The sequence below is a fragment of the Macrobrachium nipponense genome, chromosome 15, assembly GCF_015104395.2.
Source record: "Macrobrachium nipponense isolate FS-2020 chromosome 15, ASM1510439v2, whole genome shotgun sequence".
Lineage (NCBI taxonomy): Eukaryota > Metazoa > Arthropoda > Malacostraca > Decapoda > Palaemonidae > Macrobrachium > Macrobrachium nipponense.
Genome location: NC_087208.1, coordinates 61,968,804 through 62,040,892, shown reverse-complemented (window position 1 = coordinate 62,040,892; position 72,089 = coordinate 61,968,804). Strand labels below are relative to the sequence as shown.

At 43.2% G+C, this 72,089-nt stretch overlaps 2 protein-coding genes across 2 annotated transcripts in view; one reads left to right on the top strand and one right to left on the bottom strand.

Annotated features, from left to right (window-relative positions):
• Positions 1 to 27,455: 27,455 nt before the first annotated feature.
• LOC135195008 (large ribosomal subunit protein bL28m-like) lies at positions 27,456 to 65,480 on the bottom strand. The gene is made up of 7 exons (XM_064221281.1): positions 65,362 to 65,480; positions 46,600 to 46,847; positions 43,839 to 43,943; positions 43,337 to 43,490; positions 38,009 to 38,152; positions 28,124 to 28,293; positions 27,456 to 27,581 (listed from the first exon to the last, which is right to left on the bottom strand). Exons 2-7 carry the CDS (start codon positions 46,845 to 46,847, stop codon positions 27,530 to 27,532), a joined length of 873 nt encoding a protein of 290 aa, XP_064077351.1. The 5' UTR covers positions 65,362 to 65,480; the 3' UTR covers positions 27,456 to 27,529.
• A 6,143-nt stretch (positions 65,481 to 71,623) lies between these two features.
• Positions 71,624 to 72,089, top strand: part of LOC135195009 (dolichyl-diphosphooligosaccharide--protein glycosyltransferase subunit DAD1-like) — a 4,981-nt gene continuing 4,515 nt past the window's right edge. Inside the window, exon 1 of the mRNA XM_064221282.1 lies at positions 71,624 to 71,669. Within this exon, the coding sequence (XP_064077352.1) occupies positions 71,639 to 71,669 (31 nt within the window). The 5' untranslated portion in view covers positions 71,624 to 71,638. The remainder of the gene's footprint in view (positions 71,670 to 72,089) is intronic.

The window sequence follows — 72,089 nt, the reverse complement described above, 5'->3', positions numbered from 1 at the left end:
AGTCAGTTGCTGCCATAAATTATATGTGACAAAATCCAGTTTATACTATGGTTATGTTCATTTATATGGCTGAAAATAGCTGAGTTCTGTTGGCCATACCTAACTGACCTTTTGTGCTGTATTAATCTCTGGAGAAGTGATTTTCCCGTAAATCCGATGTAAGATTGGTCACAGTCCAGGCTTGTGATGCCAGATAACTCTCAATCAATCATCACAGTCCAGGCATGGGATTTTGTAAACGCCTGTGTCCTTGGGGGATGTCTTTTGTTAGACGTTAATCAGGGATTTGGCTAAAGTATTTGGGTAAGTAAATGCAAAAGGGTTAGATTTCCCGAGGGTCTGGGTCACCGTCTTAATCCTGTCCAGGTGTAGAATTTTAATTTTAATTTTATTGTAGGGTGTGTCTCTGGTCTTGTCTTGAGGGGGTCGGTAGAAAATCACGTTTGCTTTGTGAATTGCTTTCTCAGTTATATGGTCAGGATACCTTAAAGACGAAAACTGTTTATGAATGAGTTCAAATTCTTTTTCCAGGAAATCTGGAGAACAAATTCGTGAGGCTCTTAAGAATGGGTTGCTGGCTACGCCTATCTTGATAGGAATGTCATGATAGCTGAAGTAGTGAATGTATGAAAGTGAAAACGTTGGTTTTCTGTATATGGTAAATTTGTATTCTGTCGTGTGTCTGATTATTAAAACATCAAGAAAGGGGATTTTGTTGTCTGTTTCCCATTCAACTTTAAATTTGATGCTGGGCACTAATGAATGGGAAACAGACAACAAAATCCCCTTTCTTGATGTTTTAATAATCAGAGACGACAGAATGCAAATTTACTATCTTTCAGAAAACCAAGTTCTCACTTTCATACATTCACTACCTCAGCTATCATGACATTCCTATCAAGATAGGCGTAGCCAGTAACCTATTCTTAAGAGCCTTATGACTTTGCTCTCCAGATTTCCTGGAAAAAGAATTTGAACTAATTCATAAACAGTTTTCGTCTTTAAGGTATCCTGACCATATAATTGAGAAAGCAATTCACAAAGCAAACGTGATTTTCTACCAACCCCCTCAAGACAAGACCAGAGACACACCCAACAATAACATTAAAATTAAAATTCCACACCTGGACAGGATTAAGACCAGAGACACACCCAACAATAAAATTAAAATTAAAATTCCACACCTGGACAGGATTAAGACGGTGACCAGACCTCGGGAAATCTAAGCCTCTTGCGTTTACTTACCCAAATACCTTAGCCAAATTCCCGATTAACGTCCAACAAAAGACATCCCCCAAGGATACAGGTGTTTACAAAATCCCACGCCTTGACTGTGACCAGTCTTACATCAGATTTACAGGAAAATCACTTCCCAGATATTAATACAACACAAACGGTTAGTTAGGTATGGACAACAGAACTCAGCTTTTTTCAACCATATAAATGAACATAACCACAGTATAAACTGGAATTTGTCACATATAATTCATAGCAGCAACTGCCTGTACAAGAGTCAAATGATGGAATCGGCCCTTATCAAAGCAAGGCAGGTAATGAATATCTCAAAGGGAGCATGGGACTCAGATACCGTCAACCAGGTTTTCATTCAACCAACGCTTAAGAAAATTAAAGGAAGATTATCAGGGGGAGTTACCTAAATTGGCTTACCTGTGGAAGGACCTCTTGGTATATATAACCACCTTTTCTGTAACTTTTCTCTTTCACTACCTGAAGAGGGAAACAGCAGTCTCTGAAATATAGTATTTCTCTCTCTGTATTTTGGTGTTTTTATGGGCGGGGTCCTTTCATTATTATATATATATATATATATATATATATATATATATATGTATATATATATATATATATATATATATATATATATATATTACAATTCATACTTTAACTTCCAAATTTTATTAGCCCAGAGCACGACAACTTATTCAACGTTACCTGCTTCATACATACACTACACAGAGATGGGCTCATTAGCAGCATGCTGAAACTTTCACATACACACTGTGTCCTTCACCTCTAGTATACTGCAAGAAAGCTTGTGCTTCCCAGATCTTGAAGTGGGCCCCCTAAACCCTTTCTGTTTTTTTTTTTTTTTTTTTTACAACTGTCCCTCAATCTCTCCAAGATGTTTGTATGTTTTTACATTGCGTGAACCAGCATTATTCAGCAACAGGACCAACGGTTTTACATGATTTCCAAACCATGTCAAGAGTGAACTTCTATCACCAGAAATACACATCTCTCACCCCTCAGTGGGATGCCCGAGAATCGAGCTCGTGGCCACCGAGGTGGCAGGCCACTGAGGCGCTTTTTCTCCACATGAATGGTCCATCACAAAACAGGGATCAATCGTTTTTGCTTGAGCTAACCTTTCTCCATCTTCCTAGTTTTCTTTTTTATCATTATAACCTTACTCTTGATCAGTTTACCTGCGCCTTACTCCACTAGCAAACACTTTCAAAACTCCTGCACTAGTTTTTGCAATCTCTCTCATGCACCATCTTCGAAACCCACACTCCCTTTGTGACCAATTTTCTTATCAAAAAGCTTTGCACCTACAGCTGTTGTCCTTCCTCTCTTCTTGCATCACTTCCATCAATAAGAATTTCATCGAGCAGCTGTGAAGGGTTATAAAACCCTTCTCACCTTGTATCTATAGTACACCAAATAAGTTACTATCCTGTCTACATATTTAAACATAATTCAGTTTTATTACAAAATGCTTTAATCATTCCAAACAAATCACTTTCACATGACACATCACCACCTTCCACATTGCATTTCCATCAATGCTATCTCAAGATTTATCTGGTCCAAGTACTTCGCTCACAGTTTTCTCTCTCTACTCAAACTTTTCACATTTCCATATGACACTAAATATATATACACAATGTTCCTTACATTAACCAGCGTTGTTATTAACCTATTGATCCTTACTACCAGTCCTAATAAAATCCTAACAGATACTTTCTCTAGCAAATTAAGTACAGTAATGCTATAGGATATGTTTGTGAGTCACCTTTTTCCTAACACAAAGCAGTCCCTTCACCCACTCCTTTCGAGCCTTCCCATCATCAAAACATACCTCACGCACCATTCTCAGCCACTACATCACACTTGTCAATAACACACTGCAACATCTAATTACTAGTTCCCATCAACACTTGATGCCTCTCCATTCTTCAATCCCATAATTGCTTCCCTAACATCCTCAGTAGTCATCTACACAAAACATTCTCTATTTGGCACTAACTCACTATTGCTGCATTCAAATCTGCTTCTCCTCTACTCTATATTTAACAAGGAAAGCTTTCTCTATTGTCAGCATCTATATCTATATCTATATCACTTGGCATCCTTTCGTCTATGATTCTTCAATTACTCCTCTTCAATACAGTTTTCCTCTCTCCTGAGAGTAAATGCTCAGATTCCACTAATGTTTATTTTTTAAACATTTGCCATCTCCCTCCTTTCTCTAATTAAGTCCCTCAGTTCCTACTTTAATCGATTCCTCATTTCCTCTTTTACTAAAAATTATTCCCAGCTAATTCCCCAAACCAACTTGAACTTTACAACTACTACATACCTCCACTATTGTTCCAAGATAATGATCAGCTTTACCCCCAGCAACGTCTCTCTCCATTACACCTACTTACCTGAACTTTATTGATTTCTAACCTTCACCTCTCATTAAAGAACAAATCCTTTGGGAGACCCCTATGACGGTGCAGAAACTATTTCTTTTACTTTCGTTCATTCACAATCCTGCGTTATCCACTGATCACTGGTAAGACTGACATGAATACCGTTGAATATGATCTAAACAGCAATAAATATGACTGTACAAAACAAACTTGCTAGTTTCCAGTACCTGACATACCCTCATGTCGATTATTAATATACTGCACTATTGCTGTAGCATCCATCTTATTAATTCTCAAAACTTCATGGCCAAAACTCAATATTCACATTACCATGTTTTGGCAATAGCCTCTTCTACTATTCCAGCTTCATCTACTTCTGAGGATGAGCTTTATCTAATCCAAGCAGTCAGACATTTTCTTCTACATACATACATGTATGTACTCAGAAATTCAGTTCTCCTTTGTCTTGTTTCTCCCTTTATAGAATTTAGGCCAAATGCCAAGCACTGGGACCTACAGGGCCCAAGCATGGCGGGGTGAGGAAAGGGTACTACTTTTCCAAGGCCCCGGCAGTTTGGGGGGCCTGTGACAGTAGGTTGTTTATATTTCTTTTTATTTTTAGAGAATAAACAAATCAGAGGATGAAGATTGCTTAAGGGGTCCAAGATCCCCTACTATTATTAGTTATTATTATTTATTTTCTTCATTTTTAATAACTATTATTTTTGGTACTTCCACTTTTGCAGTAAATTCATACAAACTAAACAAGTTTGATATGTTCACGTGAGACCTGGGATGGAAGTAATGTTGTAAGGCTCCAGGGGTAGAGGAAGAGTGCAGGAGAGACTGAGTTTTTATGCAAGTACCGGGGCCTGAAAGGGTGATGCTTAGGCCCTGGGGACCTATGAGGTCATTCAGCGCTGAAACAGAAATTGACAGTAAAAGGTTTGAAAGGTGTAACAAGAGGAAAACCTTGCAGTAGCACTATGAATCAACTGTTGGGAGAGGTTGGAAAGTAAGATGGTTGAAAGTAAGATGGAAGAAAGAAAATGTGAAAAGAGGTACAGTAAAAGGAACGAAGAGGGTTGCAGCTAGGGGCTGAGGGCACTCTGCAAAGAACCTTAAGTAATGCCTACAGTGCACTACATGAGGAGCACCAATGTACCTGTCTCCCTATAGAGAAGGTTCTCTTGAACTTACACGAGATTTGCTTGGAGATCTCTCAGCTAATGATAATGGCACACAAAGTGCATGCTCTCTCCTCTTTTTTTGTATTTAACTTTGACCCCACTGTCAATTCATAGAGCTGCCATGAGGAGGTGACACTCAGATCCTTGATGTCTTTCTCATTATCATCCTCATGTTTCTGTTACAATGAAAGAATGGCATTTTTGGGGGTATCTTCCTCCAAACCTCTTGTTACTGCACGCAGTCTCTTGCACAATCGTTTCCCGTACTGAAAATACGCACCAAATGCAGGTCCACCATAACAAGATAATCTTACTGTAGGTCTTGTCCTACCCTGCACACCAACATCGCTCTGGTTTCGTGAGCTTACTAGTACATCATAATAAGATGGGGGCCCCTAGCAAGTGTCTCACTCACTGAAACGAAATGTAATCACTTAGCTGTAAGGCCATAAAACCCACAGTAACATACTAACAGTGCACAAATACCATAATGTGTCAATAAGACCTCCATACCATGTAACACTGGGCACAGAAAGTACAAACAAAGGATGACAGAACATTTCTATGTCTATCATGCACTCAATACAATGTCTGCACACAACTGCAATTGGAATCACAATGGTGTAGGTAAGCAGAGGAGTGGGCAGGTAAGGCCCAAGGCCTTACCTGCATTACTCTTCAATTTTTCTCCTTAGACCAAATGACTGTCTGTGTTTTGTATGTCTGCAGGATCATCTACTGTTTTTAGATTTATAGGCCTATTGCCCCAGTTGAGGAATACAAACTTTGTTTACCTAGATGCCTTACCTTCTTTGAGAGCGGACTGACCTCTGATCTTTGTCTGCGCTATTAATATCTGCATCCTACTTCTCTTCCCTGACACCTGATAGGCATGATACATTGACTTGTAAAGTGTCATAAGATGGGCTGAACTCACACAATGAGGACTTCATGATCCTGATAGTACAAGCTGGTGCAACTGAGATGTATGTGGACCTGGGCAATATATAATTTCTCTGGACTCTTCAAAATAGCAGATGTTTATTTCTACTTATCCACTAGGTCCTCATCCTATTTATATACCCTCTGAAGTTAGCACTTCCTCCACTGTCATCGACATTTTGGTTTTTTTCTGGTTTACTTGTTAAAACTAGTATGCATACTAAAATCACAACCATTAACTCCTTTGCAGATCTTCAGTATACATAATTCTTTTATTTTTAACAATTTTATCACAAAAGACACCATTCCATCCCAGAAAAGTATGCATAAACACACTCCATTCCACAGGATTTAATCTGCTACTGCATAGGACTTTTGGGAGTCAATGATGGAATATTAACTTTCTTTTGTACATTTATCACCAGACCTCTGTTTCTTTTTTATTTGGCATAAATGATTTCCACTTTCAAGGTGGTCCACATTGTAATTTGCATAAAAAAATTAATTATAGTGGGCAAATTGACTTGAAGGATTTTGATATCAATGTTTAGTATTAAACAACTTTTTCCTTTGTTGTAACAACACTAAAACTTGTTTTAAAACGCAATACTATTTTGATACACCTTCTGACATTTGAGGTACGTACTCAGAGTCACACAAGTTAAAACAGAATTTTCTTCATAATAAAAGAGCCTTCAAAGTTCCAATTGAGTAGATGCATTCAACAGGAAGTTTAAAGAAATTTTAAAGTTTTCTTACAAAAGTACCAACTAACCCTGATTTATAATGCATTAAAGTTGAGAAAATTGCAAACTCAGTTTTACTGACTACTATTTTTAATACAATTCAAGGAATCAAAATAGTGGTTGTTGATAAGCCTTAAGAAAAATTATAATATAATAAAGGCTCAAAATGGTGGTTAATGATATGCCTAAAGAAAAGTTTTAAGATACTAAAGTAAAATTTCAAGCGTGCACAATAATTTTATAGCCCATCAAAGCCACCTGAGTCCTGATTTTTTGACAAGTATAGGTGTATGTGTAACTCCAATAGTACAAAGATACAAAAATGATATTGCCATGATACAATAAAGTTTTATACATACTTACCTGACAGATATATACTTAGCTATAGACTCTGTCGTCCCCGACAGAAATTCAAATTTCACGGCACACGCTACAGGTAGGTCAGGTGATCTACCGCCCTGCCCTGGGTGGCAGGACTAGGAACCATTCCCGTTTTCTAATCAGATTTCCTCTCTTCCACCTGTCTCCTGCGGGGAGGCTGGGTGGGCCATTAATCGTATATATCTGTCAGGTAAGTATGTATAAAACTTTATTGTATCATGACAATATCATTTTTATACATTCAACTTCCCTGCCAGATATATACTTAGCTGATTGGCACCCATTGGTGGTGGGTAAGAGACAGCTAACTACTGAAATAGACAGGTAAACAACATATGTTGTGGTAGGTAATTAATAAAACCTTGGTTCCTACCCTGATTAGGCGGAAGACTTCGTGGCTACTGCCCAGGAGTCTGCTTCGCCTCAAGAGCCTCAGCGAGATATTGATCTATGGCTAAGAGTTCTTGTGGGTCTGCCAATGGGGTCTTATCCACTTACTCGGCAGAGCCTAAAGGCCTTTGTCATTGTCCTATTCCACTAACATGGACAATCATTGTTCAAGGAGCACAACACCGATCCCGATCACCCGATCCTAACATTCATGTTAGTTCTAACGATTGCAAGGAGTTATCCCCAAACTCCTTACAAACAACCAATAACTCGAAACATAAAAGAAAATCACGTCCACTTTATAAGAGAACAAAAAAATAAAAAAAAAATTTTTTACCTCCCTACTAGTCATATACACACCTAGTCCCCTACTAGCATAGGCAGCGGCCGCCCGTGCGACACCAAGCACTCCTGCTAGCAGGAGACCAAGAACATATCTGACCAGAGGGTTTATGTACCTCTAAAATAAAAATTTTTTAAGATCAGCTCTTTTGCTCCAAGTCCCAGTACTGTATCTGCTGACACAAACGGACCGAGAGAGAAGCATTTCTCATAGGTCACCCTTACATCCTTCAGGTAATGAGATGCAAACACTGAATTGCATCTCCAATATGTAGCTTCTAGGATATTCTTCAGCGACATATTCTTCTGAAACGCTAGCGACGTGGCTACCGCCCTTACTTCATGAGTTTTAACTCTTAGAAGTCTGAAGGATTCATCCGGGCAATTCTTGTGCGCCTCAATAATCACACTTCTCACAAAGAAGGCTAAGGCGTTTTTAGACATGAGTCTTTTGGGGTTCTTCACAGCACACCAAAGACCTTGTTGACAACCTCCCATCTGCTTCTTTTTATCAAGATAAAATTTAAGAGCCCTAACCGGGCAAAGAGACCTTTCTATCTCTCTACCTACCAGGTTAGATAGGCCTTTTACTTCAAAGCTCCTGGGCCAAGGCTTTGAAGGGTTCTCATTTTTCGCCAGAAATAATGTCTGGAATGAACAGATAGCCGAATCTCCTTTAAAACCAACTTTAGAGTCCAGAGCGTGCAATTCGCCCGTCCTTTTGGCTGTCGCGAGGGACAATAGGAATAAACATTTCCTAGTAATGTCCCGAAAGGAGGCAAGATGTAGAGGTTCGAATTTGTCCGAGGCGAGGAATTTCAGGACCACGTCCAGATTCCAGCTAGGTGTTCTCGGAGTTCTCGATTTTGAAGTCTCGAAAGACCGAATCAAATCGTGGAGATCCTTATTCTCTGCAATCTCCAGCCCTCGATTCCAGAATACTGCTGACAGCATACTCCTGTATCCCTTGATGGTTGACACAGAAAGTTGCGATTCCTCTCTAAGAAAAAGGAGGAAATCGGCAATGTTGGTTACAGAGGTACTGGAGGAGGACAGCTTCTTCGTCCTACACCATCTCCTAAAGACTTCCCACTTCGATTGGTATACTCGCCTAGTAGAGGATCTGCGGGCTGTAGCGATAGCGCTTGCAGCCTTGCGAGAAAACCCTCTCGCTCTGACGAGTCTTTCGATAGTCGAAAGGCAGTCAGAGCGAGACCGGGGAGGTTTGTGATGAAACCTCTCGAAGTGGGTGGGGTTGTCTGAGTAGATCTGTTCTGCTTGGCAGAGATCTGGGGAAGTCCACCATCCACTCCAGTACCTCCGTGAACCATTCTTGGGCTGGCCAAAATGGGGCTATGAGGGTCAACCTTGTCCCCTTCGAAGCCACAAATTTCCTGAGCACTTCCCCCAGAATCTTGAATGGGGGAAAGGCATAGGCATCTAGGCCCGACCAATCTAGGAGATAAGCATCGATTGCAAAGGCTCTTAGATCTTCCACTAACAAGCAAAATATCTCTATCCTTTTGGAAAGGAACGTAGCAAACACGTCTATGTGAGGCCTCCCCCACAGGGACCACAGACTTTGACACACTTCTGCGTGTAGAGTCCACTCTGTGGGAAGGACCTGATTTCTTCTGCTTAGTCTGTCTGCTCTCACGTTTCGTTTCCCCTGCACAAATCTGGTGAGGAGAGTTATACCTCTTTCCTCTGTCAGAATTAACAGATCTCTTGCTAGCTGGTAGAGGGAGAACGAATGAGTCCCCTCCTTGTTTGCGGATGGTAAGCTAGAGCCGTGGTGTTGTCCGAGTTTATTTTCTGAACCACCCCCGCCTCTGACTACCTCCTCGAAGAACCTTAAGGCCAGGTGTATGGCTACTAGTTCCTTGCAATTGATATGCCAAGACACCTGTTCCTTTGTCCAGGTGCCTGACACCTTCCTTGTTCCTAGCGTTGCTCCCCATCCCGACTCCGAAGCGTCGGAAAATAACACTTGGTTGGGGTTCCGCAGGGCAAGAGACAAGCCTTCGTTCTTTTTGAGAGGAATGAACCACCACTTCAAGTGATTCTTCACCTCCTGGGGAATCGGAAAGAGTCTGAGAGTTGCCCCGTCTTCCAACTCCATACCTTTTCAGAAAAACTGTAGAGGCGAATGTGAAGCCTCCCTAGAGTGAAGAACTTCTTCTAGCGAGGACAAAGTCCCTAACAGGCTCAAATATTCCCTCGCTGAACTGTGTTCTCTCTCTAAGAAGTTTGAGATCTTTGACAAGCCTCGAGCGACTCTCTCTTGCGAAGGAAACACCCGAAAACCCCCGAGAATCCATCTGAATCCCCAGATAAACCAGGTTCTGGCTGGGGATCAGTTGTGACTTCTCGAGGTTTACGAGTAATCCCAGAGACTGTATCAGGTTTTGTGTTATCATCAGGTCCTCCAAACACTGGCTCTCTGACTTGGCCCTGATTAACCAGTCGTCTAAGTAGAGGGAGATGTTGATTCCCTCTAGATGAAGCCATTTCGCCACATTCGCCATCAGGTTGGTGAAGACCTGAGGAGCTGTAGACAGGCCGAAACACAGAGCCCTGAATTGAAAAATCTTGCCCCCTTATCATGAACCGAAAGATAAATTTTTTTTCGACGAGTGGTGAATGGGGACATGGAAATACGCGTCTTGTAAGTCCAAGAGAGACCATCCAATCTCCTGGTCGTAGGGCTGACATCACCGAGGAGGACGTTTCCATTTGGAACTTCTTCTTTTCTACAAATCGGTTCAATGCGCTTACGTCCAGCACCGGTCTCCACCCCCCCGAAGCCTTTGTCACTTAGGAAAAGGCGATTGTAAAATCCCCGGGAGTGTGGATCCTGCACCAGTTCGATGGCCTCCTTTTCCCACATTTGCTCCACCATTCGAAGGAGCGTATCTCTCATTATAGGATCTCTGTATCTTGCGGACAGTTCCCGAGGAGTAGAGGTTAGGGGAGGACTGTCTTTGAAGGGGATGATGTATCCCTTCCTTAGAACCGACACCGACCAGGAGTCGGCTCCTCTCAGCGCCCAGGCTCCTGCGTAGTTCAGGAGTCTGGCGCCTACTTGGTGTTCGGAGATCTGAGATCATTTTCCCTTCTTGAAGGCTGGGTAAGGAAGACCTTCCTCTTTCATCTGAGCTCTTCTTTCTGGAGGGGGGACGAGCCTCTGCACCTCCACGAAAGGGCTGCTGAGGAGGACGAGGGTCCTTCTTAAGAGTTGACACTATAGACGATTCTTCTTCTATGTCTGCACAAGGAGGTCTTGTGTCGCCTTCTCAGTTAGTGAGCGTGAAATATCTTTCACCAGCTGAGAAGGGAACAGATGATCGGACAAAGGGGCGAACAGTAAAGCGGTTCTCTGACTCGGAGAAACAGTTTTAGACAAGAGAGAAGCATACACTGATCTCTTTTTTAGCAAGCCTGCTCCAAAAAGGGAGGAAACCTCCCCCGAGCCGTCTTGGACTGCCTTATCCATACATGCCAGGACGCTATGTAGAACTTCTGGGTTGTTAAGAAATTCCGTGTCCTGAGACTTCTTAGCAAGTACTCCGAGAGACCAGTCTAGGAAATTGAACACCTCTAAAACGATGAAGAGTCCCTTAAGAAGGTGGTTCAATTCCGAAACGCTCCTGTCGATCTGGCCGATCCTATGAGTGTCGTCTGGAAAGCATCAACCAGATTTGAGAAGTCTGCGTCTGCTGATGCAGGGAGAGAAAGCCCCATGGCTTCTCCTGTCCCGTACCAAATGCCTCTCCTTCCAAGGAGTTTGGAAGGAGGCATGCAAAACACTGTTTTGCCCAACTTTCTTCTTGCCCATCCATGAATCTAGAGACTGGAGGGCTTTCTTCATAGAAATCGCTGGTTTCATTTTAAGAAAAGCAGAGGACTTTACGGTCGTAGTACTCGAGAAGACCGAACGAGGAGGAGGAGCAGCAGCTGGGCTAAGAGAGTCTCCATACTCTTGAAGCAATAAGGAGGCTAACGTTTTGTAGTTAGACAGTCCCTCATTTGTAGGGGACTCGTCTTCTGACACCTCTTCTAATACACGATCGGAAGAGGGAGAACGATCCCGTTTGGAGGATGAGTCTTTCCAAGACCTCCTTCGATCCGAAGGGGAGGTGCTTCTGTCTGGGGAAGAGTCACCAAAAACTCTCTCGGATACTAGTCTCGTCGAACCTTGCCTCTTGGTTGGCTTCCGACTCTTGACTCCTGCCTCCTGACTCCTGACTCCTGACTCCTGACTCCTGACTCCTGACTCCTGACTCCTGACTCCTGACTCCTGACTCCTGACTCCTGCCTCCTGGGAGACTCCTCACTCCTGGCTCCTGACTCCTGCCTCTTGGGTGGCTCCTCCCTCCTGGCTCCTGGCTCTTGGGTGACTCCTCACTCCTGGTTGGCGCCACACATCTGTTTGGCTCCTCGCACCTGGTTGGAGTCGCACTCCTGGTTGGCTCCTCACTCCTGACCGGAGTCACGCGTCTAGTCGACTCCCGCCTGATTAATTCTTCACTCCTGGCTGGCGCCACGCACCTGAATGACTCCTCACTCCTATCTGGCGCCTTGCGTTTGGATGGCTCCTCGCTCCTGCTTGGAGCCTCACTCCTGGAAGGAGCTTCGCGCCTGTATGCAGGGACCTCCATACGTCGAGAGGACCTCTTGATGGGAAGAGAAGTATCTTTCCTTCGAGGAGGTTCCTTTGAGAGCACTCCCACTAACGAAGATATTTGTTCTGGCATGGAGAGGAGGATTCTCTTAGTAGCCTCCTCCTTCTCCTCTTCGGGAGGAGGCGAAGGAGGAGTAGAGGTGTCTAGAGGTTTTCCACACCAACTACGGGTGACAATAGGGCTCTGCTTTGCTATAACATCCGAAGGAGACTCCTCTGGGAAGTGTTCCGGGCTCGAGTCCAGAGCCGGTGCTTTCCAACTCCTCTTCAATGGTCGCGAGCGATCAGAATCCCTCCAACCGCGTCTAGGAGACGAAGATTCAGAAGATGAAAAATACTCACGCAGGACGCTTTTACAATAGCGATCCTTGGCAGTCTGGGGTGTACAGAGCCTGCCGAAGGGACACCTGATCGGTGGGAATCTCCACAACCTCCTTACGGTTTTTGACATTCCTTCTCCTCTGGGCTTGGGAGCTTGGAAGAGGTCTAGACCTGAGAGCGTTGTGGAGCGACCAAGAGCCCCCGCCCCCCTCCACTACACTAGGACCACTCATATCACTGTCCACTGTATAATCACTAGCCTTACCTTGCAAAGCAGCCATTCTGTTTTCCATGACTTTGAAAGGCGGCTTTTAGATCCGCAAGTTTCCTTGCCAAATCTTGCAGGATCTGCAATGGGTGAAGAGGCTGAAAAAGGAAGGAGAAGTGGCAATTCTTACAAGAGGGGGAAGAAGTTCCCAAACTAGGAACTAGCTCATTAGATCTAGAACCACTCATACTTCTAGAGAAAGCTTTCCTCATTCTCTCTCTTTCTAACTTTTCAAAATAAGTAGTTTTAGATTTCTTCCACTCTTTCTCACTTAAATTCTCGCATTCCTTACAGGTGTTAGGTAAAAGAACATTCATAACTCTCTGCAACCTTTACAAACGGTGTGAGGATCACCGAAGCTTTCGGTCAACCTCACCTACAGCCTACATTCACACAATATCTCATCACCATTCCGCGTCAGACATTCTAAGAAAATTCCAAAGCAAGTCCACAAAAACAGTCCACAAAAGCGTAGGCCCAATCCAACAATCCAGATACGTCACCAAAGTCGGTCAAGAAGATCACTTGTCGATGAAAAAAAGAAAACCAGTCAAGAGGAACCAACAACATGTTGATGGTCCGGGCGACAGAGAAATCTGATTAGAAAACGGGAATGGTTCTAGTCCTGCCACCCAGGGGCAGGGCGGTAGATCACCTGACCTACCTGTACGTGTCCACGAAATTTGTATTTCTGTCGGGATGACGGAGTCTATAGCTAAGTTATATTCTGGCAGGGAAGTTGAATGTATAAAATGTGGTTTCTCCTTTCAAAAAGAAATGTGGAAAAAATGTTCTGTATCATTTCATAAATGCAGCACATACATAGTTTAATGATTCATTGTGATGGTAATTGCTTCATAGCAAAGAAAGTTAAAAGACAAGGAGAACGCATTTTCGAGAAGTTCGGCAGCAAGGAGGTTTTTCGCCACTGTTGGGAGGCGCCTATGTTCGTGGTTGTTCCAGAAATCGGCAGAGTTGTTGTGGATCTCGTCGTTTTACGTGAGAAACGCCGCGATTTCTGATCCATAGCTCGTCTAGATTCATCTAAGAAGTTCTAGAAATCCCTGTAGTCGGTGACGTTCGCCGTAGGCTCCGCCCCCAGATGCTGTATAAATACGACGAAACGAACTTTGGAGAGGAATGATCGTAGAAGAAGAGAGAGAGATCGTAAAAGAGAGATCACCACAGATCATTTATCAGTGAGAGATCAGCAGCAGTGATCGTCCCGAGAGAAACTAGAGACAAGGAACCCGACGAAGCATCAATCAAGAAGAAAAGTTGCCCTAGAGTTTGGTTGGATATTGGTCTAGTCGTCTTCCGGTGTGGACGGCCGAGTTGTCTCTACGTTGAGCAGACTTCGGAGAAAGAAAAGGGGGAGAGTTCCTGCCTTACGAATAGACTATTTTCTGCAATACGGGAGGGCAAGATGACGACCGCAATCGCCGATCTACTTGTTTTAAACGAAGCACCTCTTCGAAGTGCCAAACTGATTAGGCAAGTATTCAATTCCTCACTGTTTCCCCCAGTTCATGCCAGTGTAAGAAAATTCTATCTTTTTTATGTAAATAGGAGATACCATTCTGCATTTACCCTTGTTAGTAAGCTTGTAAAATAAACCTTTATTTGTGTGTTGTGTTTCTTTCTATATTCGTATCCCCAGTTTCAACTGTTTGTGTTTGAAAATTTTTTTTTTTATTATTTAATTTTATCGAACCTGAACAGCAGACCTCCCTCAGAGGCCGTAACTTGTCCTCTGAGATCTCTGGGTCCGTAACATTTTGTGCGACCTTGGCCTAGGCTATCAACACCATAACAGTTTGCAACAGGGAGAAATATAGAAAGAATCAAATGATTGAGATGGTGGAAGAGTTTTTATTGAGTTAGGTAAGCTACTGGGTCTAGAGGGGAATGATCTCTGTGAGTACTGGAGGAAAGAAAAGAAAGAGAGAAGTATGAGAGATGAAAGAGCGGCTGAGAGAGAGCAAGAGCGGGCTGAGAGAGAGCAAAGAGCGGCTGAGAGAGAAGTAATGAAAAGTGCAGCAAGAGAAAGAGAGAGAAGCAATGAAATGCAGCAAGAGAGAGAAATTGTTTGGAATGCAGCAGGAAGAGAGAGAGAAAGAGCGTATGCATGAGTTGGAAATTGCTCGGTTAGGGAAAGTACTCGTAACAGTCGGTCAAAGCGAGACGGAAACGAAGCTGATACGTTAGGTATGAATGCAGTGCTAAATTAGTACCAAAGTTTCGATGATGATGATGTCACTACATATTTTCATGTGTTTTGAGAAGTTAATGAAACGAGTAGGTTCTCCTAAAGAAACATGGACTTTATATTTGCAGTCAGTTTTGAGTGGTAGGGCGCTTACTGTGTATAGTTTGCATGTCTGAAAGGAGGAATGTGATAATTTACGATATCGTGAAAGAAACCATTCTTAAGCGCGTATAGGCTTAGTACCGGAGGCATACCGTGAAGAAATTTAGAATTTGAGAAAGGATGAAATATTACGTATGTAGAATACGGCAAGAAGTTAGATAGGCTTGTTTTTTGATTGGTTAACTTCTGGCTAAAGTTGAATGATTTTGATAGTTTGAAGAACTTAGTGTTTGTTAGAAAACTTCAAAGTATAACGTATCCCCTGGAGATTTAAACTTTATATAGAGGATATAGCGAGTATCTTTTGCAGGAGCAACTAGGCTAGCTGACGAATATAGTCTACTCATAATTTTGAGTGTTAGTAGGAACGAATGATCTTCGTCTGGTAGATACAAAGCAGGTCAAGGTTTCAGTCCAAGTAATAGCAAATGCGAGTAAAAGTGACTATTCCTGTACATGCGGAAAACCTGGTCAATAACGTCTAAGGTTTGTAAGAATAGAATGGCATATAGTGGCTCAGAATTAACTTGTTCCGATGTAATGGGAAAAGGGCATTTAGCGAGGAATTGTGCATAGTAAAGGAAGGACGGTAAGAACCAGTATCGCTAGTTAACCTTTCGTCAAGTAGGCATGATGAGATGAGAGAAACTAGGAAAGTTTTTTGGTTGAATTTCTGTCGAAGGCGTAGTTTTTCCTCTCTTGGAGGAGTGATTGAGAGAAGTAGTCTTGCTTCGAGACACAGGGGCCGCTGTATCCCTGATAGTTTGAGTGTGTGCCGAACAGGGCAGAAATCAATGTGGAAGAGAAAGTTATGTTAGGGTGGATTTCCTAACACTTGTGTTCTTTGTCCTTTGTTGAAGTTGAATTTAGAAAGTCAGGTAGTGTCAGGAGAAGAAACTTGCAGTTGTGGACAGTTTTTGCCCGTTGAAGGCGTTGACATTATTGTCGGTAATGACTTAGCTTTATCCAAGAATGTGAATCCAGTTGTGAGGAATCTTCCAGTTCCTGAAATGTAGTAACTACTCGGGTTTAGATTACAGACATGCCCTACGGTCATAATTTGTTTGTGGATTCGAACGAGTGTAAGTTCGTGGATTCGAACGTGAGTGAGTTCGTGGATTCGAACGAGTGAGAGTTCCTGGATTCGAACGAAAGTGAGTTCGTGGATTCGAACGAATGTGATAGAGGTAGCGAGGTTGACCTTGACATGAATGTGGCTGAGAAACCTAACTCTATCGTTGATAGTGAGAGCCAACTGGGGAAGGCGTAGCTGTCGAGAGTAACGTAGTATATGTGCCAGTATCTAGTACTAGTTACGGTGATGAATTAGGCTTCTAACATTTTGGATGAGGGATGCATAATCAAGTTGCAGAGAGAGGATGAGACCACTAACCCTTTAATTTTTTTAATATGATCTGGATGGTGATCTCGATGATGTGTAAGGAAACTTTTGTTTTAAAGGAGGCGAAGTTTTTATGTCGTTATGTTCGACCGAAGTCAGGTAGTAAAGGGGAAGTCACAGAATTAGTAGTTCCCTAGGAGCTTCGTGAACTAGTTTTGAAGTTAGCATATGATTGCGCAAGGACATTTGGGAGTAATGAAACTTTCAAGTGTATTCGTAGGGCGTACCTTTGGCCTAAGATGAAAAAAATTAATGTATTTTTAAGAGATATGCTTTAAACTGTCATGAATATCAAATTGCCCGAGAAAACCGAATCAAGTAATGCCTAGAGTTCAGTTGTGTAATATTCCTTCAGTAGGCTTATTTTTTGAGAATGTATTTCTAAATATGTTCGGAACTTTGCCTAGAAGTAAGGGTAGATATGATTGCATAACTAATTTTGATTATTATAAAAACAATCTAAGACATGTTTGGCAGCTTGCGGAGGAAAACGGAAGTAAAGGGGAAACTGAAGGAAACCCTCATCTTCGAGCAAAAGAGAGAAGTTTTTGTGTGAAGAGATAAAGTTTTAGTATTAGCCAAAGAATAAGGTTCCTCTTTATCTCATAATTTCGAACGGACCTTTTTCAATTTTAGAGAAGAGGGTAATATACCTTAAGAATTAATGTGGGTAAGAGTAGAGCAAAGTCAGTAAACGTAATTTTGATTCAGAATTATAAACAACGCCCCTTGCCGTGTCCCCCGCCCGTGTAACAGTACTACTCAGTGAGTTTAGTTTTGAGAAAAACACAAGAGGTGTTTTGGTATTTATAAGTTTTAATCAGAGTTCAGGAAACGGAAAAAGTAAGAGAGAAGGATAATGTTATAGTTATTAGCCTCTTTAGAGATTTCTCAGAATGAGTAGCCTAATAGCCGTTTTCTCGTTATCGCAACGAGTGAGTGTGAGTGGAGAAGCGTGAGTGTTTGACTGCATTGAAGCTTTATGCAGAATTGTTTCCCCCGCGTTTAATTCTTGCTTCTCTTTAGAAAAAAATAAAATCATTTGATTTCATTTTTTTTCTCTTTTGGGGGGGTGTGTGATGGTAATTGCTTCATAGCAAAGAAAGTTAAAGACAAGGAGAACGCATTTTCGAGAAGTTCGGCAGCAAGGAGGTTTTCGCGCCACTGTTGGAGGCGCCTATGTTCGTGGTTGTCCAGAATCGGCAGGAGTGTTTGTGGATCTCGTCGTTACGTGAGAAACGCCCGCGATTTCTGATCCAATACCTCGTCTAGATTCATCTAAGAAGTTCTAGAAATCCCTGGAATCGTGACGTTCGCCGTAGGGCTCCGCCCCCAGAGTGGCTGTATAAATACGACGAACGAACTTTGGGAGAGGAGTGATCGTAGAAGAGAGAGAGAGATCGTAAAAGAGAGATCACCACAGATCAGATTATCAGTGAGAGATCAGCAGCAGTGATTGTCAGAGAGAAACTAGAGACGAAGGAACCGATGAAGCATCAATCAAGAAGAAAAGTTGCTCTAGAGTTTGGTTGGATATTGGTCTAGTCGTCTTCTGGTGTGACGGCCGAGTCTCTACGTTGAGCAGACTTCGGAGAAGAAAAGGTGAGAGTTCCTGCTTACGAATAGACAATTTTCTGCAATACGGGGCAGGCAAGAGACGACCGCAATCGCCGATCTACTTTTTACGAACCACCCCTCTTCGAAAGTGGCCCAAACTGATTTAGCAAGTATTCAATTACCTCACTGTTTCCCCCAGTTCATGCAGTGTAAGATTCTATCTTTTTATGTAAATAGGAGATACCATTCTGCATTTACCTTTGTTAGTAAGCTTGTAAATAAACCTTTTGTTGTGTTGGTGTTTCTTTCTATATTTTGTATCCCCAGTTTTCAACTGTTTGTGTTGATAAGTTTTTTTTATTATTTAATATCGAACTTGGAAGCGGACCTCCCTCAGAGGCCGTAACATTGTCTCTGAGATCTCTGGGTCTGTAACATTCATTAAAGCTACTTATCTATGACATTCTCATATGCAAAAGTATCCCTAATTTTTTCAAGGTAGCTTATACATACCATATTGCTTGTCTCTATTTGTAAAAGAAATGCTTAGAGGTTTTAACATAAAAAAATTTAATGTAACTTCTTGGATCTTTACTTGTAGTTCATGTTGCTACCTGCATTAAACCATTCACCCACTGCATAACAGTAAAGTGAAAGCTGCCAAAAAGGGATTTGACAAAGGAAAAAAACAAAAATCTAATTTCTGGGCAAAGGGGTTCGTGTCGCCCAGTGAAAATAATCCTTAAGTTTATTATTTCTAGGTAAATGATACTAACATTACAGAGAGAAAAATAAAAATAGGGGGATGTCAGAGTAACTGAACTCGCCCACGCCCTAAATAAAAACAAGGGGTGTTGTATGTGCTGGGGCAAGTGACCGCTACCACGACCTCTTTGTCATTTAGAATTCTCGCTTCATCAAAATACCCCTTCCCTGTTGAGAGCTGGCACACGCCGCGCCAGCAACTACTACTACACTCCTCCCCCAAGCCGACCGCAGCGCCTCTCGTAGGCCATCCTTGAAGGGTTAGATGCCAATCTTAGGGCGCAAGGGTGGGATGAACAGGGTGGAGATTTCACTGCGACCAAACGAACTCGTGCCACCCCCCATAAATAGATTTTTCCTTCGTCAAAATCCCTATTTTTTCTGGCTCAGTTCGTGTCGCTTCGTGAAATATTTACCAGAGAATTAGCACAAGATTGGAAAAATAAAATAAGGTCTCATAAACGAAAGAAAATAAAATAAATGAATATAATCTAGTTGAAAAATTTACAAGTTATCATAACTAAGGTTAACTTAACCTAATATAATAAATGCCAGCTTAAAACATATAATTAGACTTAAAATTAGACTTAAACTAACTTATGATAACTTAGAACTAGATTTTATGAAATAATATGTACAAGTGAGACTCTCTTGCATAAAAATAAGAGAGGATAACTCACTACAGTTCTTAAATGACATGTTTAAATATCTCAACGTACATATGAGTGTGTCTCCCTAGCAAAAAAATAAGGGAGAACGACACTAAATAGTCACAGTTAGTAATCAATATTTACAAGTTGTAGTGCCCCTAGCAAAAAAATAGGGGCACATCACTATATGTAGCCTTTTTTAGGCAGCTAAGGCTGAAGAACCCAATTGAACATGATGGTAAGGTTAGGTGAATTGTTAGTGAGGCAGGTAGAAAGGAGATCTGGATCTTCGACTACAACTACTGAGCAGTGTCAGGAGAAACTATGTTTCCTGCTGCCACTGCCGGAAATTTAAGAGATTCCAAGGATTTTAAGTAGTGACGTTTAAAAACTGTCGGCGATTTCCAGCCCGTGTACTTCTTCAAGTCATCGAAATTCATATGTTGGAAGTAATTAATAGAGGTGGCTACCGCCCTGATGTCATGGGCTTTAGGGAATGAATCAGGGTTAGCTTGTTTGATAAAATACAGGATTTGTTGCCTAATCCCTTTTATTGACATAGTGCCACCTTTTTCCCTCATAAAGAGGGGGCCTGAGGATCTAGAAGATGTCCTCGTAAGGTTGTCACCGGACAAAGAGAAGGGTCTTGTGGAAGAGGGAGGACCTTCCAAGGGGCCCATCTCATTAAGGGGTCCTCATTCTTTGCCAAAAAGCTACGATCTGGAGATAGTAGGACTTCTCCTGAGGGGAGGAATTCTACATGTCCAGAGGCTCTGGAAAGGGCCGACAGTTCTGATATTCTGGCTCCTGAAGCCAGGCTTAGTAAAAATAATGTTTTCCTTAATAACATTAGATAGTTACATGAATCGTTGTCAGTATCTGAAGCCAGTTTGAGAACGTCATTCAAGAACCATGAAACTGAACTAGGTCTTTCTGAAGGTCTGAGCCTAGCACAGGTTTTAGGAATAGACGTAAAGTAGGAGTCTGTTAAGTCTATCTTAAACCCAAACTGGAAGATTTTCTTTAAAGCTGACTTATTAGTGGTAATAGTACTAGCTGCTAGACCTTTTTCAAACAGGGATCTGAAAAAGGATATAGCTAAATTAACTGTCATGGTTCGGGTGTTTGCTTCCTTCAGGAAATTTGCCAGTTTCTTAACAGCAGCATCGTACTGGCGTAAAGTTGACTCCCTCTTATCCGATTCTAAGAAAAGGATATTCTGGGGATCAATATTTGCATCTCTTTTAGCCGCAAACTTCATGAAGTCCATAAAGTTAGGGTTTTGAGAATTCCTGAGGAAGCGAACACAGTCCTCATTTGTACTGACTGAGATAGTTTGGGATTGGGAATCCGTCGAGGTCGGAGACCCAATTCCAGGAGAAGAGGATACCGGTTGCTCTTGGGCCAATCCGGGGCTACTTGAGCTACTTGTCCCTTGAATGTCCTGAGTTTGCTCAGGACTTTCAATAGAAGATTCACTGGGGGAAAGATGTATATCTTCCTCCACTGATTCCAATCTATGGACATGGCGTCTATGGCATAGGCCAGAGGGTCCAGGTTGGGGGCCACATAGCAAGGGAGCTTGTGGTTCGCTTGAGATGCGAAAAGATCCACCTGGAGACCTGGGACCCTTTGGCATATCACTGGAATGAGCGCTTGTCCAGGGACCACTCCGATTCTAGAGGAACTGATCGAGACAGGGCGTCTGCTATCACGTTCCTTACTCCCGCCAGATGAGTGGAGGATAGATGCCATTTGTACTTGGTTGCTAGAGAAAAAATGGCTACCATGACATGGTTCACATGCTTTGACTTGGATCCTCCCCTGTTGATGCAGTGTACCACTACTGCGCTGTCCAAAACCAGCTTTATATGGGAATTCTTGGCTGGTAGAAGCCTCTTCAGAGTGAGGAATACTGCCATGGCTTCCAATACGTTTATGTGAAGCCTGCGGAACTGAGGCGACCAAGTCCCTTGAACTTTTTTGAATTGGGAGTATCCTCCCCATCCGCTTAAGAGAGGCATCCGTATGGATAACCAACGCCGGAGGAGGGAACTGGAGAGGAGCTGATTTGGACAGATTCTTGGACTCCGCCCAGGGGCGGAGACGTTTGCGAAGAATCGGCGGAATTACTGACAACTTGTCTCAAGATTTGACATTTGCTCTTGAGCGCCAAACTCGATTTATATCCTTCAATTTTGCTTTCAACAGAACGTCTGTGACTGACGCAAACTGGAGGGAACCTAGGATCCTTTCCTGGTTTCTCCTTGACGTCTGTTTGCATTTGAGGAATTGTCTTATTGACTTGGCTATTTCTTTCCTTTTGACCAATGGAATTGACAGAGTGTGGGAGTTCAAGTCCCACTGAATGCCGAGCCACTGAAAACGAGACTCCGGCATTAGCCTGGATTTGGTCTTGTTTATTTGGAACCCCAGATGTTCCAGAAACTGAATTACTTTGTCTGTGGCTTTGAGGCATTCCTCGACGGTTGTTGCCCCAAATGAGCCATCGTCGAGGTACGCTACTACCATTATCCCTTGTGATCTCAGTTGTTGGACCACTGATTCCGCTATTTTCGTGAACACCCTGGGGGATACGTTCAGCCCGAAGGGCATCACTTTGAAAGAGAATACCTGGTCTCCTAGCCTGAAGCCTAGATATGGGCGGAAGTGTCTCGCGACTGGGATATGATAGTATGCGTCTGTAAGATCGATAGAGGTGGTGACGGCCCCACGGGAAGTAAGGGTCCGCACCTGCGAGATAGTCAGCATTTTGAACTTGTCGCAATGAATGAATAAGTTTTAGACGGGACAAGTCTAAGATTATTCTTCGTTTGTTGAGCCTTTCTTTGGCACGCTGAACAAGCGTCCTTGAAAACTTTTTAAATGTTTGACTCTTGATACTACCCCTTTTCTGAAGGAGCTCCTGTGCATACTCTGTCAATTCCTTTGTTGGTATTGAAGGAATGTTTTGGATGGAGGAGGACCCTTGATCCAACTCCATCCCAGCCCTTGGACACAATACTTTGTGTTTTTTACCCAATTGCTGAATCCCCACTCGGTGTCGGCGGAAGAGGAACAGCCTCCCTCCTACCTGATGGTTCTCACTGGGTCTGTGCAGGACGTGCTCCACGCTCTCCACGGAAGTGTCTCCCCCTGTTGGGTGCCCTTCCGCCACCCCTCTGTCGAAATGCACCCCTAGTTCTGCTTCCCCTTCCAAACCTATTGATGGCTTGGAATGCCTGGCCTTCGAACACAGGATTGAAGGCTGGGGAAACAGCGTAGGAGGTCGAGGGCTGGTTCTGGGACGTCAACAGGAGGATGGGCTGGCTCTGGTTCTTGGAAGTCGACGGTTGCACGGATTGTGATACCGGGACTGCTTGGACGAACTGTTGTTGCTGTTGTGCCTGGAAGGTTGGAAACTTCCTAGGTTTCTTTAATTTCTTAGAACCAGAGGGGGTGCTTTCTGGCTTCCTTTTGCTAGAAAGTCCCCAGCGGACCCTAAGGCTCTGGTTGAGCCTGGTCGCTTCGTGATGGACCTCGTTTACAGCCGACTCAGGGAAGAGGTCAGCTCCCCAGATCGAAGACGAGAGCAACTTGTTAGGCTCATGCCTTATGGTGGCTTCCTGCAGGCCATGTTTCCTGCAGTTTCGTCTTGCTACTACGAAGTCGTACAGATCAGACTGTACGGTCTGCGTCTGAGCCTTAGCTAGAAGCTTAAACAGAGGCTCCGTACCATATGTCATGGCGGCAACCTCTGTCATTACTAAGGCATTAAGGGTCCTCCCTAACCTGATCCTTGCATCGAACTCTGCTTGGATCAGGTTGTCCGGTAGTCTTGGGAGTCTCTCCCCGAACTGTTCGATAGCACAGTCCGGTTTGAGCTTCCCGACCGTAAAAGAAGCTGGAAGGTCAGCCCAGAGGTCCTCAGAAGCTGGGAAGAGTGGGGACGTCGGGTCTGACTCTCTCAGTTGAGGGAGAGGCTCTTCTTTCATGGCGGCCTGGATGGTTACTTCCGCAATTTTTGTGGTGAAGGGGAGTGGTGCCCCCTCCTCCGCCACAAAGATTGTGAATGGGCTCTTGAATGCCTGAAGTTTGGTGTTGGTACAGTCCCATTCTTCAAGGCACCTCACCCATTCTCTCTGGGCTTGCTCCCGACTGTAAATTACAGTCTCTTTCGGGATCTTGTCCTCTCTGTTCAGAGCCGCCTCCGTCAATCTAGCATACCCCCATAAAAGGTGGTTGAAGATCGGCGGGATGGAACTCGAAGTCCTCGATGCGACGAGTTCCACAGTCCGGGATCGAGATCATTCCATCCTTGAAGGGTGCGAAGGCTGCTACCCTCCAAGGATTACTCATGGTGAATGGGGGAAGAGAGTCGTAGTCCGGCATCGGGGTTACTCCGGCGCCTGCCAGAGGAAGAACTGCTGGGGGAGGTTCCCTCAGGCCCGCCAGCAAGTTTTCCTGGTTCGTCAGCCAATCCAAGATGTTCTGGATCGACTGACCGGATTGTGCAAACGAGGTAGAGATTTTGGCAAGCATTTGATCAAGCCCTGTCATTCATCATGGCCCCCACCATGTTCCCCACCTGTTGCATCACCCCTGCTGTAAAGGAGTCAGGATCGAAGGGGCCAGAGGTACTGGTCGCAGCAGGGGTCTTCGGACGAGCTCTGGTGGACGTTGACGGTACTGGCTCGGCGGGAGTACGGACCTTCTCTTTAGAGGACTTGCCCCTAGACCCTTTAGAGTGCGAAGAAGAGGATGACTTCGCTTTCTCTGCTCCGGGATGGTGAGACGGAGACTTATGAGATGATGAGGCCGCAGTCTTCTTAGAAGACGACCTCTCAAGGGTTTTTTGCTCGCGTTGTCCTTTCACTTTAGGAACAACCGATGCGGAGAACGTCCTAGCCAGAATTTCCGATTCAGAAAAACCTTGGAAAGAAGTGGAAGAAGGGACAGGAGATGAAGATCCAGATGCGCCCAAGGGAAGTCCTTGAGCGCCCAGCAAACCTACCTCAACCAACAACTCACCTTCCCCTACCGTCATAGGTTCCATGTTAAGGTCCAGGGTGGCAACGTCCTCCGTGATCTCCAGGGCTCCCTCCTCCGCCAAGGCCTGCGCCACTTGCAGTTGGATGGCAGCGATAGCCGGAGCTGCCGCAACAGGGTCGACGTAGCCGGTCGACTTGCCACCTGGGAAGATGCGGACAGCCATATTCTTGTCTAAAATGTACGGCTGCCCCTTCGACACGTTCTTCCCAAAACCACCTACCCAGGCTTTCAGGGTAGCCGACGCGGCGTCCTTCACGGCGGAAGCCTGAAATAAAGGGTCATTGTAGTCCTTACAACGAAGCCCTGAAGATATATCATTAACACTTACGACTCTAAGTCACATATATACAATTTTACACAAAATTATCTGACAGTATATACCAAGAATAGAGACGATAGCTAAGCCGGTATATACTTACTCCGGTAGAAAACTGTTCCACTAGCTCGTAGCAAATGGAGCAGGCTTCATGGTGCCACACGATCAAGTCATTATGGCGGACAGCACAGGGAGCGTGGGCCCGGCAGACCTCATGACCGCAAGGGTCCTGCAGGACGGCGTTACATCCTGCCTCCTGACAGTTGGTAGCCTGTAAGTGAACAGATACATAAGTATCAGCAGATACTAACAGGACTACCCGTTAAGAGATATGAAGCTCCGCTGCATGCCGGAGTGAAATAATTTTTGGGCATAATCCTCTTCTGTAATCCGTGTGAGAGAGTCCGTAGGACTCGGTAAACTGGCTTGAAAACTCCGATACACCGGAGCGAAGATTTCCGCCAAGCCAGATACCTGCTCATACACATATAGTACACCGAGGTGAGGGTACAACACAGCGGAGAACGTGAGAAGATTATCCATAAAGTTAAACAAAATAAAACTAAAACAAAACGAATAACAATGTATGCGGAGCCTAGCTCCGCTGTAGAACCCTTCCGGCAACCCATGGAGCACACGGATGGTGAGCGGGTGCTCCGCCGGAAAAACGAAAGAGACTATAACAATCAAATAAAGGGGAAGCATGTAAGGCCTACTCCGTACACCCCCCCCAAAGAGCTGGCGGAGCCAGCCATACATGTAATGATGGGGAGGGAATAGGAGATCTAACCATAGAGCGCCGGAGAAGGCCCGACGTGAGCTGGCGGGGTGGCCAACCCGACCAGAACCCACCGGGACCTCCCCGAAGCTCATAGAAAACGTGACCGGTCTAAAACAGGACCCCCCAAGTCCGTGACTCCCGTATCCCCCCCTGATAGGAAGGAAGAGGGGAAGGGTGCCCGGATGGTTGCCATAGCGACCGTGAGCAAGCGAGGACTAACCCTCCCTCCACGTGGGAGGAAGGAGAGGGGGGGGTGAACTGGGACCAGGGCGATCAGCTGGCCCGACGCGAGCGCAGGTGGACCACGAGGCGATTAATGCAACAAAACATAGCCTAGGCAAAAGTGATCGCCCCTAACATGCAACCCAAAATAAATACATCGTAATAAAAAGAAAAGAAGGAAATCACGAGTGGGAGAAAAAGAAGGGACGTCCAGGAGAAGTAGGCTAGTCTCCCCGAAGGGGGACGTGCTAACAACTCGGGAGCTGGCCTCTGCTGATATGTAAAACGGAGGGCGACGGCCAGGATGGCTGGACTAAAGAGCAATATAGCAATAAAATAAATCAAAAATAAAAGAGCCCACACGCCTAAACACCTAGACAAAGGAACATGCATGCATGAACACTAAGCTAAGGCACAGGCAAAGGATTTCCGAATAGTACAATGTAAAGCAATAGAATGGAAGCAGAACCTTCCGTACCACATATAAAATATCTCATGATAAAGGTATATATACACAAGGAATAGTTACCACGGTATGGGAGACCGAAGTAGCTAACCAAAACACGAGGCGAGCCGGCAAGGCAAGCCAGGCGCCAGACCAGGATGACTATTATTGGACCTAAAAAATGGTTAAAACAGCTCCTGGCTGGCTAAAATTAGTGTATAACCTTTCGGGGTACTTAACTTAGCTGCGGCGATAGCTTGGAGTTCCATCTTGAAAGCAAAGTTAATCCAAAAGTGCACAAAAACACAGAGCAATGGCAGACACGTGCGTACGGAAGTTCGCTAATGAAAAGGATGGCCACAAGAGGCGCTGTAGTCAGCGTGAGAGGATGTGTAGTAGTAGTTGCTGGCGCCGGCTGTGTGCCAGCTCTCTCAGGGAGGGGGATTTTGATGAAGGAGAATTCTAAATGACAAGAGGTTTGTGGTAGTGGTCTCACTCGCCCCAGCACCATACCGACACCCTCTTTTTATTTAGGGTGAGCGAGTCAGTTACTCTGACATCCCCCTATTTTTATTTTTCTCTGGTAATGTTAGTATCATTTACCTAGAAATAATGAACTTAAGGGATTATTTCACGAAGCGACAAGAACTGAGCCCAGAAATGTAACATTCTGGAGGTTCGCAGAATGTACTGTTTTCTTCCATTAATGGATATACATACATGCATGCTGTCTATATACTATTACAAAATGCTAACTCCCAATATTTATAAAATATTTTTGTTTCTATTTTTTTACTCTTTCTCTTCCTCCCATTCATCCACATTATGCACTCTCATGTGTATTGTGCTAGAACGGGTTAAAAAATTTCACTGTGGTAGCTGCCTACAATATTCTGTTTTAACGTTACAAAATATTCTGCAACATGATAATAAAATATTTGGTGTAAAGGTCATTCAAATATAAAGAGTATATTTACAAACTTTACTAACAATGTATTTACACACAACTGACAAATTATAACCTACCATACTTACATAATAATTACTCCTTTTTGGCAAATGGGTTAACACTTGCCAGCCAGCTAGAGCTTGAACTGAAAAAGAGGAAAATGTTGTACCATCATGCCCAAACCAACTTCAACTTTATAAGTTGAAGTTAAAACCACTGAGTTTTACAAAAACAACTTCTTTATAAGTTGAAGTTTTATAGAAGGGAAAAATTACAAACTTAAAAATGGCAATTAAAGCAAAAGTTTGATCTTTAGAGTTCCTATGAGCTGCAATCACAAGTCTGTAAGTTTACAAATTTATATTACAATTCTACTAGGCTTTACAAAAAATTTACAGCAGATTCTCTTTTTTTATAAAATTACTTTTTCCCTGCATATCAATCATACTGATTTAACCTAAATTAATTTGCATATCAAAGACAAATTCTTGGACATCAATTCAAAAACCACTTTCAAAATGTAATGAGGAACCTTTCCATCTGCAGATTGTACTCATCTTACCTGGCCCCTAACTAAACGGCAGGCACAAGACTACAATACCACCAAGAGACATTTAAGTGATAATATATTCAAGTTTTTCAAAAGAAACTTTCTGTGCACAAAATCACAGTCACATAACAGCTTACCTCTTTTCTTTTTCCTCTTCTAAAATCTCCTCTTTGTTATTCTTTAAATACTCCAAAAACTCTTTTCGGAAAGCATGCTTCAAAGGTACAGGTTTGACATCTTCCTCAAGGATCTTCAACTTAATAATTGCTTCTTTTATATTCAGTCCAAACCATTCAGCTTCTTCCTCCTGCAACAATTAGTTATGCAAAAGTAAGTTCCATACTAATATTTTAATGCATTCAAACTTGAATCAATACCATAGTAAAATCCAATTTCAAATATTTACTGGATCCATAACTATAATCAAATCCATTTATATAATATTTAAATGAAAATAACTTCCTTATATATTCATAAACTGCATAGTATACATCATATTTCACAGCTTGAAAATATAGAAATCTTAGCTATGAATTAAAACATTAAACAGAGAAGTCTGATATCAATTACAGCAACCTTATAGGGAGCTGGAAGAACACAGAGTGACCTGTATCTGTTGATATCAAAACCTGCAACAGCAACCATATTGCATAATATCCACTAATGTGCACGTACCTGGTACTTTGCTCTGACTAGGTTTTCTCAAATTTTTTAACATCACTACAATGAAATGCAACTAATATGAGAACTGGCTCAGGATGACCACATTGCCACAAACTAAACTGCTTCGTCTTTAAGGCATTATGAAGTAGCTCACCTTTGTCTTTAGGAATAGTTATCAGCTTTCAGTTATAATCTAATACAGAAGGTATAGCAGATGTGCTACATCCAAACATTTAGGATCTTGGCTTGAATTACCAAAAAGGAGTCAGAATGATTTTTCAGTTTTATTATTTTTCAGCAGTTTTTGTTTTCCCTGGTCTATTTACTATAGCATTACAGTTCATATTTTTCTAGTACAGCTTGGTTTATAACCAATATTTCCAATACAAGCAGTCCCCAGGTTACGACAGGGGATCAGTCCCAGTGGCATCCTGTAAGTCAGAAAACACTGTAACTCAAAAAATCAGTGCCTACAACACTTATGGAGCCATAATCATAGTTATGGAGCTGTAATCTAAGTTATGGTGCTGTAACTTTGGTACATCAGCCCTAACCCAATCCCCATACCTCCACCAATCAGAACATGCACAGATAAGAACAAGATTTTATGAAATTGGTGTTGCAAACCATGAGATAAAATACTGTATGTTGCACTTTATTAAATAGTTCCTCTAAAAGCATGATAAATATACACACAAGAATAAATTTACTGTAAACATATGTAGTTTGAACACAGCTTATAAAAAGTGTATTTCTTCCACATTCATGAAATTCCTTGGTTTCTACTTCATTACTGATTTTAATATGGATATATATGTTATACCCATCATAGTATTTCATATGTTGAAAGCTTATAATATGTTATTGTTATAATACAATTAAGTTTGTTCATACTTACCTGGCAGATATATATATAGCTGTATTCTCCGAAGTCCGACAGAATTTCAAAATTCGCGGCACACGCAGTGGGCGGCCAGGTGGTAGTACCCATTCCCGCCGCTGGGAGGCGGATATCAGGAACTATTTCCCATTTTCTATTCATATTTTATCAGTGCCACTGTCTCCTGAGGGGAGGTGGGTGGGCCATTTATTATATATATCTGCCAGGTAAGTATGAACAACTTAATTGTATTATAACAATAACATTTTGTTCATGAAACTTACCTGACAGATATATATATAGCTGAATCCCACCTTCGGATGGTGGGAAGAGACAGAATAGGATTTTTGGGAAACTAAAAGTAGATGATATACATCTTGGTTCCTGACCTGTTAGCATAGCCGACTTCGTGATTACTGTCACCAAAGTCTGCTTCTGCGTTACTAGAGTTGCCAGCGAGGTAGAGACCTGTAATGCTGGTGCGCTCTAGATGATCTGTCAACGGGGGCGTGACCACAATGTGACTAGACCATATGACCATACTTCTGAGGGCAACGAAGCTAAAACCACCTCACCTGACCTAACCTATCAAAGTTAGTTCCATAACTTCTAGGCTAAAGAAAAAAAAAAAGAAACGCGCCTCAAGCGACCAACCCTTCAAAGTTAAAAGCACACCTATCCCTTTTCTATAGGATAGGATTCGTGTTGCTTGCTGCCCCCAATAATACTATATCTACGGATATGTATGGTCCTAGCGACTTACAGATCTCAAATGTCGTCTTCACATCCCGTCGGGAGTGTGAAGCGAACACAGAGTTGCTTTGCTAAAGCGTGGCACTCAGGATGTTACTGAGTGTCATGCCCTGTTGAAATGCTTCCGAGGCCCGCGCCCTCACCTCTTGAGCATTCATATTAAGAAAAAAAATCTCAAATCTTTATGCAAACATAATGAATGAGACCTCATTAAAAGAATCCTTGGCTATAATGCCAGGGTGGGTTCTTGGACATGATACCAGTCTGGTCTTTTTACGGAACACCGCAGATTGTCGGGAGTGTGAAGCGAACACAGAGTTGCTCGCTAAAGCGTGGCACTCAGGATGTTTACTGAGTGTCATGCTCTGTTGAAATGCTTCCGAGGCCGCGCCCTCACCTCTTGAGCATTCATATTAAGAAAAAAATCTCAAATCTTTATGCAAACATAATGAATGAGACCTCTTAAAAGAACTCCTTGGCTATAATGCCAGGGAGTTCTTGGACATGAACCAGTCTGGTCTTTTACGGAACACCGCAGATTGTCCGTTGACTCTGACTTTCTATAGTTTTATCAAGATAAAAACTTGAGAGACCCGACAGGGCACAGGACTCTCTAATGCCCTTGCCCAATAATTTTGTGCCATAACCCTTGGTCTCCAAGCCTTCGGGTCAAGGGTTAGACAGGTTTTCGTTCTTATCAAGAACGGAAGGCTTAGAGGACAGACCGCATTATGTCCTTTAAAGCTAAAACCTCTGATGATGGCTAAAAACAACCTCACTAACCCTCTTTGCCGTGGCTAGAGCGGTTAGAATGTTAGCCTTTCTGGTCACGTGTATTAAGTTCGCAGAAAGGATAGGTTCGAAACGCTTTTGGCATCAGAAACTCAGATACGTCTAAGTTCCATGCCGGAAACCTGCGATCCAGAGAATTTCAAGATCTCCCCAGACCTCAAAGAATCGTGAAGCTTTGTTGTTTGACAGAACCGAATTTCTGAGCCTAGAGGCCGTCAACAACATATTTGCATATTCTACAATAGTTAGGACTTCTATCTTATCTCATACTTCATACGGAAAGATAGAACCATAACGAAATTCACAGAGGTCGAGGTGGAGGAACAGTCATTTCCCCTTCACTATCTCCAGAAACGGCCCCCTACCCGATTGAACACTGAAAATAGGCAGCACTGTTTTGCCTTGGCCAAGAGACTGCCATTAATCTTGAAGATCTTATCGCTTCTCGATAGTCTGAACGCCTTCAGACTCAGAGAGGAGATGATATTTAGATACTTCACTAAGTGACGATGTTAGATTACACCGACTTCTCTCGGGAAGGGTCTTTGGACAATTCTCTGAATTACCTGACCTCTGTGAATCCAACCTCTTAGAGGCCAACATGTGGCGACTAAAGCTAATCCTCTAGGATCATGATAAGGGAACAACTTAAGAGGAAGCTCCTTTGTCTTCAATATTACGAAAACTTAACGAAAGGACGCCCTCAGTCTCTCCTCACTTTCGACATACTTCTAAGTGAGGATTACTCAGACGTCAGTAGTTGTTGCCTCGATTGAGACCCGACCCGCACGACTGCACTAGTTTAACGAACCTCTTGAGGATCGTTACGTTCCGTGCCCAAGCCCATAACCAATTCTCTCTTCTTGAGCTATGAGAGAGCTGAGAAATTAATCCGAGATGATTTGGGCCACTCGATCCAAACTCACCCTTCGAGGAACTGGAGAGCCGACCAATTGGCTTCCAATTCTTTCAGACAATGTGCCAGAACATCTGTTCCTCTGTTCGGATGTCTGGCACCCTCTCGCTATCACCCCGAGGTGATCCTCAAGCCGTTGAGAGAAAATTAGAATTATTACAAGATCTTTGATGTTTTCCAATTATTTCAATTTCGTCGAGGAAAAATTGTAGAGGTCTGAATTGCTGTTTATTCAGGGAAAACAGCTTCTCCAGCGAGGAATGGTCCCCAGCAAACTCATCCATTCCCTCACTCAGCCTGCTTCCTTCCCTAATAAGGCTGCGCTTTGCATAAGCAGGAGAGCATTATTATAGTGCTATGCCGCGGTAGATTCGTACAGAATTCTGTTACCGTGCGGTAACCCACACCGAACAAGTATAAGAGATATCTTGTTGAAATTTTCTAAGTAAACGGAAGGCAGTGTTTCATTCAAGATTTACTAGAAATTTTCTCAACCCGAGGCTAAATCCATGATTGTAGGGCAGAGAGACGGTTTATTCAGCCATTCCGCAAGGAGAGAGACGTAACCAAACCGCGCATGACACCGAGCTAGCCGGTACTGCGTAGATCACAGTAACAGCAGCCTTGTTCATCGTCTCGCACTATCTGCCTGAGTTGCCAGCTACTCCTTTTACGAAGGGATAGGTATGAAATTATCGAGCAAAAGGAAACTCTCAAGCAGGCATATTTAAACGAAACAAATTCGCTAAATACAGAAGCTGAGTTGGTGTTGCAGTTCAATTAGAATACTTCCTCGTCTAAGTCGCAATCCGTAGAATAACTAGGATATGCGCCTACCCCTCGGACAATTCAACTGCTTAGTAGAATCATGTCGCGAGGTTAATATACGTAGTATATATTTATAGGATTCTGAACAACGATCTCCATCCTAAATTTTTTCCTTCAAGAAAACAAAATAAGGATTGGAGATCGACCACCTTCGATCTCTATCAAAAAGAGTGAAGGAGAAGTCTTCCTCGAAAGGAAAGCTTCAATGGTGAACAGAATACTATCTGCCTGAGTTGCCAAGCTACTCCCTTTACGAAGGAATAGGTATGATATTATCGAGCAAACAAAAGGAAACTCTCAAGCAGGCCTATTTAAACGAAACAGAATTCGCTAAATACAGAAGCTGAGTTGGTGTTGTCGTAACAATACCTGAAGAGTTGTTCTTACTCCGAAAACTCTTGGAAGGTTGCAGGGCGTGTCAAATAAATACATTAGAACACAGTTTCTTTCGGCTTTCTATCCGCAGAGGTAAATACGATATGCTTATATGACTTGACCCATGCGTTAGCAAAATGACGCAAAGACTAAACTACGTAAGTATTGTAGTAATCAATTGAACATCGGGGGGGGGGGAATTCTCTACTACATCTTTCCTCGACGAGGAAGAGAGAAAGAAAGGAAAACGGACTGTCCACGTTCTAATGAACGAGACTTTTTAAAAGAACTCCTTGACTCTTTGCCCAGACTCTTTTCCAAGAAAAGGGAGTAATATCGAATAGAGATCATCAAGAGAGAACCGAGGATCGAAAAAGACCGTTCAATGTTCTTATGATATTGGACATAAGACTTCCTGGATCTAGTCTACAAGTCTTTTTCTTAACCCCGGATGAGCCTCTGAAAATGAATGAGCTCTCTTCCGAAATTTGTTAATGAGTTTTATCCGCTTAAACGATAAAAACGTTAAAATCTATGTCAATGAGAACTACCCCATTTATGAGGGGTCCCCCACTTAAATGACAAAACGTTTAGTATCTTGACAATGGGGAAAACGTCCTTACTTGACAAAACTATTAGCACTTTGCTAATAGGGGAAAACCCTTTAACATGACCGAAAGTCACCCAGGAATCCGAGTATATAATCTTCCCGATTCTCAGAGAAATCGATGAAGAGGAAAGAGGGATCGAAGAAAAAATTCGGGTATGTCTCTCCGCTAACTCCGAATCCTTTTTAAAAATTTCTGTAAAGGAATGTCCTGTGGAGTCCTGAAAAAACCTCCTCTTGACGAGCGTTTATAAAGCGTCAAGCGTCCTAAGAAACGTCCTGAACAGCAAATAAGACGCCTTCTACAAGTCTTTTCTCTCGCAAAGCGTCCTGCTGAGCTTCCACCGAAGCGTCCTGGCGAATGTCCACAAAAGCGTCCTGGAAAGCGTCCTCATAAGCGTCCTGCCGAGCGTCCTCAAAAGCGTCCTGCTTAGCGTCCTGGAAAGCGTCCTGCTGAGCGTCCTCAAAAAAACGTCCTCATGCGAGTTTCATGGAGAGCCGCACACTGCTCCTGAAGTGTGTGAACACTAAAGGAAGACGTATGGCTTTCGTCTTCAAGACGGGGCCTTAAAGACCTTCATACCTTCTTACAAAGACAGTGGCCGCCTGTGCGACAACTTGCGTCTTAGTAATGCAAAAGAACATCTCCAGAAACGCACTCAGCAAAGGAACGACGAGCTTCCGAAAGACACCCTCGCAAGGTGCTTGCCAAGCGTCCTGGAGAATGTCTCTACTTATAGGACGTCGAGCACCTCCAAAAGCTTCCTCACGTCTAAATTGCCCTTCTTATGCCGAACCAGAGACATAAGTGTTTGACTGTGCCAAAGCAGCTTGCCCCCCCCCGGACGTCAAACTTATCAGCTTGCTTTTCCGAAGTAAAGCGAACGGTTACATAACGTATACGGAGCGCCATGAGGAGAGGAGACGAATACTGAGTTGCTCCTCCAAAAGGTGGAATCTAGAATGTAAATAAAATTCGAGAGCCCTGACAGGGCACAGGACTCTTTCATCCTCTCGTGACGAGAGAGAGGACGTTGAAGGCGTCCTCTTCTCTAAAGCTTCTTTAGGGGGCGCGAGTCCTTCCGAGAGCTCCAACCCATGTGTGGGGAGGACGCCTCGGAGGACGAGAAAGAAACAGTCCTTCAAGATTCGTGCACGTGCTCGATCTTCGGCAGCCTGGGAAGCGACAACAGGACCTGCCGAAAGGAAGCCAGATCAGCATGAAAAACCCGTAACCCTCCTTCGGCTTTTGACATGCCCTCTCCCTGGTTTTCCTGGGAGTCCGACAGAGGTCTAGGCCTAGAGGCGTTATGGGGCCGATCTGACGTTCCCTCCTGACGAGAGAGAGGACGTGAAGCGTCCTCTTCTCTAAAGCTTCTTAGAGGGCGCGAGTCCTTCCGAGAGCTCCAACCCTTGCGCGGGGAGGACGCCTCGGAGGACGAGAAGCAATCCTTCAAGATTCGCACTGTGCACGATCTTTAGCAGCCTGGGAAAAGCGTCAAACGGGCCTGCCGAACAAGGGACGCCAGATCGGTTTGGGGAGCCCCCGTAACCCTCTTGCGGCTTTCGACATGCCCTCTCCCTGAGTCCTGGGAGTCCGACAGAGGTCCAGGCCTAGAGGCATTATGGGGCCGATCTGACGCCCCCTCCACAACACAGGGGCACTACACTTCACAAACACTGATTGGAGAGCGAGCACTTTAGTCTAAGATTACTTGATGTAATCCTCTAGCAGACACTTCTTCTAGGCCCGTAAGCCATAACACAGGGTTAGGCAAAATAAAATCTACAGGAGGTTAGAAGGTTCATTATTTCTAACTTCTGTTTACTGTGGAGGAAAACTCCTGATTCTAACACGCTCTAAAATGTGTACATGAATCCTCCTTCTTCCGTAATCAGTCACACATTACACTAATTACATTGAACTTATGCAAAGAAAACATGTAAACGTCATATATACTAAGCGAGTGTCTACCGAAGTTCCGGTAGCCTCACCTTACCTCATGCAGACAACAAAGTCTGAAACTAGGCTAACTAGCTTCAGACATCAAATGCAATGAAAAAATTTACGATAGCGTATGCCTAGCCACAAATCCAAGTCAATAATCGAAAGAATAATTAGGATACTTAAGCGGCTAATGAAGTTTCAAAATCCTAGGCGGAGGTCTGTAAACAGTTGTTTACCGACCGGCGACAGAAAAAAATATGAATAGAAAATGGGAATAGTTCCTGATATCCGCCTCCCAGCGGCGGGAATGGGTACTACCACCTGGCCGCCCACTGCGTGTGCCGCGAATTTTGAAATTCTGTCGGACTTCGGAGAATACAGCTATATATATATCTGTCAGGTAAGTTTCATGAACAAATATAATTTTGAGACATGATTGAATAGTAGACCAATAATTTGTTGCAGCTCATGTGCTGGCAATAAAATACGTATCTCTTATAAATCGATTGTTCACCATAACAGTGCATATACGTTTATTTAGCATTAATTATTAATGATTCTCACTGGCATATGTGCTTTGCTGTACATTACTATAGTCTTTTAATTTGTGGAATAATCACATTTTTCCTTGTAGATATACTATATTTTCAGTAATGACCTATCATAGTACTTAACACATGAAAAACTTATATAAAAAATTACTTTTAATGTGTGAGTTTACATAATGATATCTAGTTTAATTGTGGAGTGCCAAGAAAATCTGGAGGTCAAAAAAAAAAAAAAACTTTAGAGGGAATATATATACTCTGTATGAGAACATCATGACTTTTTTGGAAAAAATGGAGTCATATATTACAAGCTGATTACTGTAAAAGAATATACTATATTATACATTTCTAGACTTTTGTAGGGCTTTGCCAAAAGGATGAGTCCTGAATTGAGATCAGAAATTTGGAGCACGGTAAAGTTAAACAACTTGGACAGCTAGGTGGGAACTGACCAGAGGGAACAAATGAAATGTAAAGGGTAGGAAACAATGCAGGTGGGCCTGAAAGGATTCAGCAAAGAAGCTCAGTACGTATTACCTACAGAGTGCCTGTGGGATCCTATGGGGTCATGGAGGGGTAAATAATCTGCAGGTGTCACAGGCGACAATAAAGTCACAGTCTTTTATATCAACTGTGGGTGACATGCTGAAAACTTGTTAGAACAATCTATTACATTATCTGAAATGAACCATGTACTCCAGCAGCTGGACACAATCTAAAGAAAGAATTCCAGACATGACCGGCCATGCTGATCAAAAACACCAGATGCAAGTCCGTGTATGGTGTTGGTATCGAGGTCTCTGAAGATACCACAAGTTACCTTTCCTATGACAATTACTAATAGGAAACACTGCTCCACAGAAAAGTCATATCCTGAACATATGTAATATGTAAAGCAACAGTAGATAAAGGTATGCTCACTGAACTCTGAAATAAGAAAGCTTGCCTAAACCTTATCTTCCGATACAGCAGTTTCTGACAAAAATATTACACTTAAGAGGCCCTTTACTGTAATACTTTAGTTCAATATTCACAGAGAGAGCTACACACACAAGACCTGTATAATAGAAAATAAAACTATTCAAAATAAAGCCAACAAAATAAAAGAAACACTATACTTAACAACATATACACTCCACTTAACATTCACCCTCCCCATTTAATTCCTACCAATCCCAGATATGCTATACAGCTATCCCCTACAAGTACTTCTTTTCATTAGGAGGATACAAATTAAGCTAGTCCTTTTCCTATGAATTCATTATACATTAGAATATCAAGCAAGACTGAAAACTCCATGTGATGGAAAGTCTCATACTTCACCAAACAATACTTTGCACAATCCAGTAACTATTTTGCACTTAAGTTCTTCAAACCTTACCTAGATGTTTAGGCCAAAAAATAAGATTATTATGGGAATCATGAAGTAGAGTATTGAGTCATAACACTGCTTTTAAATAAAAGTGAAAATTAACAAAGCCCTGTTCCTGGAATGCAAAGCTGCATGAATACATTTCTCTACATAAAGACAACTAAGTTTTATGATGTTATTTTAAGTAATGGATACTTTAATGAAAAGCTCATTCAAAATAATTAAAAACTGTTTTGTTAGTCACATAAAAGGTGCAAATGCCACTTAAAAATTAGCAAGGCGTTCCCTATTCTTATATAGTGCATACGTGCATTATATACACAAAACAAAGTATACTTACAGGAATCATGTACTCTCTGTACTTTTCAAGTACTTCTTCCCTTTTTGAAGGATTATCTGGATATAGAGTTCCTCTGGCTAAAGCAAGATACATTTCCCTTCTTATCTTCAATGCTAGTTCTGACATAAGATCAGCAGGGGGTGTCTGAAACAAAAAATTTACTTAGTACTAAAATTATATTATTATAATAATATAGATGTTGATTATTTCTTTGTTCAATAAATTTATTAAATTTCTGTATCTATTAATTATAGTATTTGATGGTATCTTCTAGAATTACACAATTTATGGTTCAATCACTTATAATACATAATTTAAATGTTTTTCTGGAATTTCACTATTTTGGGTTGACAGTCACAGCATATTAATTCGCTCCAGCCAAAACCCATCAAACCCTTTTCAGATATTAAAACCAGGTGGCACAATGAGAGAGAGAGAGAGAGAGAGAGAGAGAGAGAGAGAGAGAGAGAGAGAGAGAGAGAGAGAGAGAAATATCTAAAAGATAAATGGTTTCGTCCATTTGAAAGGAAAATTATGACACTATACTTTGAGTATTTAATGTTCTCTCTCTCTCTCTCTCTCTCTCTCTCATGTAATCACTCTATTCCTCCCCTTGATGATATGACATAAGGCTTCTCATCGGTGAAGTCAGTGCCTTGCCCTTTGTACCATGAGCAGAAAAGGAGTGTGTTTATGTCACTGACATTGAATCTATTCTTTCAAGTAAAAGTTTATCTTCATCTCCTGATAAACAATTGACTGGGTTGAAAGAAGTATGGACTTGTCGAAATTGAACAGAATGCCCCGCACCAAGGCCAGACGCATAAGATAACCCTGCACCCTCAAGAATGCCTGAAATTAGTTTTGTTTGCAAGCATTAACCAGCCATCAAAGTTGAGGAGAATTTGGACTCCTAGTAGATGACCCTTGCAAGCTAATGGAGCTGAAACAAGGCAGAATACATTTGGTGCCATGTTCAGACCAAAACACAGAGCTTTGCATTGGAAGACCTTTCCTTTGAAGACAAAGCACAGATGCTTCCTTAACTGAGGACGGATCAGGACATTGTCCCCTTCCAGAAGGCCGTTAATGCCAAATTGAATTACTCAATCGAAAATGGAGCAAAATGAACAAACTTGAGACTGGAAATGTCCAATGGTGGTCTCTAACCTTGAGGCCTTGGGAACAAGAAAAGTCAGTAGTAAAACATTGGTGACAAGTTTAAAACTTGCTCAATTGCCTCCTTGTGTAACAATTGTTTGACCTCCTCCTTGAAAACTCAGAAATTCTCTGTGCGAAGAAAATGGGCCGGGAAGGATATGGAGGATGTCAGCAGGGGTGGAAGAGTAACAAAAGGTTCTATCATTCTTTAAGAACCATTACTACCTAAAGATCAATGAAGCTTTGCTAGATACTCCAAAAACTCTTGTAGATGGCCTCTTACTTGGCAGTGAAAGTTCAAAACATCAATTACAGCTGGCTTTGCAATTCTTTCAAAAATCATGAGCCTTGACTACCTTGAGAGCTAACTGAAGTGACAGAAGTCAGGGGTGGTCTGGGTTGATATTCTGCATGGAACTCTCATGTGGAAAAGCCTTCAGGCACAGGACACTTGAGGGAAGACTTCATAGATTTACATATATAGATTTTTTGGCATTATGCCAAGCACTGGGGTCAAACTATGGCCATTCAGCGTTTGAAACGGAAATGACAGTAAAAGGCTTGAAGGTATGACAGGAGGAAAACCTCGCAGCTGTACTATGAAACAATTGTCAGGAGAGGGTGGACAGTAAGATGGAAGAAAGAGAATATGAATAGAGGTACAGTAAAAGGAATGAAAGTAGTTGCAGTTAGCAGGCGAAGGGATGCTGCAATGAACCTTAAGTACTAATGCCTACATTGCACCGAATGAGGTGCACTGATGGCACTACCCCCCTACGGGGCCTCCTGGTTCGAGACATCATTGGTGATGGCCTTAAACACTTCAAGGTTAAGGAGACAATGATGAGATGTGAAAAAACCAGTTACTGTTCATTGAACTGGAGCTACTTTACAAGATAGTAAATATTAACACAACTGTTCCCATTACTTTCCCATTACTTTAAAATGAAGCTGTAAAACACATAAGGCATTCCTCCCTAAGCATGGGAAATAGGTCTATAAAGGTAAGGTTAATACTAAAATGCTTAATCATGAACAATCGCCACTTCAGGACTAACAATTATCATTACAGCCATCCCGGTATTCATGGGGGGATGCATGCCACACCCACCTGCAAATACCAAGTATCCCCAAAGACCGAAACCACTGAAACCCCTTCTAAAAATACTCAAAACTGCTTATTTTAATAGTTCAGACATCAAAGATCACCTCTAAAAATGCTTATAAACTGCCCAGTTTAATAGTTCAAAACCCTTAATATACCTTAAACTAACATCCTAAAACATTTAGTCGTGAAAATTTGAAAATAAAGTAATTACTCTATGCAAAAACCCACAAATAGGCATATTTTCCGCGAATAATATGGATATATGTCCCACAGAAAAATCCGTGAATAACTGAATGCTGAACTCTAAAGAAGCAGGGGTGGACTGTATTATTTTTATTACTGTTGTTATTACAGGCAGTCCCTGGTTATCAGTGATCCAGTTTTATGGAACTTGTCTAGCGCCATAAAATCGGCAATTTATGGTGCCATAACAGGTCGTGTTCCGGTTACCGGTGCCATAACATACCTAACAAGAGGCGCCATAATGATGTTTTTGGCGATGATAACCGGTTATCGGTGCCATAAGCACCTTTATGGCGCCATAAATCGCCGAGTTCGGCCTGTATTATTATTATTATATCATAATTTTGTTTATTTTACAAATTTCTTTTACCTGGCATAGTCAAGGAGCAGTCATGCTAAGAATGGTATATTGTACCAACTTCATAAGTGCTTTGCCTTACTATATGGCCAAAGTTCTTACTAACTGAGAGCTCTTCGCTTCCATGGCACAAGCAACTTTAAGAGAAAACTTGCGTCTTGAACAAAGTAAGGTAGAAAATCTGACATAGTATCTGTCATAACATGCAGCTCTAAATAGCTTCACAAAATTGGAAACCAATGCAGCTGTGTTTGGAGAACCAGCTTTAAGGGAACACTTTCAAAATGGCCTCATAACATGCCTTAACAAAGTCAGATAGATCTAACTTTTTATTCGTTTTAACAGAAGCTAAGGTAGAAGCATACAAGAGAGCAACAATCAGAATAGATTCATCTACTAGAAATAGAAGAGGGTAAAGCATAGCAACATAAACTGGTAATCACACAAAAAACTAATGGATAATCCTCGAAATCAGGGTTGAAAACTATCAAGACTGAAACAAGAACTATGACATCAAAAACCAAGATGACAAGGCCATATATGCCTGAAAAGTTGACATACCCTGGACCGCCAGCCAAGATGTCACAAAAAGCAAAGGAAAGTGCCACAAGGCTGCATAGGAGTGGGTGACTCACAGCTCAGCTCAGAGATGGTTGAATGGGAGAAAGTAGAAGGTTCTCGTGTGACATTACCACAGTAAACAAGTCTCCCCATCTTGCACTTTCACAACAAATCCAGGAGATAAAAGCCGACTCAAGAGAAGACCCTGCTGAGATGACAGCCAGAGCTATTTGCACAACACTAGAAGCAGTGAAAGAGAAAGAGTTGCTAGTACAAAAACATACAGTTGTCAAAAGGTGAGGAATACGTGACTCTATGGGGGAACTGGAATATTATGTCTACGTATACAGACACCTCAAAAGAGGTCATACATCACTGTCACTCTTGCCAGATAAGGATAGACAGTTGACACGAGAGCTTAACTCTACCACATAAATCTTTTGGAGAACACTTCGAATTCAAGACTAGTATACAATGGACAGACATGTGGCAAAGGGCAGAGACCTATACCCAACGACATGCCTTGGTTCCCAGGCAGAGGAGAAAACCTACTAATTCAGGGAAGTCCAGAGGGTGGGCTACAGACACAAAAGCTCCAACGCCCTCTCTCTCTAAAAAGAAACCAAAAAGGACACTATGGAGAGAAACCACAATCCTTACCCATAATATACTTGGTCAGGTGCATAACTTACCACAGAATGAACTCATATTTTCAAGTTACCAATCTAGTCATCTGAACCACACAGAGATTATTAGGAGATGGAGAGAGAAATAACACTGGAAAAAGAAGAATAGAGTAGACTTATGACCATCCCTAACTGATTGTCTAACTCTCAAAATTATTCATTCTCATCATACCACTCCTTACATTCTCACAGATACAGTTGTAATCAAAACTCATTCATACAGAACCTTACACTTCTATCTCTGCTTGCTGTAGATAACATAATACAAAATCACCGCCCACCGAGACACAATCTCCCGCGACTGTATTATCCGTAACACCAGGATAATAAGGAGAGCACCCGACCCTCGCCGTCTGCGCCTCCTGGAGGCGTTACTCATCCAGGAGTAAAAGCCCTCCATGAACACGACACAGGAGGCCTTTTTGCTCCCGACCTGCATGCGAAGGAACACTCCAGTAACAGCAAAGATCACCATATCGCCACCCGAAAACACCCCAATTCAAGAAGAAAATACCACCGAAGACGACATTAATACCATGAATAATACCAGCAGTGACGTCACGCGGCCTTTACCCAATCAAAATGAAGCCCGGCGTGATGATATGCAGCTGAGAAGATCGGCGCGCCTGCTGAGCATGCGACCGGGAGCTGGCTTGAGCCCGCAGCCAGGCAGCCAATGAAAAAGCAGCTCCCCACCCACTAGCCAATGAAAAGGCAGTGGCATGACGGCCCCCGCTGCGCCACCGCAATATAAGCTGCTGGACTCACCCTCTCACTTCAGTCCTTCACCCATCTCCGCCCAAGAGGATGTCTGAGGTTTATTCAGACGAAACGTCCGGAAAGAATCGAAAGAATAGAAAAGAAATAGAATTTAACATCAATTCTTTCTGCAATAAACTCTACGGGGATATACCCAAAAATTTGATTACCCCCACTGAAATTTTTTACCAATAAAATCCAATTGTTTGACCTAATTGAGATATGTCAACCTTCGGTGTGTTGCCCACCAGTTTAAGCAACAATGAGAAAGCAATAATTAGAAAAATAGAGAAGAACCTGTATAAAATCAATGCAGCTGAGGCAGCAATCACTTTTAATAAAACATGTTTATAAGAGGGCTTACTTCCAGCATACATTAATAATACTAATAATAATAATAATAATACTGAAAGAAACATCTACAATATGGAAGTAAAACAAAACCAACATACCTTCAAAATGTAGTTATCAAACCCATAATGTTCATCTACAAGTCTTAAAGTTCGTTTTGTTACAACTACATTAATATGTTTATCCAGTATTTCTGAATAAAAGACTGTAGACTGGAGGGTAGGAACCCAAAATCGAGGAGTACGACGTATAGTCCTGCATGAAAGAGAATAAAAGTCAAAAACAACAGTACTCAGGTTTTACAATACGGAGCCTTGTTGGCCTATCTCACCCTCTCCTAGTGCTATGAATTATCCAAAACAAACAAAGGACCACAGCATTCCAATTTATCATCAAAGACTCCAGCTTATATTAGTTTAAAAGGAAGATTGGAAACTGAGCAGCAAAAGGGAAGACTGGAAAATGAAGAGTTACTATAAAAAAGGATTCAACAGTATATAGAATGAAAATTTCTTAGGGGGGTACTTAGCTAAACTGAATTTACAGCACACCTAGAGTTCCAACTAAATTATCTACAGATTTTAGTAAATATAGTTTACTTACTCTTTTCTTTTACGAAATCCTTTGATGACAGCCTCTCCACCCCATATCCCTTGATGCAACTCTTTGGGCTCCATGAGTGGTATAGGCAAATCCTCTACCTGTTGCCTGCAAAAATGAAACAAAATTTTAACACTCACACGCAAAAAACTTTTTAAATTGTAGAGAAGAGTTAAATGTGTCAGGCAGCTAATTACTGTGACTTGATTTATGAGAAAACAAAATGTACAATTTGAGTTTCATAGATATAAGACCTCTTTTTTACTGTCGATATAAGACCTCTTTTTTACTGTCTCAATTTTCATTTATCTTAATGTCAAGACAAATTCAAGAGAAAATTGCCTTACTAATTTCTAAAAAAGTAGAGATTACCAGCTCAAGATGAATTTCTCCCTCTCCCTACTTAGTACTGGCACTTTTGTTGCAAACAATGCAGAAATAATGCAGTTAGGATAGATGCAATATAAAAGGACACCACTATAAAACAATGGTCTATGTGTATGGTATAAAAAATAGTTCTATATCTTTACTATTCATATGAAGGAAATTATTACTTTACATCTAATGAATACAGTATACACAAAGATAGGAATCCATCACATGCTGCATGGTTTTGGTTAGCCCTTAAAGATTAACCGATGTTCACTGAATAAGGGTAATACTATTTGACACTGACTGATAAGTGACCAAACCCTGATCAAAATGCCTGTTAAGAGGCAAAGGGCTTAATCACTTGTCCATCAGTTTTAACCTTTACAGTGTTATTGTCTGATGACTTCTTACCCCTCAGTTCTCTTTTGTGCACCATGAACCTGAATTCTCATTTGGTTCCAGTCATCTATACTTTTCCTTTGGATATTTATTTTACCTTATCATTAGTCAGCATCCTCGCCTTTCTATGCGTACCAATATTTGATTGGTTGTTCTTCTCCCCATTGGAGTACATGCACAAACCATCTCAGTTCGTTTCCATTACATCTTTGTTACTTATTTGTAATATTCTAGTGAAAAAAAGACTGTCCAATCCAGATCCTATAAGGGACAAGAAGGGTACACTCCCAAAGGAAAGGACAGCATACCAACCTGCCTCAGTGACTTTTCATGGGAAACATGGCAGTCGATCCGTACCTAAGGCATCGATCATTGAAACAAGCTCGAGGATGGCACTCAAACAGAAGAGCACTCCATACTGAAGTCATCTCTCCTGTATGCCTCCCTATGAATGGCCAAAGTCCAACTAGTCAAAGCTGTAGGAGCTGTGAGCACTTGCAGTACTATGTAGGCAAACATCAGGGGCTCTAGATGAACCAGACACCAACTGAGGTGCTGTACGCACACACACACACATGCAGGGGCATCCACAATGGCAACCTGACACACATAAACCCCTCTAAAAGAACTTGATCCAGAAGTGCTAGTGCCAAGTGAGATGGTAGTGCCAACTTTACTTTGCAGAAGTAGGGCTTAAGTCTGGAGCAGTCTCCTGATTCAAGAAGGCACAAGAGGACTCAAAAGTCCTAAGCATGCTAAGGAATCCCTGTGCCAACATTCCCATAGTAGATACCTTACCCAGTGTTAAGCAAACACTGCCACTAACCCTCCAATAAAAAAAGGCACTCATTCAAAGTCCTATGGAACCTCTTAAGTTTAATGATAGGGAGGAGGAGGAGGAAGAAGCACACCCACACTTCCACTGGGTAGCTCCTACAAGCAAGATTACCTCCCAACAAGTGAAGCTGGCTTATTACTAGAAAGAGTTTGATGACTGCCCACTATCTTACAAGCACCCCCTGGGGGGCAAGCAAGAGGAGATCTTTATTGCTCCAAAAGACAGAGCAGTGAATGTTAACATGGATGGTAGTAACTGGAAACAATTTATTTTCATAGGCATTCAAGAGTTAAATGTAAAAGGTAGACAGGTAAGAGAAAGGTGGGTCACAGAATAGGTGAAGAGAAGAAAGTACCAGAGTCTATTCAAGAGTTTTGGAAGAGGAGTGGAGAGTCTATGAGAGCAAAAGTTGGAAAGTGTGAATGGACTGCTTAACCAACTTTCCTTTATGGAAATGAAGTCCAAAGAGTAATTTCAAATAAAATGAAACAGTTAGCAAACAGACAAAATGGAGACAGAATAGGGAAATACTCATTCTGAGTATAAATATTATACCAAATATGACACAAGAAAAAAAAAAACTTTTATAAATAATTGTGTAATATATTTATGGAATAAGCCACACAACCAGTTGCAACAATAATCCTCTAATGTAAGCAGAATGAAATATGAACACAAACTGGCTGAGTTACACAAGATAACCTCTGCTAAGCCGTCTCCCCCCTGCAACAGATACACTTAGTATACGCCATATGCTACAGCATATTACACGCACTATGGTAAAAACTAAAAACAAAAAATAAATATTCCTTGATGATGATAAATTAAAACATCTTGACAATTGACAATAAGTAAAATAATTTGAATTTTTAAGGGTAAAAGCTAACAAACAACCAGAAAGAACATATAGTATATTGAAAACAATGAGGGAATGGTGAAGCATAAAGAGAAAAAAAAAAAAGTTTGCCTAACAGCATGTCAGGCAACCAGAACTGAGAGATAAATGACAAGGGCAGATGAGGAAACATGACTCACATAAGAAAGGATGGTAGGCTTGCAACCATTATCAGTGCTTTGATTGCCTATGAATGGTAATTCAGCATTCCTCTACACCTATTAGATATTATGGTTTAAGTAAACTCCTTTGTTACTTACACTTCTCCTGTGGGCAACTTCTTCCAGTTAGCAGTCTCTGGAATATAATGAACTGGAGTACGAGGTGCTCTCTTCCAGTCCCAGTAAAATTTCTTATAATGTTCAGGTGCTTTTGAAAGATAACTTCCTGGCTGAAAGATTTTCATTGTAAGCCATGGCTGAGTGAGAGCTTTGGCAGCAAGTTCTACAGGCAGTTTAGCAGAAATGCCAACTTGATAAGCAGCTTGTAACGGGAATTTGGCTGCCATCTAAAAAGAAGAAAAAATATACATTTAATAATGCTAAGAATTTTGTAAACATGGAAATGAAAAAAAGATCATAGTAGTACAGAGCAGAGTTACCTGGCTGAGTAAGAGTTTAATTGTCATATGATCAAATAAAATCAATGCTAAAAACTGTCAACCTTCAATATTTGTATTTCTGTACATCAAGTTTTGGAAAATACATGACTTCTGGGGGGAATGCTGAGTCTGGCATTGTACCAAACAAGCTGGATGCACCTTCCATCATTGGCTATAACTAGTACCTCACCATATGGTATGGTAATGTACTACATTGGGTTACTTAATGCTACTATTTAACAGTACCCTACTTCACTTTACTATTTCCCAGTACATTTACCACATTTTACTTGGAAGAATTGGGAAGTATCATGTTTATACTTGATCACTGATACACTATTCTTTATTTTCTATACATCTAATTTTTCTCTACATCAGTTACTAATGAAAAGGAAAATGATATCTAAGATATTTCTAGATGTGCACATTATTATTCCCTTGGTAATGATGAAATTACCAATACATTGATCTTTAAAATTGTCATAAAAATAAAGAAATTTGGCACTCTTTCTCCAATAATCAGCCTTATATTTTAGAGATAAAGAATTTAAATATTTGTTCATCAAGATACAAGCCTATTACGTACACATACAGTGGTACCTCGAGACACGAAATTAATCCGTTCCGAGGCGGCCTTCGTATCATGAGTTTTTCGTATCTTGAACGGTATTTTACATGTAAAATGGCTAATCCATTCCAAGCCCTCCAAAAACACCCCAGTAAATTATATTTCCAAGCCTACAACACATGTTCTAGGGTTACGACGCCGATCCGATGGAAGAAATATGGCTCCAAAAAGGCAAAATATGACAATTTGTCGAAAATTGCATTTTGTTTTTCCTAACTATACAAACCTGAGGTCCTTTAACAATAGGAAGGTAACTAGCGGCAGCTGGGACGGTCGTAAGCTGTCGAACAAGGGGTAGAACGGTAGTTAACTGCTTGTCCGATCGTGCGCGCGGGCCCGAGAGAGGTGAAGAATCACTTTTGCTTTAGGCCCATGCAAAAAGTTGCAGAGTGAGGGGTGGCATGAGGTGGGACTATATGTAAAGGACCTCAGGTTTGTATAGTTAGGAAAAAAAATGCAATTTTCGACAAATTGTCATTTGTTCCGATACGTAATACAAACCCTCGGTCCTTTAACAATAGGAGACTCACTTCTTGGTGGGAGGAATCTGAGTCTTTTTGGTGAACAGACTGGTGTTCGTCAACCTGGAGTGCCTCCCTGGTCGTAAGAGCAAGGGAGGGATCCAAACCTCTGTCCGATTGATCGGGTGTGCACCGCAGGATCAATGGTCAGACCTCTGGGCCAAGTACTAAGGAGAGGCAAGCGTATCTCTTCGTACCAGCAAGCAAGAAACTGTTCCTGTTTGCAAGAGACAATCATAAAATGATGGGTTTGTCTCAATTTGGCATCCACTTCCTCCCCCTTGTTGGAGGAAGTGGTGGATATTTACTCCTATCCCTACTGAAAGGGATAGGATGGTGCTCTATTGAGTAGCTCACCTGCATCTCGTCCTTACCCAGCAGGGTGACGACCGTGTCCCTCTACCCAAACGGTAGAGGGAAGAAAAAGATGGGGAAGAGGAGCCAGTCACACTCTCATTCCTCATCCATTCTTACGGTCACACCAGGACTCGATGCTGTTCAGCCCTGCGAGGGTCTGGGTTAACTACACAACGTGTTGAGCAACCACCACGGTTCCCAAGGAAAAAGATCCAAGGAACTGTGGGCAATATCCTGAAGGTAGAAGGAGGTGCATGCGGTCCGGTTGGACCAGGCGCCTGCCTTCATTACCTGCGCACACGGAGAAGTTCTTGCGGAACGAGCGAGAGAGAATGATGAAGAGGCGTCCGCGCTCATCCTGGGTGTCGAGTTTCTTCAGACAGCTCCGTCGCACCTTCACAGGACAAAGCAGCATAGCCTTCGTATCGGAGGCGGTGACGTCCATTAGGGAGGGTATTGTGAAGGACTCGAACCAATCGTCAGTTACCGAAGGGTTCTGAGTCTTCGCTACGAAGATCGGTACGAAATCGAGCGTCACAAATCCCATCCCTTTGTGCTTGACTTCTCAAGAGAAGTCATGCAGTTACCTAAGACGAAAAGAAGGGAATAGTTGTATGACCTATCCCTCTTCTCGACTTTGGTTATGTACAGTACTCATACTGACAAGCTATTAAGACGAAGTAATGATTGCTCTGGAACAACCGAACTAAGTCCACAGCATAGTTCGTAACTGACTCGGGCGCTCTGACAGCTGCCGACTGACTGGTTCGGAATCAGTAGAGGCAAGTTGTCAAGCATCCGGGGTAAAGTCACGTGACCATTCGCCTTCCCCTTTAAGAGTTATGCTGAGAGACCCAAACAAATAAAATAGTTTGTTAGTCACCGATGCCGGACGGCGCGGCGATGATTCTCTTAATGCATAAGCTCAAAAGGCGAAAGTCAATTGCCTTCAAAAGACCGAGGTCCTGATGGCAAGAAAATCTCATAGACGTTGAATCTCAGCTTAGGAGAAACAACACTATGTGACGTTGAAGACGAAGGTAGGCAATGAATGCAACCTACGTCTTCCAGCTGAATCGAGAGAAGGGAATCTCAAGATTCTAAACCTGTGCTTACAAATGACTGAAAAACGCTAACCGCCATTTCATTGCTGTCCGTTGTGCAATGAAAGCGGGGCGTTCTTCAGTAATGAAACACAGGGGAGAGCCGCTTGAAGAACTGCTTCTCATGGGCTGAACGTTTGGAAGTAGAGCTGGCAGGTGTGGGAGTAGGCGATGTCTTCAATACATCTGCTAATCGGGGTGAACAATGAACAATTGTACACCTCCGAATACAAGATATTTTGAGGACAAACTCAGATTCCGCAAAAATCATTCGCATTATCGGGATACGATGCAGCAAGAGACTATTACAGAATTCTGTTACCGTGCGGTAAACAGAAAGATGAGAGTCGAATAGATATCTCTGTTTAAAATTCTCGCAATACCGAAGACGATGAAACTAGCGTCTCCTTCAGCAGTAGATGGGCATTCCTTACTGTATGGCGAGAATCCCCGTTAATCAGAGACTTAAGTCCGTGATTGTTGGGCAGAGATAACGGTTGTTATTCAATCAAAGCAGGTGAGAAAGACTAAACAACCGTCTATCTCAAAGCGGGCAGCTGATACTGAAATGCCTCGGGCAATTCAATACCGCAGTAGCTGTCGCTGACTCGTCATCCTGAGTTGCCAAGTAATCCTTTCCACGAAGGAATGCGTTCGGCTAGAACCACCGAGCATAAAAAGATATGCTCGAGCAATTATATTTAAGCGAAACGAATTTCGGTAAATATAAAAGCTTAAATGGTGTTGTTGTGACAACACCATAAGTATAATAAAATTGAAACTGGAAACTCCTGGGAGGTTGCAGGGCAACCGGGTTGCAGTTCAATTAGAATACTTTTCGTCTAAGTCGCAATCCGTAGAATAACCAGGATATGCGCCTACCCCTCGGACCATTCAACTGCTTAGCAGAATCATGTCGCGAGGTTAATATGACAATTTGTCCAAAATTGCATTTTTCCTAACTATACAAACCTGAGGTCCTTTTACAATAGGAAGGTACTAGCGGCAGCTGGATAGGTCGTAAGCTTTCGAACAAGGGGTTCGGTAGTTAACTGCTTGTCCGACAGGCGGCGCGCGCGCGACTGGTAGGTAAACAAATCACTTTTGCTTTGGCCACCCAAGCAAAAACTGCAGAGTTGAGGGGGTGGGTCATGACGGTGGGGCTATGTGTAAAAGGACCTCAGGTTTGTATAGTTAGGAAAAATGCAATTTTGGACAAATTGTCATTTGTTCCGACACGGCATACAAACCTTCGGTCTCCTTTTACAATAGGAAGACTCACTTTCTTGGTGGGAGGAATCTGAGTCTTTTGTGAACAGACTGGTGTTCGCCCAACCTTGGAATGCCTCCCTGGTCGTAAGAGCGAGGGAGGGATCCAAGCCTCTGTCCGATTGATCGGGGTGTGCACCGCAGGATCAATGGTCAGACCTCTGGACCAAGTACTAAGAGAGAGGCAAGCGTATCTCTTCGTACCAGCAAACAAGAACAAGTTCCTATTTTGCAAGAGGCAACATAAAGTTATGGTTTGTCTCTTGTTGGCATCCACTTCCCCCCCCTTGTAGGAGGAAGTGGTGGATATTCGCTCCCATCCCTAGTGAAAGGGATAGGATGGGGCTCTGTCGAGTAGCTCACCGGCATCTCGTCCTTATCAGCAAGGTGATGACCGTATCCCTCTACCACAGGTAGAGGGGGAGAAAAAGATAGGAAGAGAAGCCAAGTCACTCTCTCATTCACTTATCTATTCTTACAGTCACACCAGGACTCGATGCTGTTCAGCCTGCTAGGGTCTGGGTTAGCTAGACAACGTGTTGAGCAGCCACCACACGGGTCCTAAGGAAAACGATCCAAGGACCTGTGGGCAATATCCAAAGGTAGAAGGAGGTGCCGGTGGTCTGGTTTGTCCAGACCCTGCCTTCAGTACCTGCGCCATGGAGAAGTTCTTGTGTAACTCGAGTGAGTGTACTTCTAGGTCATCTTGGTGCTGACGAAGAGTCTTCAACACTCATCCTGGGATGTCGAGTTTCTTCAGAAAGTGCGGTCGCGCTTTCACAGGACAAAGCAGCATCTCCTTCGCATCGAAGGCGGTGAAGTCCATTAGGGAGGGGATGAAGGACTCTAACCGAATCGTCAGGAACCGAAGGGTCAGAGTCTTCGCTAACGAATTCGGTACGAAATCGAGCGTCACGAATCCCCATCCCCTGGATGCTTGACTTCGCAGGAAAAGTCATGGCAATTACCTCAGAGGAAAGAAGGGAGAAATGGTCGTATGACCTAACCTCTTCTCGACTTCGGTGATGTCCTGTACCCATACTGGTCTATCCGTCTGCAGCGAAGTTGTTCTTCTCGGTAGTGGATAGGACACCGACACTCAATGGTGGGTGTCGATGGTATGGGTACTGTGACAAGCCGTTAGGACGAAGAAAAGATTGTTATGGAAAACAACCCCCGAACTAAGTCCACAGCGAAGATTCGTAACAGACTTGGGCGCTCTGACAGCTGCCGACTGCACTGCGTTCGGTAGGAGGCAGTTGTCCAAGCACCCGAGCAAGTCACGTGACCTTCGCCTTAAAAGGGTTCTGCCAAGAGACTAAACAAATAAAAATGTTCGTCACCGATGCCAGAAGGCAACGGTGATGACTCTCTTAAGGCATGTGCCCAACAGGCGAAAGTCAATTGCCATTCTAGAGACGAGGTCCTTGATGGCAAGATATCTCATAGTATAGTTGATTCTCGGCTAAGGAGAAACACACTATGTGTCGTTGAAGACGAAGGTGTACAGAAAATGCAAACTACGTCTTCGCAGCTGAACCGAGAGAAGGATTCTCAAGATTCTGAACCTGTGCTACAAAGACTGAGAACGCTAACCGCTATTCATTGCTGTCCGGTGAGGATCGTAGTTGCAATAAAAGCGGAGCGCTTTTCAGTAATGAAGACAGGGAAATACTGCCTGAAGAACTGCTTCTCATGGGCTGAACATTTGGAAGTAGAGCTGTCAGGTCGGAGAGTAGGCGATGTCTTATGACATATCTGTTAATTCGGGGCGAGCAATGAATAATTGCACACCTACGAATACGAGATATTTTGAAGACAAACTCAGATGTCTGCAAAAATCATTCGCATTATCGCGGTGCGATGCAGCGGTTGACTAGTACAGACTTCTGTTACCGTGCGGTAAACAGAAAGATGAAAGAGTCCAAGAGATATCTCTGTTGAGAATTCTCGCAATGTCGAAGGCGATGAAATAGAGCGTCACAGCAGTAGATGGTCCTTCATTATTGCGAGAATCCCCGTTAATCAGAGACCTAGGTCCGTGATTGTTGGGCAGAGATACGGTTCGGTAGTCAATCAAACCAGGGGAGAGAGAGACGTAACCGACCGTGCATCTCCGAGACCTAGCTGATACTGAGCCGCTATCAGGCAGTTTCAATACGCAGTAGCTCTCGGTGACTCGTCATCCTGAGTTGCCAGTTAATCCATTATTCCACGAAGGAATGCGTTCGGCTAGAACCATCGAGCATAAAGGAATACGCTCGAGCAATTATATTTAAACGAAACGGATTTCGGTAAATACCAAAAGCTGATTTGGTGTTGTCATGACAATACCAAGTATCTAAAATCGAAACTGTAACTGTGGGAGGTTGCAGGCAACCCCGAGTTGCAGTTCAATTAAGATACAATTTGTCTCGGTCACAAACCGTAGAGTTAACTACGGTATGCGCCTACCCCCCGGACAATTCAACTGTTACAAGAATCATGTCGCGAGGGTAATATACGTAGTATATTTGTAGGTTCTGTACAACGACCTCCTCCTAAATTCTTTTCCCCTCGAGGAATGAGAATAAGGATTGGAGATCGACCGCCTTCGTTCTCTAGTCAAGAGAGTGAAGGAGAAGTCTTTCCCAAAGGAAAGCTTCAATGGTGAACAGAATACCGAAGACGATAGTTCAAGCCAAACTGGAAGTTCCCGTCCGTTCTTCTCTATTCCAAGTTAATCGCCTACTGTGAGATACTCTTCTCAGCAGCAGTCTTCTTCCAAATGCTAGAAATTACAGGAATTCGAGCATAAGCGAGGTTCCCGATTATAGTAACAAAAATTATCGGGGATTCTCGCTCACTTTGGACCGTGGTCTCGCCTAAGTGTTTGGAGATCGTAAAAAACTCGAACACTCTGAGTGCGCTAGAAATCCGTAGAATTCTAAGCACTCTGCGAAACCCCCACCGAATTCGTCAAACGAATATCGGCTGGTGGTCCTCTCGATTCCCGTAGAAATCGAGAAAGGGAAAGGTCAGGATCCCTCCTCAACGAACGGGGCTTACGTCAGGTAGGACCCGAAGGTCCCCCCGGTAGCGCAGCCCCTAACGTGGGATCTTACAGAGAAATCTCTGTAGGATCCCCCCTCCCTTTCCCTCGTAGCCGTAAGGAGAGAGGGAATGGGGAGGAATGGATACTGGCTCGCCTTCCCAGCGGAACTAGCAGTTGGAGAAGAAAAGGAGCAGCCATCGCCTTACGGCGATGGCCTCTCAGAGCCTGGGAAAACGTATCGTCAGGGAGGAAAACGTTTTCCCCGAGGAGGGTTACAAACTCATACTGTAGGTAAAGATCTGCCGCCACTGTGAACGTCGTCTGGGTGGGGCTGATCGACACCTGACAGGAGAGAGCCGATACCGTCCTCCGACTCATTCCAGTCCTCGTCGAGGTCGAAACCTCTCAGGAGGACCGACGGGGTATTCAAAATACGGTGTCCGAAGACACGTAGAAACGCCTCTGTCGCCGTAGAGGAGGTGAAGTAGCTTGTTTCTACCGGCCAGAAACTGAGGGAGCCTTCTTGTCCGGAGACGAGAGACTACCTGGTTCAACACAGTCGGCAAGCTCCGATCGCGGCAGACCCACCGTCGATTTGGGTTCCCTCTCGAGCCCCAAAACGACTCGAGCCGAGACGTGGCTCTGCTGGTGGGAGCGGCGATCCTTCCCCGAGGTCGTTGTGCTGACGAATCAGCGCCATAACCTCGGCAAAGTTCCTCTGGATCTCGGAAGTCACAGCATCTTGCAGAGTGGGACCGTTAAGCCCTTCAAACAAGAGCATATTCCGAGAACCTTCCTCCTAAGAAGGGGGAACAGCGACAGCCCTCTCGGTCTTACCCCCATCCACTTGCGCATACGTCCTGGCCGGTCCAAGAACGTGCCTGGCACATAGGGCGTGCGTGGGGGATCGTGAGGGGCGCACCCCTCACGATCACTCCTCAATACCTCGCTCCTCCGGTGTAACCCGAGGAGGTTGAAGGTACGGGAGAGGCAGACCTGACGCTCCCTCGTTGCTCGCTGGCAGAACCAGCAGGCTTAGAGGGCTGCAGGCGATCGTCAACCCGTGGTGGCGATCGAGCTGCAGGCCTGGTCGAACCGTCTCGCTGTGGAGAACGGATGGGACACGAGCACAGCCGGCCCCGATCTCGAGTGTCAGAAGAGCTGGTGCTGGTTGCCATACCCGATCGCTCTCTGTGAGAGCGACGGTCAGGCGACCTGCAGGCTCCACTGTCACAGTGAGAACCGGTGCTGTCCTCACGGCACGTCACGTCGCTGGTTCCAGCCGTGGCTGGCACCGGCGAACGGGAAGGACCTCTTCCAGCCTCAGCCCGTGGCGGTCGTGGACCGTCACGTCCCCCCGGGTAGCCAGCTGTTCGCCGCGAGAGTGATAGCTGGTCTGGTGAGAGTCGCGTGAGCGGCTGTCACCATCTTCCGCCCCGTGCCGTGGAACCTGACGCTGAGCGGACTCAGAGGTCTGGTTCTTGGCTTGCACGGTCGCTGGTAGGCGACCGTACACTCGGTACCTCCCGCGAAGAACGAGAGGCCGAGACGGACCCTGATGCAGTGGCAGAACCACTGACACCAGGCGAGGAAGTACCGGTGTTAGCCGGTACACCCCTCTGGTCCCCGTATTGTCTTCATTCCTTGCGGAAGAAGAGACGGGCCCGCTCCCGAAGGAGCAGGAGGACCAGCGGAAGGAACCCTCCCGTCCCACCTAGGTGAGACGGGTCCCGAGAAGCTCCAGAGGGAGACTTCTTAGGAGGGAGGAGGCAACCTTCTTCTTCCTCGGCTGTGAAGCCTTAGAAGTCGCAAGGGGAAGAGGCGGCAGCCGACGACGATGAAGAAGATGAAGACGACGACGACGACAACTTCTCCTCTTCTTCGTCAGCTTCCTCAGGACAGACGTAAGATCTGCTATCCAGGGCGGAGCCGGGGCTGCTGTAGCCGAAGCTACAGGGCCCGGACGCACCTGTACAGACAGACCAAAGTCTGGGGTAGTACCACACGAACAGGGACGACATCAGCAGGTATGGGCATCTCAGGAACAGCAGGCACAGCCAGCACAGCATCGGTAGGACCGCCAGCGCAGCAACGGCTCAGCCAGCGCAGCAACTGCATGGACAGTCAGCCCAGAATCGGCAGGTACGGCAGGCAGCACCGGGAACACAGGAAGTGGAGCAGCAGCCAGCAACATTCCTGGTACCGGCGGCAGGTCCAGGGCAGGGGCGAGCTCTAGGGACAGCGGAAGTGTGGTCGCTGCAGCGCGGCAACCACGAGCGGCGACAGCACGCCCCCCTCTCGGTACGGCGAACGGCACTTCACAGCGGCTGTAGGCAAGACTGTTACCACGTGAGGTGATTACACCAGGGAGGGAGGGACGTCGTCACCTGGAGCGTGGTCACCACTCCATGGGTGACCGCAGTAGGCCCAGACATAGAACCGCAGCCCCTGGACACTAGCACGCCCTGCAAATGGAAGGACGCCAATACCTCACCAAGGTCCACCCTACGTGGCAGTAGCACCTGCGGAAAGGAACAGTAGTAGCGATTAGTGGGGGGGAAGTCCCCTCGCGCGGGGGGGTGCCCAGCCCTCTCCCGAACGAGTGGGAAGACCCGAATACAATTGTACATCGGGCACCGAGCGCCCTCCCCCGCGCTCGACGGATCGGGCGAAGGAGAAGAACGGCCCGATAAACCTCCCCCCCCCAAAGGGGAAGGGCCATCGGTGGAGCTGAGCGGGGGGGGTTCTCGTTCCCACCCCGCACAGCACCCATGTACCCAACAATAATATAAGAGCCCGAGAGCAATCGTGCCATCGGCCCGAATGCAAGGGCATAAGGATCAATTCCCTGACTGAGCGGAACTTGAACCAAATAAATATTGATGCAATCAATAATAAAAAGAATAAAATGAAAAAGAATCTTGCATTACGATTCACTCACAATGAATAAGGGCTCGGATCGAGCGCATTTGCGCCCTCGGTACCGAGCGCGGGGAAGGGTAAAAGGATCCATTCCTTACCTTTATGGATCAAGGTTTATGGAAACCTTGATCCATAATGAATTGATGCAATCAATATATATATGAAAATGAAAAGAATACTGCGCTTGCGATTTCACTTCATACAAATAAAAAGGGGAAGGATCAATTCCCGGTAAATAGCGGAAACATGATCCCAGTAAACAATGCAATCTCAATAAAATATGAAATGAAAAAGAACTGCACTTGCGATTTCACTTTCATTCAAATAAAAAAGGGGAAAAGATCAATTTCCGGGTAATCTCGGAAAACTGATCCAAAAATGAGTATTGCTACAATCAAAATAAATATATGAAAATGAAAAAGAATACTGACTTGCGATTCCACTTCCATACAGAATAAGTTTCCGTGCCGAGCGCATTCGCTCGGCAACGAGCATACAGGTCAAAAAAAATATAAATGAAAAGAGCACTTACTTACGATTTTCATCTACACATCTTCAACCAAAATATACGCTCGGAGCGAGCGCTCTCCCGCCCTCGGCACCGAGCATACACAATACGAGGATCATTTCTGGGAAAATGAATTCCCGCACTTACGCCCTTCAGTCCCGGCACTCGGGTAATCGGAGGGCGTGGTGTCCAAACCAAGATCCTTAATTCACAATTGAATTCAATGGAAATAAATATGAAATGATTGTACTTACAATTCAGTTTCACTAGCTAAATAAATGAGAAAAAAAGAAAAACACAACCATGCGAAAGCAGCAACGACGATTAAAGCGGGCAAGAGAGCGATGATACACGTCCACACGCCAGCAGGCCGGAAAGCAAAAGTGGTTTGTTTACCTACCAGTCGCGCAGCGCGCGCCTGTCGGACAAGCAGTAACTACACCGAACCCCTTGTTCGAAAGCTTACGACCTATCCAGCTGCCGCTAGTACCTTCCTATTGTAAAAGGACCGAAGGTTTGTATGCCGTGTCGGAACAAATACGTAGTATATTTGTAGGATTCTGAACAACGATCTCCATCCTAAATTCTTTCCTTCAAGAAAACAAATAAGGATTGGAGATCGACCACCTTCGTTCTCTATTAAAGAGAGTGAAGGAGAAGTCTTCCTCCCGAAGGAAAGCTTCAATGGTGAACAGAATACTAAGACGATAGTTCCAGCCAAACTGGATATTCCCGTCCGTTCTTCTCTATTCCAGGTTGGTCGCCTACTGTGAGATAGTCTTCTTTCAGCAGCAGTCTTCTTCCTAATGCTAGAAATTCCAGGAATTCGAGCATAGGCGAGGTTCCCGATTATCGTGTAACATATCGGGGATTCTCGTCTCGCTCACTTTGGGACCGTGGTCCGCTCGCCTAAGTGTTTGGAGATCGTATAAAGAAAACTCTAAACACTCTGAATGCGCTAGAAATTCCGTAGAATTCTAAAGCAGTCTGCGAAACCCCCACCGAATTCGTCAAACGAGATTCGGCTGGTGGTCCCGTAGAAATCGAGAATGGGGCAGGATCCCTCCTCAACGACCTGGGGCTTACGTCAGGTAGGAACCGAAGGTCCCCCCTGGTAGCGCAGTCCCCAACGTGGGATCCTACAGAGAAATCTCTGTAGGATCCTTCCCCTTTCCCTCGTAGCCGTAAGGAGAGAGGGAATGGGGAGGAATTGGATACTCGCTCGCCTTCCCAGTGGAACTAGCAGTTGGAGAAGAGTAGGAGCAGCCATCGCCTTGCGGCGATGGCCTCTCAGAGTCTGGGAAAACGTATCGTCAGGAGAAAAACGTTTTCCCGAGGAGGGTTACGAACTCTCACTGTAGGTAAGGGTCTGCCGCCACTGTGAACGTTGTCTGGGTGGGGCTGATCGACACCTGACAGGAGAGAAGCCGATACCGTCCTCCGACTCATTCCAGTCCTCGTCGAGGTCGAAACCTCTCAGGACGGACCGAAGGAGTATTTAAATACGGTGTCCGAAGACAACGTAGAAACGCCGCTGTCGCAGTAGAGGAGGTGGAAGTAGCTTGATCGACCGGCCAGAACTGAGAGAGCCTTCTTGTCCGGAGACGAGAGACTCTGGTTCAAGACAGAACAAGAATCGGCAAGCTCCGATCGCGGCATACCCACCGTCGGTTTGGGTTCCCTCTCGGGCCCAAAACGACTCGAGCAGAGACATGGGCTCTGCTGGTGGGAGCGGCGATCCTTCGGGTCGTCTTGTCTGACGAATCAGTGCAATAACCTGGGTAAAAGTACTTGAATCTCGGAAGTTACAGCGTCTTGAGGAGTAGGACCGTCCAGTCCCTCCAACAAGAGCAGCTCCCAGGACCCTCCTCCTTCAGAAGAAGGACCAGCAACAGATCCTGACGGTTGCTCCAAATCACTTGCGCGTACGTCCTGGTTGGTCCTAAGACCAACCTGGCACGTGCGGCGTCGTGACGGGATCGTGAGCGGCGGACATCTCTCACGATCACTCCTACTATACCTCGCTCTTCCTGGAGTATGCCGAGGAAGTTGAAGGTATCGGAGAGACACAACTGACGTCAACACCCCCTCTCCCCCTGACGGTCGCCTCCAATCACTTGCGCGTACGTCCTGGTTGGTCCTAAGACCATACGTGGCACGTGCGGCGTCGTGACGGGATCGTGAGCGGCGCACCTCTCACGATCACTCCTAGCTACCTCGCTCTTCCCGGTGTAGCCCCCCCCCCCCCCCGACCCGAGGAAGTGAAGGTAGTGGGAGACAGACCTGACGCTCCCCCCCGCTCGCTGGCAGGACCAGCGTACGTGGGGGGCTGCAGCCGATCACCAACCCGCGGTGGGGATCGATCTGCAGGCCTGGCCGTGCCGCTCACCTGTGGCGAGCGGCTCGACTGAGCACGTCGACCCCGGCCCGTGCGTCAGATGAGTGCTGCTGGTCACCGTATTCGCCCGGTCCCTGTGGGAGCGGCGGTCAGGTGACCTGCAGAGCTCGTTTCGCCGTGAGAGACGGTGAGCGTCCTCGCGGCACGTCAAACCGCTGGTACCAGCCGAGGCTGGTACCGTCGGTCAGAGGGGACCGTGGGGGACCTCTTCCCAGCCTTCAAACCGTGGCCGGTCAGAGACCGTCACGTCCACAGAGGTACCGGCTGGTCGCTGCGAGAGCGGGCCGCTGGCCTGGCGAGAGTCACCTGAGCGGCTCTCGACAGTCTTCTGCTCCGTGCCTCGGTCATGACGCTGAGCGAACTCAGGCGTCTTAAACTTTGGCTGCACGGTCACCCAGAAGGAGATCGTACACTCGGAACTTCTCACGGACGAGAAACCGAGCGGTACCTGGCTTAGCAGCAGAGCTGCCAAGACCAGGCGAGGGTGTACCAGCGGTAGCCAGCACACCCTTGGTTCCCCGTCTTCTTCTTCTTCTCAGAAGGGGAGACGACCCGTTCCCTTTGGGGGAGATCCCGAAGGAACAGGAGGAACCAGCAGAAGAACCCCCCCCCCGTCACACCGGAATGTGACGAGCCCTTCGAAGTTCCCGAAGGAGTTCTTCTTAGGGGGGAATAACAAAACCCGGTTACCAGCTGGTCGCTGCGAGAGCGGCCGCTGGCCTGGCGAGAGTCACCTGAGCGGTTCTCGCCAGCCTTCTGCTCCGTGCCGTGGTCTTGGCGCCGAGCGAACTCTTGGCGCCGAAAACTTTGGCTGCACGGTCTCCCGAGGGAGAGCGTACACTCGGGATCTCCGCGAACGAAGAGACCGAGCCGGAACCTGGCGTAGCGCATCGCCGCTAGCACCAGGCGAGGAGTACCAGAGCTAACCGATACTCCTCTGGTCCCCATCTATCTCTCCTTACGGAAGGGAGACGGGCCCCGCTCCCAGAAGGCCAGCAGGAGGACCCCAGCCCCAGAGGGACCCGTCCCACCGAGGTGGGACGGGCCCTTAGAAGTCGAAGGGGAAGAGGCAGCAACAGACGAAGACGAAGATGACACCTTCCTCTTCTTCGTCAGCTCACGCAGGACAGTCGTCAGGTCCTCCATCCAGGCCGGAGTCGGGCCTATTGCCGCAAGCACACGGCCCGACTGCACCTGTCCGGAAGGACTGGGACTGGGGAAGACACACCATGGGCAGGCATGGACAGGCGACAGCTGGAACAGCGACCCCAGGAAAACAGGAGAGACAGGAACAGCAACCAGCTCAGGAGCCGGCAGGAACAGCGGCAGCGGTAAACACAGAAGGGACAGCCAAAGCCAGTAGCGGGAACCACATCAGCGACAGTACGGCAGGCCAGCCATCGCCTCGTAGAATCATCGGCAGCCAGCGTGGTACTGGCGGCAGGTCCAGGGGCGAGCTTGCTGGAACAGCGGAAGTCTGGGGCAGGCAACACGAAAGAAAAACACAGGCGGCGGCGGCATACCCCTCTCGGTACGGCGGCGACCGGCCCTAGAAGCGGCAGAGGCGGCGTCACCGACACAGCATGGGGAGTGTAGACCAGCGGGGGGAAGCAGCATAAGCGGACCGTGAAGGTTGTAGTGGAGACCACTCCAAGGTCACCGCCCCAGACCTCGCTAGACTCTGCAGCAGATTCGTGGATGCTAGGCACGCCCTGCAGACCGCAGTGGTCTATACCTGTCCAAGGTCGGTCTCCCACGGCTGTAGCACCTGCGGTAGCACAGACAGATTAGTAAGAGGGTTCCCTCACGCACGGGGGGGGGAGACATGCCCACCCCACCCGAACGGAAGGAAGACCCCAAAAAAACAAAATACGAGGAAGCTGAGCGGGGGAGGGGGGGCAGGAAAGAAGACGAAGAATCGGATACCAAGGGAGTCGCGGGAGAGCTTTCCGACGACTTCCTGGAGGCAGACCTTCGCTTCCCCTACCCCCGCACAGCAGTGATTGAAAAGTAAATATGAAAATGAAACAGAATACTGCACTTGCGATTCACTTCATAGAACTTAAAGAGGGAAAAATCAATTCCCGGTAAGAGCGGAAACTTGATCCATAATAATATGATGCTATCATAAATATATATGAAAATGAACAATACTGCACTTGCTATTTTCACTTTCACAGCAATAAATCGTAAGGATTAATTCCCGGGTAAGAGCGGAAATTGATCCAAAATTAAATTTGATGCAATTAATAAATGAAAATGAAAAGAAAACTGCATTGCGAATCCACTTCATTGCATTCTATTCATACAAAATAGAGGCTCTTGCCGAGCGCAATCAAGCTCTCGGCAACGAACGCACAGGGCAAAAATATAATGAAAAAGAGTACTTACATCTTTCAATTACACACTTTCGCCCCAAAATACATGACTCGCGAGTGAGCGCCGCCCTCGGCACCGAGACATAATTCAAGGGTTCAATTCATGAAAAGAGCGGAAATCGCCGTCTCTACGGCGATAGCTCCATGTTGATTCATAATTAAGTAATGAAAATGAAAACAGTGTACTTACAGTTTCATTTTCAAGTCAAACCAACCATTAGTAGAAAACACAATATAAACAAAGCATACGACGATGACGCGGGCAGAGAGCGATGACGAACACGTCCTTCACACCCCGGCCGAAAGCAAAAGTGATTCTTCACCTCTCGGATGCGCGCGCACGATCGGACAAGCAGTTAACTACCGTTCTACCCCATTGTCGAAGCTTACGACCGTCCAGCTGCCGCTAGTTACCTTCCTATTGTTAAAGGACCAAGGGTTTGTATACGTATCGGAACAAACTGTATAACATACTTGAGTAATATTTCAACTGGCATGTAATGTTCAATCCATTTTACTGCATATATTAGGACTTTAGCATATGTCCCTTAGCAATAAGCCTAGCCTATGTTAGCGGTTGCAACGGTAGCCGAGTCTATGATTCTGACATCTAAACCTAAGAAGCTAAAAGCTTAGAAATATGCCAATAAAATGTATAAATAATCAGTATGTACTCATTTCAAATAATTATTAATTAATCATTAACTATAATACACAAACAAACAAAAAAAAACAAAAAAAAATTCAATCAATGTTGTTTAAATTCAGCTCTTACGAGTACCGAACGAACGCCAAGCAATCACTTCCTAGGACACAGTAAGCCATAAATTTTTCATTGGTATCTCTCTTCAACTAATGAAACTACCAAACAGTATAATAACCATTCATTCTATTCTTTATTCTATCTTTACTAATGGAGATACCGAGTTACTGACGGCTATAATAAAACACATACGTAACGTAATATTAAAACAGAAGAAGAATTCTAAAAAATACGTATTTGTTGGCTTCAATGATAGCAGTCTGATTTATTTATATTTTATGATATCTAATTCACAATTTTTTTATTAAATGTATTGCATGTACTCATTTCAAATAATATTAAGTAACCATTAACTACAATAAACAAACAAAAAAAAAGCTTCCAAACTCCTGTTTACATCCAGCACTTACGAGTATCGAACGATCGCCAAGCAATCACTTTTCCTAGTACACAGTAAGCCATAAATTTTCATTATCTCTCTTCAACTACTGAAACTACCAAACAGTATAATAACCATTCATTTCTATTCTTTATTCTATCTTTACCTAATAGTATTAAATGTATTGCATGAATAAGTTTTTCAATTTACAGCATCCTTTTTACCAATAAAAATACATAAGGCAAAAGGGGTAGATGTGACCAATAGGAGGAGCAGGATCTTATGGGGTGGACTAGCATCAGGAACCAATGGGAGAGCGGGAGGATGGTGGCGAGTTTACTCAGTTGGCGGCGCGCAGTTTTAAAATTGTTCTCGGTGGTCCAGGCAAATCTCGGGACTTTACAGCAACAACCTTTCGTACTTGAGCAATTTTTCGTATGTAGAGCCGTAAATTTTTCGTATTTGCTTTCGTATCTCGAGTTTTTCGTAAGTTGAGCCTTTCGTATGTCGAGGTACCACTGTAGTTTCTAAATGCAAACCAGTTCCATTTCGTGACCTGGTTTGTAAGCTGTAGTATAGGTCTGTGAGCTAAACAATTTTAGCCTATACATCCAGCATTGTAGTTAGCCTATGGCATATATCTCTTTGTAGTAATAAAGCTTTCCATCAACACAAGCTGATCTTTGCACATAAAGTAAAGTTTATAGGTAATAAACAAAAAACTTTGCTGTTTCCTTTTAAAATAGATAATAAAATACATGGAATAAAGTTTATGACTCCCATATACAGTGGTCCCCCCGTGTTCGCGGGGGATGCGTCATAAACCAAGACCCCCACCCCCGCAAAATAGGTTAGAATCCGCAAATGTTTGGAACCACTATAAAAAACACTAAAAACAGCCTATTTTGTTAGTTAAAACTTAAGAAAAACCACTAAAAATTTTTATACTTGGTTTTTTTAATAGTTTTATCACAAAAAGTGCATTTTATGATGAAATTGATAACAAAAACCAGGAATTTGTGGATATTTCTCATAGAAAAATACCGCGAATGTGCGAATTTTCCGCGAATAATGCAGGGAAACGTTCCCGAGAGAAATCCGCGAATGTGTGAGTCCGCGAATCCGGAGAACGCGAATACGGGGGGTCCACTGTATCATGCATACTTGAAGGTTAGTATCTCTTCATAGTTAATAAGTTAAAATTTTGTACAGAGATGACTACCTGTATTCTATTTTTGCTTTAATGCCCAGCAATGCAGACCAACCGGATCTAAACAAATGTTTAAACTTGTGAACTGGTGGGTCACGTTAAGTGAACCTTCATCAAGAGGACACCTCATCTCACCTGCTAAAAAGTCCTCAACTCTGAGGTCTACGCATGAACCAGGTTGTACCCGTGTACAGGCTAGGTAATAGGTAGGTATCTCTGTAACATTTAGGGTAAAAAACCGCATGGTACAGGGGTGAACCATGTACGATCAATGTGTACAACCCCAAGAAAAGTACATTATAATGCGTCCTGACACCGGAGTAGAGGTCTTTAGCTCCGTTTCTCACCAACAAGAAGTCGCGTCTGATGCCCATCTCCGATGTCAGGACGCGTTATACTAATATACTTTTTTTGGGGTTGTACACATTGATCGTACATGGTCCACCCCTGTACCATGCGGTTTTTTACCCTACAACTCTTACCGTCAGGTTAGGTCTGAAGGGGGTGGAACCAGCGGTCACCACACCTTTGGCTAATTTAGATTTGAGAAGGTCAAGATAGGATTCATTCTCGTAACAAAATGTCTTTTCCTAACCTAACATATGATGAGGTGTTAGCCTATGAGTAAAACTTTACTTTAGCCTAGTTCCAACCATTTGTCAACCGGGACAGGTTCCTCATACATAAGTTGAATTAACATTAGGCTAACCATTCGTACAAATAACTACCTAATGCCAGATCATGACATAACCTAACTTAAGGTAGCGTGCCCTGACCTGGCCAGGGGGTGAAAACCCCAAAAAGGAGGTAACGCCTAGTAAAAGACCTACTAGCCTAGTTCCCTAGATTACCTAATAGCCTATCTCCGTAACAGTAAGTACTAGGCTACTACATTTGGCTAAGCTTATTGTAAACTACTCGATACTTATTTCAATAAACTAAATTACTTACTTCGACAAGGTAAGTCTCATTGAAAATAGTAGTAGTAGTGGTAGTGGGTGGGATATGCCTTTGAAACGGCTCCCTTGCTTCTTTTATTCCTCCTTTGTTTGTGTTTGCTTGAGCTTCTTCTCTCTGAAATACCACCCATTTTTCTTTTTATAAAAACTTTTCTTTTCCGATTATCCACTTCTCCCTCATTAGTACTACCAATAAGATTATATTTTTTGCTACTAATTCCTCTTTATTTTCTTGATATGGTTGCTGCAATAAAGCTATATCTATTTCTACTTTCATTGTATGCTGGACAGTTAAAGTAAGAAATGTTCAAATCAAATTTTAATTTTGTTCCTACAGTATAAACATTTTGTATCTTCTCCTGTTATCCCATTTCTATCATTTAATCCTAGTATACCTAGTCTGGCCCTACTGATCAGCATTGTTTTTTCAGTGTTATCATACCAGATTTCTTCTCTTATGCTTCCTTTATATTTTCTGTAGATTCTTAATGTTGACTTTTCATTCATTTCTTTCTGCCATATTTTTCTGTCCCAATTGTTTATTATTTCTCTTAACTGTCTGTCTTTAACTGCTTCAATTTTACTTAAGTTTATGTTTAGTTCTTTCATATACTCTTTTACTTGCATTATTCCAGGGTTTTTTTTTTTCATACTGATCCATTGTTATAATCATATAGGAGCCTATTTCCACCATTCTTTAGTGTATGTTTCAGGTAGAAAAGTTTATTCTTGATATCTCTAGATTGGCAGGAAGAGGCCCCTATTTCAGATCTTAACGCACAACTTGCTGTGTAACTTGGCGCGTTTCAATATTGCTCTTATACTTATTATCTATCTTCTGCAATTCATTTATTGTTTTCCTGTCAAGTTTCATGACTTCCATCGCATACATGAATGAAGGCATCGCTAGTCCTTTGCCAGTACAATTTTCCTATTTTTACCTCTACAGCTTTTTATTGAATGACTGCATTAGCCATAAATTTTGCCATTTGCTTGCTTTAATTTGGGCCTTTTTATCTGTTCTCTGAAGCAGTCTTTCATGTTGGTGATTGTTACTCCTAGGGTATTTAATATTCTAACTATTTTTATTCCCTTCTATGTGGTTCCATATTCTCCACATCATCGATACTGTACCAGTCGTTGTATATTAGTATGTTACTCTTGTCCTTGTTTATGTTAGGCCACATTCACTTGCGATTTCCATAAGGGTTTTTATTGATTTTGCTATTTCTTTCTAGTGTGTCCCTAGTATTAATCCGTCGTCTGCATATAGTAGTGCCACTATCCTTATTTTACTTTCATTTCTGAAACCTTCTGTTGTATTTTCTAATTTTTCTATTATCAAGTACGTTTATTAATAGAAAGAATATGGTTGAGCCATTGCATCCCTTTCTTATTCCATTGGTTACGTTTATTGTTCTTGTTCTGTATTGTTAAGGCATAGGCTTGTTACGTCATTTGTATATATCTTTGCAACTGTATTTATTACTTCTGCATGTAGCCTGTATTTCATCATGACCTCAATGAGCTTTTTCCTATTAACCGAGTCAAATGCTTTTTGGAAGTCTATTGATACTACAAATAATGGGTCCTTTCTTCTGTAAGTCTCTTGTATGCAGTATTGTAAGATATATAAATTATCGATTCCTCTCCTTTGTGCGGTAAAGCCTGATTGTAGTTCATTCATTTTTCCTATATTTCTAATATGTTTTTCTATTTTGGTTCTCACTCGCTTCCTGTTATGATGGTGATGGTTATGGGTCGAGGCTATACCTTTACAACGGCACCTCTTAATCTTGAGTTATTTTTAGTTTTTGAGCTCTTTTATTCTTTTTTCTCTTTTTTTCCCCAACATGTCTATGGTTTCTTTTCTTATTTCATTATCACATGTAAATAGAAATTTTCCAACTACGTAACTTTCATGCTCATCATAAGGTTGCTGAAGTCCAATTGCTTTAACGCGTTCTTCTCTATAAATACAACAATATAAGAGGATATGAAATATGTCTTCTACTGTAATATGACAAAAAGGACAACAGGTGCTCCCATTCTGGTGCCTTTTTGCTATATTTAAATGTAGAGAGTTGGTTCTGGCTCTAAAGAGAAGTATCGAACCAATAGTATTGTCATAAATTTCTTCATCTTTTATTTCTCTTTTCCACATTTTATATACGTACAGGGTGATTAAAAAAGAATTACCCTATTTCATGATTAAATATTTTAAGAAGGAAAAATAGCAAAAAATAAAACTTATAATACAAGTATTCTACTAACAGTCAAGTTTTATTTCACATGTTACAAGTGCTCAATATAGCCACCCCTTGCGGCCCGAACAACATCAATACGATATGAGAATTCTTCCCAAACTCGTTGAAGCACATCACGATCAATTGAATTGATCGCTGTTGTTATTCGATGTTTCAAGTTTTCCAGATGGGGCGCCTCCCCACTGGAGCTTATCAGTTGGAGCATTTTTAAATGAAAAACTGCCTCTTTGTTCCGCCATTGCCAACTGACCTGGAAAACTTAAAAAATCGAATAACAACAGCGATCAATTCAATTGATCGTGATGTGCTTCAACGTGTTTGGGAAGAATTCTCATATCGTATTGATGTTGTTTGGGCCGCAACGGGTGGCCATATTGAGCACTTGTAACATGTGAAATAAAACTTGACTGTTAGTAGAATACTTGTATTATAAGTTTTATTTTTTGCTATTTTTCCTTCATAAAATATTTAATCATGAAATAGGGTCATTCTTTTTTAATCACCCTGTATATATTCACAGTCACTTTATTTTCCAAGTCTTTCCACTTCACTGTGTCCCAGATTCTGGCTTTGTCCTTTATTTCTGTTTTGGACATTCCTTACAATTTTCTTAAATTGATTTTAATTTCATGCATGTACTTTTCCACTGTTTTCCACCATTTTCTTTCCTTTTCTTGGATATCTGTAATTGTTTTCTTCAGTAACTCTTTCCGCCCATTTATAGTATTATTTGCATAGCTTAGCTTTCCACTCATAATTCTGCTTTTCATGGAAGATGCTCCTATCTCCCCCTTTAATGTGGCTACTACATGTTCCTAATATTTTTCTATGAACCCCATTCTATATTCTTTGCAATTTTCCTATTTCTGTATCTGTTAGATTAACTACATTGGTTCCATATAAGACTAATGGTAGAGCTATATTTTTCCAGAATGTTTTACCTATAAGAACTTTGTTACAGCTTTTTTCTATCACGGAATAGGTTAGGTTGGCTAACTTCTGTGCTTTATCCATCATTTCCTTTTTCTGTAGCTTAAACAGATTTCTAGAATCGTTTAACTTTATTCCTAAATATGTTATATTCTCCCTCACTTTTATTTTCTCGTAACCTCTCAAAACAATTAGATACATTAGTTATTTCAGTTTAGGTTTCCCTTCGCAACGGCTCCTCATGGTCATGCCTCCTACTCGTGGGACGTGACAAATTCCATTTTTAATATCTTTTACTTTCTTTACTGAAATATCCTTTAATAAGTAGCTTTTTAATTTCTTCGTCTATGCCTTCTTGGTTAGGTTTGACATGTCTTTCCGTTGAAAAAAAAAATTTTAATTCTAAATTTTCACAAAAATGATAGCTACTGCCCCATTCTTGATGTTTATTGAATGGTATATTAAAAATAGCTCTTATTACTACGACAGATGCAAATATTTTCAAATGTGTACTATGCCTTCTCTTCAGTCATTTATTTTTTATATTAAAATAATCTTACCTGTACACTTGGCTATCAAAGTTTTAGTCAATATAGGCCTGTTTCATGCTGTTTCAAAATTATCTTTAATTCTTTATGTCCAAAATGTTATAATAAGTAATTCTTGAGTAAGTAATTAACCAAACACACAGTGGCTATAACTTAGGATTGATATCCATACACGTCGATGGGGAAATGTAGCCTGATATAAAATGAGATATATATATATATATATATATATATATATATATATATATATATATATATATATATTATATATATACATATATATATATATATATATATATATATATATATATATATATATACATATATACACGTGTGTGTGTGTATTGTTCATTGTGATTTCTGCAGACAACATTTTTTTAGCAATAACAACTTTTTTGTTTTATTTCTTGTCATTGAGACTTCAGGCACTAGCCGAAATAAGATAATTGACTAAAATATACTCTACGCATATATAGCTCATTGCATATTAACCATCTCAATTTTCCTATATAGGTCTAATTTTGCTGAACTGGCTAACGTTTTGCAAAGCTAAATAGCATTTATTAAACATTCTACCGGTAATGACATAACGAAAAATCAAAGGGGTGCAACATTCGGACAAGGATCATGTTGTCACAGCATGCTTTTTAATATTTTAATGAACTTTATATTCTTGATTGAGATAACCTATAATTTCCAAAAAAGCTCTCAAAGTCAACCTTAGATCATCTGTGATAATGACTGTTTTACGAAGAATTGGGAAAATTGTATGGTGTGTTTATACGGCAAATGACAGGCAAAAAGAGTAAGTTATTAAACACACATGTCAAGATATTGATAGAATTTCTGCACTTTGAACAATATATTGTATGACTGTCTCTGAAATGATAGCGCAATACAAATTAACTTTCATATTTGAAAAAAATCTCGCAGTGTACTCCATATTAATTGTAAAATCCAATCAACTATGGAAAAAATTATAGTGCAACACAAATTACCTTTCATATTCAAAAAACTTCGTGGAGTATTCCAAATTAATTGTAAAGTCCAAACAACAATGGCAAACAATAGAATATTTAACGCTATCAATTGCTTATATACGATGTCTACTCACTTCATCCAATGAGAAGTCACCACCAGGTCCAGCTCGTTTAAATCCCTTTTTTCATTGGTCAATACGGAAATACACCAGTAATGATTGGATGGTAAGTTTCAGCAAGGGCTTTTCCGCATCCACTTGTCCGTCAATTGTTCTGATCAGAATAATATTTGGATATTGTTTTTGAGAGATATGCAGTATTTAGTATACATGTTATTTAAGTAATTGAAAATTTGAAGCTTTCGTGTGACGACTTAAATATATTTTTAATCCTTACTGTCAATTGGACACCTTATCATCAACACTGACAGCACGTCAGCGTACGTTGGTGCGAAGTTGGCGGTCTGAGATTTTGACAACAAACGATACAAACCTAAACGCCTAACCCTCTGTACCTTATCCCTACAGGTTAGTGGCTAATACTGTCATGATAAAACTTTTCTTTATGTCAAATGCATACTATAACATCATCAATTTCTGTAGCTTAACGGAAATATTAGATTTTAATTCATGTACGTGGCTGACGTTCTCACCCACATCGTGCCGGTAACCTAAAGGTATTCACTCCCCTACTAAGGCTAGGTAGCTACCTAGCCTAAATGGAGAGATTTTATTTTTTCCTGTTACGTAGAAATCAACGTTTATAAGTTGAGGAAACCCAAGTGATAAGCAGGCAATTAAGTATGCCTAGCCTACTTGGTTCATAAACGTAGGTCAGGGGAAACAACCGACTGGAATAGCGGATCCAGTTTCCACCGCGTATGAAGCCACCCTCGAAAGTATTTTAACATGTCTTGACACCGGAGATGGGCAACAGTCACGAGTTGTTGGTGGTGAGAGCATGAGCTCGAGACCTCTACTCTCCTTTCAAAGGAAGTATTTTCTCCAAATTTAGAAATTAAGGTCATATTTTAAGATTAAACAGAGGTCAATGAAAGTCTTGCTCTACGCAGTGCACAACATATCTCCATGAAGCTTTCAAAATTTTTACTTACAACTCCGAATAATTAGAAGATTGAAGCCATTTCGATGTTTGCGGAATCGCTTGTGTCAATAAACTTCCCATTCCATGTGCTAGGTAAATCCACACACCACTTGTACCCATAGACGCTGGGGTACTTTCTTCACGACAGTCGTAAACACCAACTTCCAACCACTACTTATCCAAGGGAACTACGGCATTCTTTGCGCTCTTCAATTGTTTATTAGTGTTGCCAATTGGTAGCCTATGTGTTTACCCTCCAAACTGGGTATAGGCTAAGACTTACACAAAACCAGGGAAATAAGTGAAATTAGCTTATCTATTTGTAGTAAATATACATATTAGAGCAATTTTATCATTACTGTATTACTATGACAACTAGAATTCATGGAAACGGTTTGTAAATGCATCGGCGTGTGTGAAGCTCCACTAGATTGGCAAGAATGAGTCATTTTGCCATCGCGTCGTCTGCTCGTAAGTACTTCAGAAATATCTGTAATTTTTCAGAGTTAATTTGGTTGCAAAAAAGGGATAATAGACATGAATGAAAGTAAACATTTTGAAGTTAAAGTTAAACTTCATAATGAGTAAGGTAAACAATTAAGGGAATAAAGCTTTGCACCTCATAAACCATGTACCTAGTCGTGTGCTGCCCGCAACTGTGTTTGTGGAATGAGCGCTTAGGAACCAGGAACCGCAACATAGTTCAAGTGCAATTTGGAGTGAATTAAGACCAAAACATGTATAATTACAATCAAATAAGCACTGCGGAGTTTCAGTTGTGATGGCAGTAAGGATAAAACCACTGATTACAAGGTAAAAATTAATTTCAGTTCAAACCATGACCCCGGGGATAAGAAGTTTTATATTTTCACTAATATAGGCAACAAAATG

Coding starts and splice junctions, on each gene's coding strand:
- LOC135195008 (XM_064221281.1), bottom strand. CDS start 46,847: ATGGCAGCCAAATTCCCGTTACAAGCTGCTTATCAAGTTGGCATTTCT. Junction 38,153..43,336: donor TTGATAACTACATTTTGAAG/GTATGTTGGTTT, acceptor TTTTTGTTTCAG/ACACCCCCTGCTGATCTTAT. Junction 27,582..28,123: donor GAAGAGGAAAAAGAAAAGAG/GTAAGCTGTTAT, acceptor CCTCTTTTTCAG/TTCAAGCTCTAGCTGGCTGG.